Source organism: Triturus cristatus, chromosome 3_2 (assembly GCF_964204655.1).
Source record: "Triturus cristatus chromosome 3_2, aTriCri1.1, whole genome shotgun sequence".
In the NCBI taxonomy this organism is placed as follows: domain Eukaryota; kingdom Metazoa; phylum Chordata; class Amphibia; order Caudata; family Salamandridae; genus Triturus; species Triturus cristatus.
The window spans coordinates 63799996-63872084 of NC_140584.1; positions in this window are offsets into that span (position 1 = coordinate 63799996).

Genomic DNA, 72089 nt, shown 5'->3' on the forward strand with positions numbered 1-72089 from the left:
CAATAACGACTGCACTTACCCACTCAGCAGCATTGACAAGGTTCAATTATTTTTTCTGCACATAACTGATCTAAATGTAGTCTCAGATCATCTCTAATAGACAGGGGAACATCTCTAACTTTGTGTTTAACTGGTACAGCAACTGCCTTCAAAACTATTTCATGCTCAAAATCCTTAACTGTGCCAATAAATTCGGGAAACACCTCAGGATACTTTTGGAAGATGTTATCGATTTCAGAGGAATTACTCTATACAGTCATGACTGGCATGGTAGTACCCAGTCTTAAAAACGATGCCAAGCCTCCCTTGGTTTGTCCAACCCATGATATCATGTCCATTCAGAGCCACATACATACCGATTGGACAAAGACATTAACCGAGCAAATGACCAACTGGATTCATGGATCTCTGAGTCGCTAAACGAGATAGCGCCGTGGAGTACGAGAACTCCTAAGAGGCATAGTGCAACAGCGCTATGGTTTAACAAGGAATTGGCAAAGGCCAAAAAAAAGTGTAAAAAGCTTGAGCGAACATGGAGAAAGGACTATTGCAATAGGGCCAAAGAGAAGTACAAACACGAGCTTAAGCGATACCACTCACAAATAAAGAAAGTTAGAGGTACATTCTATACAGAAAGAATTAAAAGAGCCAGAAACGCCCCCAAGGAATTGTTCACCATACTGAAAACGCTAAGAACACAGAAAGAGAATAACGACCAATCAGCCTCTAGGGAGAGCTGCAATAAGATAGCAGAGTTTTTCGCCATGAAGATAAAGAATATCTACGACACCTTCCCGATAGATGCTAGACTCGGGACCAGCACTAATAATGCTAACTAAGAACCTTACGTAGGAGGGACGCTAGATGAATTTAAAATCCACGATCTAGCTGTACTTATAGACATACCTAAAGGAATCAAATCTGGCTCCCCCGTAGATGCTGCAAGACCAGAGATAATGATGGAGGGAGCTAACCCCATTATGCCATACATCTCAGAGATTATATCTCGCTCCTTCCAGGAAGGTGTGGTCCCCGCTAAAGGGAAGCAGACTATTGTGAAACCTCTGAAAAAGAAGACACAAATCAAGGACACAGTATTAGAAAACCTACGCCCGATTTCTCTACTGCCTTTTGTAGCAAAAATTGATGAGAAAATAACCAATAAACAACTAGTTGATCACATAAACAAGAATGACCTACTGCACCCTTCGCAGTCAGGTTTCAGAAGCGCACACTCAACCGAGTCGGCACTACTCCTTGCCATAGAAGCACTGAGAAAACATGCCGATGAAGGTGATACTGCCGCACTGATCCTACTAGATCTTAGCGCGGTATTCGACACCATATCACATGAGCTACTCCTCCAAAGACTTGAAGCGTGTGGCATTAGGAGTAAGGCTCTGAGTTGGATGGTGTCGTTCCTCTCTGGCCGAAGCTTTAGAGTGGCTCAACGAACCTACCTATCCGAGAGTATGTCTCTGACACAGGGGGTCCCACAGGGCTCAATACTGAGTCCTACTCTTTTTAATTTATACGTAGGTCCTTTAGCAGAACGTGTGGAACAACATAATGTATCGATTGTTTCATACGCTGATGATACGCAGCTAATTGTTCTGCTGTCACAAAACGAGGAGCAAGCAGCTACCCGCTTTTCCAAATGCTTATCAGAGGTTGCAAACTGGATGTCCAACCACTGCCTCAAACTGAACAGAAATAAAACAGAGGTAATGGTGGTGGGCAGGTCGCCAACCATATGGTCATCTGCTTGGTGGCCCGAGTCTTTAGGCCAACTGCCCACCCCAAAAACTGAAGTTAAAAAATTGGGAGTATGTTTTGACTCTGAGCTGAATTTCGACAACCAGATTCAGAAGGTTGCGGGCAAATGCTATGGAGCAATGAAGATCCTGCGAAAGATCCTCGATCTTCTACCTTCTAATGCCAGGAAAACAATTGTCCATGCGGTCATAACCTCACAACTAGACTATGGTAATGTCCTGTATCTCGGAGCCACAAAGAGAGGACTAGCCAAATTACAGCGGGTGCAGAACGCTGCAGCTCGACTGGTGCTTGGTTTACCCAGAGGAGCGAACACTGAAAAGGCCCTGAAAGAATTGCACTGGCTGCCAGTGGAAAAGAGGGTCCCCTTTAAGGCAATGTGCTATGGCCATCGCATCCTCAAGAAATGCGGCCCTAAATATCTTCATCCATTACTAACCGAATACACCCCTGGTCGGAGTCTGCGGTCCTCAGGGAAAGCCCTGGTGAAGGTACCAAGGATATATAAAGCCAGACTGGGAGGTCATTCTTTCAGGTACCTGGCAGCTAAAACATGGAACACTCTACCAATAACCCTAAGAACAGAGACATGTGAGAACAATTTCCGCAAACAACTAAAAACCTAACTGTTCAGCAGTACGGAAAATTCATAGATGTCTAGCAAGTACCTTTTCTAGATTGTAGCAGCTTTTCCCTCTCCTACGTCTCAGCGCGGGGACACACCATCCGGTGTAACCAAGCGTTCTACAAATGGAATAAACTAAACTAAACTAAACATACATTAGTGTGGAAATAGATCTCCCAGAAAACTACAGAACATCCATAAAGTACCCTCTGGTAAGAATTTCAGATCCCCATAGACTACAGCTTCAATTGCTTGGCTACTCCAATGTAATACAAATGTTTCCTCAGAAAGCATAGTTATTGGTGAACCCGAATCCCCCATAATCTGTAAACCCACCGTACCTATTTGGACTTTGCAAAATGGTCCATTCTTCCTTGCAACACTTCCAGCATCATACTCAACCAAAAAAGTAGTTTTGTCAGAAAATGCTACTCCTAAGGTTAAAATTGTTAACACTTTGATTTTTATAGTAACATGCTGACTGACATCAGGTACACAATTTACTCAAACTGCATTGGAATCAGAACTTCTGCATACTTTCATAAAAGGACCTATTTTTCCGCATTTATCACATATTTTCCCCATGGCAAGACAACTCAAACTATTATCTAGGTGGTTGTATTAACCACATCTGTCACAAGCATTAGGTTTGCTAAACTTATTACTTCAAATACTCTTTACAGCATTCACCTCTGTGCTGTTTAAATTATTAGGAACTGAAGATGCATTAACAGAAGTAACAGAACGTTCTATGCCTTGAGCAATTTTGATCGTTTGTTCCAGGGTAGGATTAGTGCAACAAAGTAAATATTCCTGTACTTTTTGGAATAACAATTAAGCACAATTTGATCCCTCAATTATTGATCGTGAGCACTCTCGAAACAACAAGTAGTGGCTAGAATAAGAATACTGGCTACATATTGTTCAACACTCTCTTCAGAACCTTGTTAACTGGAATAAAATTTGAAACGCTCTAAAATATTAGGTTCAGCAGTAAATTGTTTTCCTAGTCATTTCTCAGCCTCAACAAAAACATTCCATTTATCACCAGCATCTCTCCCAGGAGCAGGAATTTCAGGTAGATTGTTAAAAACCTTTTGCCCTTCAGTGCCCAAACAACCATATAGCATAGCTTGTTTCCTGGCAGAACTGGTTTCACGCCATCAATTGCCACTAAATAATTCTTGAACACTTTATAACAATGTTTCCATTCCAATTTTGGGTTCCCATAACTGTCTAGAAATGTTGGAGGTTGTTGGTGTGAATTATTTCCTCCAGACATAAGTGAAATGAGAATGGTAATTAGTAAGTAAAAAATGAGGCTTAAACAGGGCTGGACTGGGAACCGAAACCAGCCCTGGCAAACAGCTTGGCCTCCCCCCCCCCCCCCCCCCCGGGGTGAGGGGGGGTGCAGCCGAGCAGTTTGCGAGGGCCGGTTTCAGACGATTTTGTTACAGGGGGGGCCAATATTGCCGACCCCCGGTAAAAAAAGGCCCCCCTGGAGCCCAAAACTGGCCCCCACTCTAGTGGCCCCCAGGGAAACGCCTGGTACCCGCTACGGCCAGTCCGGCCCTGGGCTTAAAACGAGCTCCCAATAAGAGAACAGTGGTCAAAATTTCCTTGAATAAAGCAGCAAGGCATACACACTCAAAAAGAAAATGCAACTGGCAATTTACAATGAAGAAAAGAATAACCCCGGGCGGAGCTGGCGTAGTGCCACTACGTGTAGGTCCACGGAGTTGGGAAAAAACTCCGTAGAACTCCACTCTGCTCCGCCACCCACCTCCACACCCCCAATAAAAAATATTTAATGATTAATTTAAAAAGAAATAAACACAGTTACCTGTACTGCAGCGTCCCCAGGCTGCCCTCCTTCTCCTCGCTGTCTCTCTCCTGCATCTTGCGAGTGCGGAAATGCCCTTGCGCTCGCTCGCAAGGTGCAGGAGAGATACGGCGAGGAGGAGGAGGGCAGCCCGGGGACACCATAGTACAGGTAAGTGTGTTTATTTCTTTTAAAATTATTCATTCAATATTCTTTATTAAGAGGGGGTTGAGGCGGGAATGCTATTTAGCAGGGGGGGCTGGCTAACTCCGCTCAGCTGCGGAGTCGGAGTTTGCCCTATTATCTGCATTCTCACCGGAGCGCGGAGTGGGAAAATCTCTGCACACTCCACTGGCGGAGCCGAGTTCTCCGCCCGCCCACCCTTAGAAAAGAAAACAGACACAATATTATACTTCACCAATTTCTTGTTAGTTGGTGAGTCAGTAACAAACTCCTTGAAAGTGAAGCAAGCAATTAATGAGGGTTAAGAGGTTGCATGTACAGGAAGCTGTTAATCAAATTAACAGTACACACGTGTGATCGGAGGTTTTACCCAGCCTCCGTGCGTGTAATCAGAGGTTTCTTCAGCCTCCAACAAGGAAACTACATGTGGCAGTACACTCCACCCAATGAGGCAAATTGATGAATGGCAGCGCTACCCTGCAAAATATGATCGCTTGCTAAGCCTCATCGCCCCTCCCAGAACCAGGCAGTCTGGGTGGCCGTACTCGATGAAGTATGTGGGGCGGGAGCGCGTCCACTGAGGTGGGCTCCGAATAAGCAGAAAACGAAGGGTTCAAATATCCTGTCACCAAAAGGAGGTTGCAGCGATGTACATAATCCACAAGGAGTCAGGTAGGTTTGTAGATATAATGTATTCCACTAGAAAGAAGTTCAGTCGATGAGCCCATCGTCAAACGCGCACCATTCCTACAGTTCCCTTACTGAATGGCGTTGGTAAACGACCAATTCAGCAACGGGAACTGCAGAACATGGAATGCCATTTGTGGGATGCAAAGTTTACAAGATAACAATAACATAGCACCCGCTAAGGCGTACGTAGGAAACATGCGCTGAACAACGTGTGCCAGCGCTAAACAACGCGTGCCAGCATGTAACAGTGTTGTCTCAAAAAAAGCGCTGCCTCCATAAAACTGGAGTTGGAGGTTGGGCTTTAAGCGGAGAATTTAAGAGACAATTTCTTACTAAATCTATTTTCAATCCCTTCTCCTCTTTGGTGGATCACCCCATGGAACACTATCCTGCAGATCCAGCGATTATGACGATATTCCAGATGTGTTAGACCCTTCTCGAGTGCGCAAAGAATTTAGGGTTTTCCCTGTTGACTCTAAATGTAAATGTTGGCACTGCCGAGCGTTGGAAGCAGCAGGGGCAGTCGTGCAGGTCTGAAAGTGGTTATGAGGCGTGCAAAATTGTAATATTCGGGATAAACGAGTGAACTTTGCATACTTTTAGATATTGATGGTGGAAATATGTGATGACTGGGTTGATATGTATTTGTCTTAAGTTATTGAGAGTTGTTGTGACCCAAGCCTACAACTCTCTCCTATTACGTGTCATCTACATCACTGAAGACTTCAAGCATAAAGCGGAAGTGGTCTGCAAAGAAAGGGGGGGCACAGCTCCATCATGCCTCTGACACAAAAGTAATCCTCTGCAATGTGACCCTGAGATGGTGGATGTCTGAAATGCTTGGTCTGTATGTGATGGATATTGGATGTTGGCACAACCTTCTTCACCCGGGCCCCTCCCTGTCCGCCGTGTCACTACAGATAGACATTGACTTAGTGAGGCCAGAAATTACAAGCTCAAGATTAAGTCCCATGAGAGAGGAGGCGTTCCTTTTCCTAATAGCCCTATCTGAAGATGTAACTCATGAGAAAAGGCTCTCGGTGTAATATGGCCCTCTGCTAGTAGCACGGTCTGTGGCAATAACACCTCAACCTAATGAAGAGGGGCATTGGAGAGTGACTAGCCTATGTTAGCAATACATAGTGTGCTGGGATGGTCTCTCAGAAAGGACCTGTGAAGAGAACCTCCTCGGTCGCTTGGGCCAGAGACCCTGGTGTGACTGAAAGGGCCACACAATGTAATTCAGAAGTGGAGAGCCCTGAGAGGGGTCATTGTTGACAGGGTCATGATAAAGGTCGTTAATTGTAGTAGAGAAAAGAATCTGAAAGAGGGTAGATGGCTTTTTAAAATTGAAAGCTGTTGTTTGAATGTCTGCATGGAAGGGAGCGTCGCTGCAGCGTTTCGGTTTACTTTGCCTTTACAGATAAATGTAACTTCTGTGGAGTGCCATACAGATAATCTATTTTTTCCTTTAGTAATAAGCTTACACCGTATACAAATATGTCTACGCTTAATATTACTCCTTTTACGTATCTTTATTTTAAAACTTTATTCGGTTTTGTACTTAACAAACCATAGAAGTACAGTGTATGAAAACATAAGCCACCATTTTATATGCAAGTACCAGGACGATTGTTTATATTGTATTTGTATTGCTGCTCGCTTATTCCTTCGTGCATTTTTACCCTGTATGTAGGACTTACTTGCTATATATACAGCGCTCTGATACACTGACCGGTCATGCTGGCGCTATTTAAAACTCCTAAAAAGAAAATGAAATTGTGCATTAGTGGAAGAGCGGTAAGTTTGTGAACTTACAGGTGAATCAACATTCCTCAGGGTAGGATTATTTTCCATTAATGTGATCCGGCATCCAAAAGCTGGCGTTAAAGCATGCAAGGGTGGTATAGAAGAGCATAATGGGCGACAGGGACCTGCAGGCATAGAGGGGAGTCTGCATAGAGGAATGCAGGCAGCACAGCACTGTCTCCTTAGGTATAATAGCCTTCAGTGAGGGGGGGGGGGGGGGGGAGCCATCAGGGCACCTCGGTGAACAGTCGTGGTTTCGTGCGGAGTAGCTTCCTACACGCATTATGTTGAGTGGTAAGGCCTCTCTAAGGGTCTAGTCTTTGTATTTGTGCATTCAACAGACACAAATAGAATGCTATTGAATTGGTACATTTTGTTTGTGTTTTTTCAAAAAACGAACCATATCACCTACCTGGTGCTGGAGTGTGGCTCACTTTGCAGATTGCCTTGCCTGAACTCGCATTTTGGCCTTGTCCATTAAGTGACAACTACTACAAACATGTCACCTTTTACTAAGTGCACTGGGTGGGCAAGGGTGGCGGGTAGTGGGTATGTGGATGCCACCTGGTTTATGAGACATTCCCAGTGCTGCGTTTCTAGGGAAAAACTGGCCTCTCCATCATCAGACGGGAAAGTTCGCACTGCGACCAGTGTTGTTTTCTCTGGGGGCCACTGTAGTTATTATTCTGTACAATTCCATGCATAAGCCTGTCTGCCAGCAGTGAACAATAAGCGCGCGCAGCACATCTTTCAGTTCCCGGATCCATCTGACGGCGCATGAAGCATTGTCATTCTGTGTCAAAATCCCTTTCGCTCAAAGGCAGAGACGTGTATGATTTACAACGCCCCCAAACTGAATACTAAACGCAGACTCAAACTGAATGCTAAACTTAAAGGCGCCAAATGCTGGAGAAACTCCTCGGCGCGTGCGCAGAGCGCGCACACCTGTTTCTTGCGCAGGGTCAGTTGCAATTATCTATTGTGCTTAAGGACACACATACTTTACATTTGTTCTCAGTAGGGGGCGGGGGAGGGAGCCTGTTGTCTCACATTCCAACACAGGACGTGGTGGTGCATGCTGGGCGCCTTGCAGTATAGGAATGAGTCCAGGCACAGAGCACTAGGGCCCTGTGGCGTCCCGTGTCCCAATTATGAGACAACAAGACCTCCATGCTCCAGAGCGTGTGCTTCCTCTCTTCACGAGGCAGTGCTCATTACCCATACGTGCTAACAGGCAAAGACATACACCTCTCATTTGTAGTGCTGCTGACGTGATTCTGAACCCCACTGCGCCAACAGTATGTGTTATTTTTACTGCTACCAGAGCTGTGCAGGTTGCCAGCACTTTATAATTAAGTAACATTTGGGTGCCAATTCCGATCCGGTAAAAAAATTCCCCGTCCGACTCGTATCCGGATTTTTTTCCGTCCGAATCGTCAAAGTAGCGTACAAACTGCCAAGTACGATTCGAACGGAAAAAAGTCCATACGAATCGCATTGGGAAGATTTCCCCACACGTCCTCGGGTCGGGAAAAGTCACCGACACGTCCCCGGGCGAGAAACCCACCGTGCGGAAAAATAAAGTCCGACTGCGCAAGTACGATCCCTCCCGTCCTCCCCATTTCACAACCGTACGCAAAAAACACCGTCCGAACCGAACTCCCATAGCAACCATGGAGACATGTGCCCGCATACGCGCCGAACACCCCACCACCCCCCGCCCGCGTATGTACGCCCCGAACCCCCACCCGTGTATGTACGCACCGAACCACCAGCCGTGTATGTACGCACCAAACCCCCCCCCCAGCCCTGTATGTACGCACCGAACCACCAGCCGTGTATGTACGCCCCCGAACCCCCCCCAGCCGTGTATGTACGGACCGAACCACCAGCCGTGTATGTACGCACCAAACACCCACCCGTGTATGTACGCCCCCGAACCCCCCCCAGCCGTGTATGTACGCACCGAACCACCAGCCGTGTATGTACGCACCAAACACCCACCCGTGTATGTACGCCCCCGAACCCCCCCCCAGCCGTGTATGTACGCACCGAACCACCAGCCGTGTATGTACGCCCCCGAACCCCCCCCCAGCCGTGTATGTACGCACCGAACCACCAGCCGTGTATGTACGCACCAAACCCCCACCCCAGCCGTGTATGTACGCACCGAACCACCAGCCGTGTATGTACGCACCAAACACCCACCCATGTATGTACGCCCCCGAACCCCCCCCCCAGCCGTGTATGTACGCACCGAACCACCAGCCGTGTATGTACGCCCCCGAACCCCCCCCCAGCCGTGTATGTACGCACCGAACCACCAGCCGTGTATGTACGCACCAAACACCCACCCGTGTATGTACGCCCCCGAACCCCCCCCCAGCCGTGTATGTACGCACCGAACCACCAGCCGTGTATGTACGCACCAAACACCCACCCGTGTATGTACGCCCCCGAACCCCCCCCCAGCCGTGTATGTACGCACCGAACCACCAGCCGTGTATGTACGCACCGAACCACCAGCCGTGTATGTACGCCCCCGAACCCCCCCCAGCCGTGTATGTACGCACCGAACCACCAGCCGTGTATGTACGCACCAAACCCCCACCCCAGCCGTGTATGTACGCACCGAACCACCAGCCGTGTATGTACGCACCAAACACCCACCCATGTATGTACGCCCCCGAACCCCCCCCCCAGCCGTGTATGTACGCACCGAACCACCAGCCGTGTATGTACGCCCCCGAACCCCCCCCCAGCCGTGTATGTACGCACCGAACCACCAGCCGTGTATGTACGCACCAAACACCCACCCGTGTATGTACGCCCCCGAACCCCCCCCCAGCCGTGTATGTACGCACCGAACCACCAGCCGTGTATGTACGCCCCCGAACCCCCCCCAGCCGTGTATGTACGCACCGAACCACCAGCCGTGTATGTACGCACCAAACCCCCACCCCAGCCGTGTATGTACGCACCGAACCACCAGCCGTGTATGTACGCACCAAACACCCACCCGTGTATGTACGCCCCCGAACCCCCCCCAGCCGTGTATGTACGCACCGAACCACCAGCCGTGTATGTACGCCCCCGAACCCCCCCCCAGCCGTGTATGTACGCACCAAACACCCACCCATGTATGTACGCCCCCGAACCCCCCCCCCAGCCGTGTATGTACGCACCGAACCACCAGCCGTGTATGTACGCCCCCGAACCCCCCCCCAGCCGTGTATGTACGCACCGAACCACCAGCCGTGTATGTACGCACCAAACACCCACCCGTGTATGTACGCCCCCGAACCCCCCCCCAGCCGTGTATGTACGCACCGAACCACCAGCCGTGTATGTACGCACCAAACACCCACCCGTGTATGTACGCCCCCGAACCCCCCCCCAGCCGTGTATGTACGCACCGAACCACCAGCCGTGTATGTACGCCCCCGAACCCCCCCCCAGCCGTGTATGTACGCACCGAACCACCAGCCGTGTATGTACGCACCAAACACCCACCCGTGTATGTACGCCCCCGAACCCCCCCCCAGCCGTGTATGTACGCACCGAACCACCAGCCGTGTATGTACGCACCAAACACCCACCCGTGTATGTACGCCCCCGAACCCCCCCCCAGCCGTGTATGTACGCACCGAACCACCAGCCGTGTATGTACGCACCGAACCACCAGCCGTGTATGTACGCCCCCGAACCCCCCCCAGCCGTGTATGTACGCACCGAACCACCAGCCGTGTATGTACGCCCCCGAACCCCCCCCAGCCGTGTATGTACGCACCGAACCACCAGCCGTGTATGTACGCACCAAACCCCCACCCCAGCCGTGTATGTACGCACCGAACCACCACCCCACCAGGGAATGTACGGACCGCACCCCCACCAGTGCATGTACGGACCGTACTGACGCCAAAAAAACACGTACTGAACCCGGACAAACCATATTTACACAAGGAGAGTCAAGTAGAGTTTCCCCACACCACCAAACAGGCCCAACAACCCCACAAACATCACATACACTCACCTGCAACTGCCAAACTGCCAAACAGAGGCCCAAAACTCAATCACTCCTCATAACACACCCACACAAATTTCAAACACAGCCACACCCACAAATGGACCAATAAAAATGGACCACACACACAAACCATGAGCCTTTGCAACAGACCCACTGCTGCCAGAGCCCACAGACGACCCACACCACCATACTTGAACCTCACACTTGCATACCTTCACACAACCACCTACACAAACACCCCCTCATCACATTCACACACACACCTCCACTACCACACCCACACACCCACAGCCATCCACACCCACACCCCCACAACCACACCCCACGCCATGTCCACCACCAAGAATCCAAAGTTCACAAAGGAGGAGCTGGAGATCCTTGTCGACGAAATCCTCAGAGTCGAGCCACAGCTCTTTGGGACATTGGTCAGACAGACCAGCATATCCGAAAAAACCGCCATGTGGCAGAGGATCGTCGATTCTGTGAATGCTGTTGGGACAACCAGAAGGACCAGGCACGAGTGCCAATCCAGGTGGTACGATCTGCGGAGGACGGTCAAGAGGAAGATGACTGACAATCACAACCAGGGGAACATCACTGGAGGAGGGCCGCCCCCCAGACCGGTACAATACCATCCCTGGGAGGAGAAGGTGATGTCCACGCTGGCGGTGGAGGGACTACACGGACTGCCAGGACTCCCAGACCCTGGTGAGTACACAAACAACTCACCTCACATGGGGGGGATGCCATACACAATCAATCATGCATGCCACCCCCCCCAAGCCACCACCGGACACAACAACACTCCACAAACACACACATGCCACTGGCACCTCCATGCCCCATGCATCAATCAGGGCCATGCCAAGTCACAGGCCACACAATACACCAACACAACACAGGATGTGGTCGATGCTGGGAGTGGGGGCAGCAAAACTAACATTGAGCAACTCACAAGCACACAACAATGCCCTCAGCCCATATGGCCCAGGGCACAGCCATACAAACTGTGTGTACCCACACAGTACTGTCTTGCCTGCAAATGATGGCTGCCATGCAGGATGCCATGGGTCTGAAGGCACAATTTGCACATAACAGCAGACAATGAAGATGCATCGCTCTGATAGAGTCTCAGCACACACCGCCACAGCAGCAGCCTACACTCAGACACACTGCCCAATGGGTGCCCGGAGAACAGGGACTAACTCACATGAACAAGCCAATGGCCATTCAAAGACCGGCTAACTGTGTGTGCCCAGGAAGCTGGCCTGAGGTGACAGAGAGTGACAAAGAGAGGGAGGGAGAGGGGGAATGAGAGGGAAGGAGACAGAGGGGGGACACAGGGAGACAGACAGAGGGAGGGAGTAGGGTGACAGAGGGAGACCGACAGAGGGAGGGAGGAGGGTGACAGAGGGAGGGAGGAAGGGAGACACAGGGAGACTAAATCACCCTTGGGTGGTGTGGCCATGTCCACTCGTCAGCCGGTGGACTGTGTGCATGCAGACCAGGTCTGGCAGTGCCTCAACCCCCCCTTCCGTAGATGAAGACCGGTCCATGTGTCAATCTGTGCACGAGTCCATCCGTGCTGCAGGCACAGACCTAACCACACACCCAGTATACCCACCCACCGTGTCGGTAAGAACCCTGTCACAAATGCTTCAGTCCCCTACCTGCAACATCAAATTGCCTTGCCAAAACACCATTTGGCCACGTACAGTGCAACACGTAAGGCGCCTCTGCATGGCTCGCTACGCCCGCACACCACACTGCTGACTGTGTACCCAAATAGATGCATCAACTAAGATTGTGTCTCACACATGCGTAAAGCCCTGACAGCTGTGGCCAAGGGACATAGCCATGCACAAGTGCACTGTGAGAGGAATGCAGGACAGATCCAACTACCCAGAGGAAGAGTGCCAAATCAGAAATGCATGCAACATGGATGCCACATGTGACACTGTCAACATTGTCTCTCTCACACACAGGTCAACGTCGACGAACACCCCCCAACACTGGGGGGGAAGTCACACAGGACCAGGCTCCGCGGGATGATGACCCCACCGCCAGCGATGACTCTCACCACTCCGTGGATGACCCAGACCAACCTGGCCCCTCTGGTGTCCAACCACCTGCAGCACCTGCGTCAGGTACAACTGTGCCAACCACCACCCCCATTCCTGCCACATCCCAGGAGACGTCCAGGAGCCCTGCCCGCACACGACCACCCAGCCAGTCTGCCCAGGAGGGACACGGTCCTCCGGGCACCCAGGAGGAGGCAGGCGGCAACGCAGATGCCATCCCTCAGGGGTCCCGGAGACCCGATGCACCCACAACGGCAGGCCAGGTGCACGTGGGCAGGGGTGGCGGGAGTGGAGGACGGCGGAGGCGCGAACCTGACCAGGCAGCTCAGGACCCGGTAGTGTCCCAGGTCAGCAACATCCTGGATACATACCGGCGTGACACCAGGGGCATGGACCAGATTGCGTCCACCCTCAATGACATCAAGGGGACCCTCCAGGAGATGAAGACCCTGCAGTCCCAGCAACATGCCTGTCAACTGCAACACCAAGGAAGGATGGAGGATAGACAGGCTGAGCTCGTGGCGGTGCAAACCCAAATGACCGGTGTACTCCGTCGGATTGCCGACAACATGGGCAACCCTCCCTGTGGCACCAGGCGAAGGCCATTACCAGACACAGGGAGGGATCAGGAGGAGGAGGATTCATCCGACGGAGCGTCACAGACATCGTCACGGACTGCTTCCGAGGGTCCCCGCAGGAAGGTGGGTCGTCCACGAAAAAGACTGTGAGAGTCAGCAGAACATCACCATCTCCCAGGTCACCTGGCCTGGCACCTGGCCCTCTGGCCCAATAGCAGCACATGACATTGTCTGCCACATGGACTTGCTGGTCACTGTCTGACCTATGTTGACGAAGACTGTGGCATGGACTCTGACATTTTTCTACGACAAGGATACCAACTCCCCCAGTGAACTTTGGATTCTACACTCCCGCTGTGCACCTCTTGTCATCCCCACAAACCCGTACCCCACCACAAATAAATTAATCACACTTACAAGATGATGCCGTGATTCTACATTATTACAATACATGTGTGTGTCGTACAGTCAAAGCATGCCTGATCTCAGAATTAACTCCAACCATCCAAACCGTGGGGTCGCAGTCTTGCCCAGGACACACATGGGTCCCAATGTCTCATCTGATACAGACATGGAGTACCAAACTCACCTGTGCTGGGCCCAACCAGCTGAGTGGTTCCCGCACAACTGTGGCTACAGACACATTCAGGGGAGCAACAGTCATGCGCAGAGGTCAGGGATCATGTGGAGTGACCTGGCTTGCCGCTCCCAGGTATGTCTAGACATGTGTCCCTACAATGTGCAGCATGCTTGCGTCAGGCGGATGTTGAGAATGGTGGCTAGGCCAAGGTTGGATGCATGGAGATGCCAGAATGCAGTTTAGGATCACTGTGCCACATGGTTGTGTTGGGGTTGTGGGCTGCATCATGAGTGTGGGCGTGGATCTAGAAGGTCATCCTGCAGCTGGCTGTGAAACATTCCCCCCATCCCGTTAGGACGTTGATGTGGCCTGGTTGCCCGACGCAGTAGCAGAGCTGTGCAGATGCACTCCGGATATGGACAAGTACCATGGGAGTCGTGAGGCACATGTCCGTAGACTGCAGGGTAGGATTCTACACAGATGTTGTAGTTTCCCTGGGGGATGGTCTCTCTTGCCTTGAGGTGGATGGAACTGTGCATCTTGTGCATAATACAGTTCCCACTCCCTGACAAACCCCTAGCATCTTGTCACTCTACACATAGACACATATGCACCACCTATGAAAACTATGCCAGACCTGCGGCACGCACAGTGGCAACAGGGCACCATTGACAGGGAAGAGGCACCTTGGAGACAGAGGGACAAATTTATTAGTCATGTGTGTTGGAATGACAATGATACTCTGTCAACACATACACAGGTCATGTGGATGTACATGTGGGAGCAACACTGGCACCCCCCATTGCAACACAGATGCTGGCATCCCATTGACCTGGCACACAAGTGACGGATAACAGCTAAACACCCCCTGCTGCCACGGAGAGGCCGCTATACACCATTGAGGCCCTGATGGGGCAATCACACACCATGTCAACCCGGTGCAACCTGTATGTTTCCGAGGCCAGTGTTACACACAATGATGGCCTCATCACAATCCCCAATCCCCTGCCACATGACAGTCACCAAGTCTGAGCATGGCTCCAGGTGAAGCCTGCCCCATGTCATGTTCCCCATGTAGGATCACCATGTATGCAAATGGAACACACATGAACCGGAGAAGTGCACACAGACTACAAACAATTCACACACCCAAAACGACGTGAGGCATCCCTTACCCTGAGGAGATTTCAACACTTGCCCGTGCATGTGACGCTGAATCAGCACATGTCGCTGTGTTCATGAGGAGTAGCAGGAGCACAACAATGCCACCAGCAGACAGCATGCACATGGACCTGTGGAAGAGAGACACACAAGGATTCAGCACAAAGGAGCACATCCGCAAGCATGTACTTAACACGTATCATGTTGTTAACATGACAGGTGACAATGATGACCCTCAGACAACATCCTTCCATTGCGCCATCACTTGAGTGACACTTCAATACACACCACTGACTCACTTGGCAGACATGCAGATGGACACACACATTGCAACACATGCCACACACGGCCCAATGCGTGCACACTCAGACACTGGAACTCACCACTAAGCAAAGAAGTTGCGTATGAGCCGACTCCGCATGTCCTCCACAGCCTCCTCCTCCTCCACATCACTTGCCCCGTCACCAAGCCCTTCATCCTCCACGGGTGGATGGTCCTGGTCATCTTGATCCAGTATGAGTGGAACAGCTTCCTCCACTGCCATGTTGTGCAGCATGCAGCAGACGATGATGATCTTGCACACCTTCACCGGGGCATATGGGAGTGCTCCGCCGGTCTTGTGGAGGCACCGGAATCGGCTCTTCAGAAGTCCAAACGTCCTCTCAATGACTCTCCTGGTCCGCCCATGTGCGTTGTTGTAGAGGTGCTCGGCAGCCGTGCTGGGGTTGCGGACAGGCGTCATCAGCCATGGCATGTTGGGATAGCCAGCGTCCCCTACAAGGAAACATCATGGACAGAAGTGTGTCAGCACAGGCAGTGAGATTGGAAGATGACGCCAAACACAGAACTGCCAGAGTCTACCCACCAACAATACATGCTCGCTCGTTCCGCAGCTGCAGCATCATTTCTGGCACCCTGCTACGCCTCATGATGAAGGCATCGTGTGCTGATCCTGGAAAGCGAACACAGACATGTGAAATCACCATGTTGGACAGACACACCACAAGGGCATTAATGGAGTGATAATGTTTGCGATTCCTATACACCACCTCCTGTGCCTGTGGTGGTACCAACGCAACATGTGTCCCATCTATGGACCCAATGACATGGGGCATCCCTCCCAGGGCATAGAACTCACGCTTGACATCTGTCAACTGCTCACGATTTGGGAATTTAATGTACTCATCCAGGTGAACCAACATGGCCTCTAAGAAATCATGCAGAACACGGCTGAACATCGTCTGGGACATGCCCCCGACATCAGCAATGGTATGTTGGAACGTACCCGTGGCAAGGAAATGTAGGGCTGCCATCACCTTCAACTTGGGTGTCAGTGCACTTGGATACCTGTGGCGCGGGAGGAGTTGTGCTTCCAGCCGGCCAGTCAACTCATCAATCAACCGTTGGCTGAATCTGTAGCGGCGTATACAGTCCCGTTCATGCAGGGCAGCAATGTCTGGCATACGTCGAGGGAGAGGCGGAGCCCTGCAGTGAAATGGAAGGAACACCTAAGAGTGAGCACTGTACAACAACATCGTCAATGCACTGAGCACATGTTACACAGCCAATACACATATGCCACGTTGTGAGTCAGGTCTGTGCCACAGTTCCTGGACACGAACGCCAGTCAGGTTACACTCCTACCAAGGGACAGCCACTAACGGAGGGGGGCAAGATCACGATGACATGGCATGAGACTAGCTGTGGGCCAGTGTAAGTGAACATGCACACGCATCACAGGATTCACAGACATCCACACATGTGCAGAGGTAGTATGCGTATGGTACAGACAGGTAGTTGGATGCGATATGCACTGGTCACATGTCATAGGAATAGGACAGGCCACACACATTGCCTTTGAGGAGTACATGTCGAGACAGAACATACATAGGGAGCATGTGGATATGTACTTGTGTTGATACTCCGTGTAGTTGGATACATACACACCTCATGGCAAATCACATATGTGGGCTGGTGTGCGGAACAGTGTGCCATGCCCATCGACACACAGACACATGTTGGCAGCAGCAACTGCTGACACATTGAATCACACACCTACAGCAAAATCATGGAAAGACATGCCACACACATGACATGGTTGCAGCATGCAACGCAGCCATACACGTGTCATATGTAATATTCCGTGTACCTGGCATCAGGGGACAGGTGCGGGTGTCCGTGACTGGGACATGCAAGTGACTCATGGCTCCACTAGTGTGTACGACATGCACACATGTCAAAGGAGTGCAGGGGATGTGTGGTACAATGCGCACCATCACACACGACATGTGTACACAGCTCATCGTACATGTGCTTTGCCCACACCTCAGGGGTAAAGTGCCACATCACATCCTGACACACCTGTGTCACACACAGGTGGTATTGCACAGACAATGCATTGGTGTCCACCCTTGGCAATACCTGTCCGCTCCATTCCTGTCTGTGTGCCGCCTGTCACCACTGACAGTTGTTATACGCACCGTACATACGCTCGGAGCGCGTGTATAGGGTCCCTGGGCCAATATTGCCGCTGGCGTATGCGTACGCCACAGTAGTACGGACTGTACACGCGCTTGTACGGTCCGGATCACAATATGTGCGCTGGCGTATGCGTACGCCACAGTAGTACGGACTGTACACGCGCTTGTACGGTCCGGATCACAATATGGGCGCTGGCGTATGCGTACGCCACAGTAGTACGGACTGTACACGCGCTTGTACGGTCCGGATCACAATATGGGCGCTGGCGTATGCGTACGCCACAGTAGTACGGACTGTACACGCGCTTGTACGGTCCGGATCACAATATGGGCGCTGGCGTATGCGTACGCCACAGTAGTACGGACTGTACACGCGCTTGTACGGTCCGGATCACAATATGGGCGCTGGCGTATGCGTACGCCACAGTAGTACGGACTGTACACGCGCTTGTACGGTCCGTACTACTGTGGCGTACGCATACGCCAGCGCCCATATTGTGATCCGGACCGTACAAGCGCGTGTACAGTCCGTACTACTGTGGCGTACGCATACGCCAGCGCCCATATTGTGATCCGGACCGTACAAGCGCGTGTACAGTCCGTACTACTGTGGCGTACGCATACGCCAGCGCCCATATTGTGATCCGGACCGTACAAGCGCGTGTACAGTCCGTACTACTGTGGCGTACGCATACGCCAGCGCCCATATTGTGATCCGGACCGTACAAGCGCATGTACGGTCGGTATCACTGCTTGTGGGGTGCCCTAGGGCGTGGAACGCACCGTACCTGTGTGTAAATGTATGAAAACACATAGGGGACACATGAGGGACAAGTATAAGGGCCTAAATGCCTGATGGTTGCCATGGAGACTGAGTTAAATTTTTGAATTTGAGCACCAGGTGCACAGCAGAAGTCAGTTTGAAAGAATCTACATTGTTGCAATGTGGATGTTGACTTGACATCATTATCAAAACTGAAACCATGCAAAGCCACACACTGGGGTAGGTTTGAAGGGATTGGATGAAACGTAGGATGCTAATGTGACTGACCAATCAATCTGTACTCCTATACATGAACAGGCCAGCCAGGCATATATAAGGCAGCCAGGTCCCATGAGAGAGCACTTGCCTGCACATCCATTCATCCCTGACCACTGCTGCTGATAGTGATTCCTCTGGCACCATGTCCAGGACTGTGGAGAGGTCACAGCCATTCACCCAGGAGGAGAACCTTGCCCTGATAGATGTGATCCTCCCACAGTTCCAGAGCCTGTATGGTCGACCAGGGGTTCAGGTGAGTGCAGACTCCACTAGCTTAGACTGTGCCCCTTTTGTGTGACAGTGACTTCTGGCATTGTGTCCATGTGTGACAGACATGCACTGTTGTTTGGAGTGGGTCCCAGGGTGTGGAAGGCCTCATGTCACCCATGCAGAGCATGCTGTGTTTCCTGTGTGCACTCCTCACTTGCATAGTGCCTACTGTGACAATGAATGCAAGGTGCATGCCACATTCTGCCTGCATACTCCTCCTGGGGATGTTGTTTCCACAGTCCTGATGTGATCCTGTGTTCCCCCCAGTGTGACAGGTGTCAGTACCCATGGATGTGTGTTTGTTCAGTGTACCTGTGCTGTGAGTGTCCAAAGGCCGTGTTCGTCCCCTGCACATTGGTGTGTGTGTTAGTCCCCTGTCATGTGGGTGAGTGCATATGGGGAGTGTTGCACACAAGCAGCATGAGGGATGGATATGGCCTGGCCATCGGATGTGAGCAGGGAGCAGTGCTGTGTGCATGCCGTGCTGAGCCAGCCCCACACCTGTGACACCCCCGTCTACTGGCACATGGGCAGAGTGAGGTGTGTACCCGCAGTTGGCAATGCCATGTGATTGTCCTGTACCTGTGTGTGTCTGTGTACTCTGCTGAGGTAGCATCAGTGTGCTGGGGCAGGTGACTGCTGTGAGGTGCTGTACATAATCCTGGTGTAGCCTGTGAGGCACAGTGTGATCCCTGGTCAGTGAGTGTGTGGTACCCCTCATGCCACCCGTGTGCTTCCACTGGCACGTAGTGCATTTGGCCTTCCACAGTGGATAATGTCCCTATGACAAAGGTGCAATTAGTTGCATGCATACCATGGCCTGTTCATAATGAGGATTGTTCTATATGTGTGTCTCTGTGTCTTTGCTCATGTGGATTAATGTATTCTCTCTTTTGCATCCTCACAGGTAGGCGCCATTGCCAAGGGGGAGATCTGGAGGGAAGCCGTCAGTGCCGTGAGGGGTACAGAGGGTCGGAGGCGGAGCCTGTCTCAGGTGAGGAAACGCTGGCAGGACATCCGGTGCTGGACGAGGAGGATTGCACGGCTCCTGCTGGGGGACTCACCTGAGAGCCGTAAGAACCGTGGCCGCCGTCGTCTGACCCACATCCAGAAGCGTGTGCTGGCGGTGGTCTTCCCCGATATGGACAGGCGCCTACAGGAGAGGCAGCAGCAGGAAGGGGGTAGGTACATGTGTGTCAGTTGTGTGTCCCCAGCCAATGTAAGTGTGCAGTTGCATGGATACACTGCCAGGGTTTGATTGTGCAGTGCGTCAACTTCTCCACAAAGTAGCACAGTGCTGTTCTCACTCCCTCCCTTCCCCTCCTTGCAATGTGTTCCCTGGTCTGTCGCCACTCTTGCACAAGGTTATTTATGCAGGCAGTTCATGCAGGTGCCCTATGCTATCAGCATCATGTGTGGGGGTGATGTGCCACAGGTATGGGGACCTTGCGTGTGCCATGGCCAATTTCAGTCATTGTGGTGTCCATGTCACTTGGCACTGATTGTGAATCACGACATAGGGGTGTGTCTCCAAAATGTACAGCCTTCCAGCATGCATGTCCAATTGTGTGCCCTCTGACATGATGTGCCTGAGTGGGAGGCCTGCTAAGTGCAGGGACGGTTGCTTAATTTGCAGTCATGTCCATCCTGGACCATGGAGGAGTGTGGGCACTACTGTGCCCTGGGGCACCTCTTCCTAGGTATCATGTGCGTCATCCAACAATATGGCCATTCACTGTGTCTTTGCCATGGGTTGCGTAGGGTGGCATTGTACCCTGGGCTCAACTGTTAGGACCTACAGGTTGCTACATGTGTCCACTGTACAGGGGGACCCATTTTGCTTGTGCATACTCACAGTGGGCATTACCTGTGTGTGTTGTTGAGACAATCTGATGATGTTTGCCTGTCAATGATGTGTGGACATGGCCACCAGGGGCTGTGTGTTTACAGTCATGAATTAGTGGAGGCCATGTGTTTCCATCCCAGAGTAAGAGGTGTACATACTTTCTCCGTCTCAATGAGATTGTCTCAGGTGTGGGTGGTTTGTGCGTACAAGGCCTACATGTCAGAAGCTTCATCCTCCTTGCTGGGTTTAGCCTGTGTGTGATGTTTGACTGGACATACGCTCAAGGTGCAGTGACCCTGTCATGTGTGGCCTGGTTTCATGTATTGCCTTTGCAGCATGCGGCAAGAGTAAATGGATATGATTCATGCTCATCCCTTTTTGACGACGCAGTGTGGTGCAGGTGCTGTGCACATTTGTCCCCAGAGGCTGACTCCTCTCTAAAATTTCAGGTGCAGTGATTTGCTGTTGTGTCATGATCTCCATTGTGTCTCAGTGGCATGGTGGGTAGAAAAACTGTGTGTTCCATGGCCTACATGTGTACATTGTTTTGTAGGTGTTACTCCTGTTGCTTTTCAGGCTATGCAATGTGACCTATGTATATTTGACTCATGTGACATAAGTGTACAGGTGTCTGATTTTCTCCTGTCTCTTCACCTTGCCCACAGCATCGCCGGGGGACACGGAAGGAGACACTAGCACGGACCGGGAGGAGAGATTGAGCACCAGTACCAGCAGTGCTGTCCTGTCTGGCACATGGAGTGGCACGGAGGCCGAAGGGAGTGAGGCGGAGGACCTGTTGACTGCCAACACAGACTATGACGCAGACGGGTCCGAGGCTGAGCTCCCAGAGGTGGCGGAGTCTGCCCCCCCAGCTGATGGCAGCCCTCCACATCCCCCCGCCACCTCAGGTTCCATCACCGGCCTCCCACATGCTCGTGGCCCTTCCCTCCGTGCTCGGTCCCCACATGTCTCCTTCCTGCCAGGCACCGCACCCCCTGCCCCTGTCACCACTGCTGCGGTGAGTGCGGAGTCTGTGGACATCCTGAGGCAGTTGCAGGTTGGTCAGACTGCGATGCTAAATGTCCTCCATGCCCACACCCAGGTGCTGACCCAGATGGAGGCATACATGGAGGGCATGTCGGCTGCGCAGTCTGACCAACGGCAGTTGCTGAGGTCCATAGACTCCACACTGACTGCAGCACTGGATCTCCTGCAGCGCTGCGTAACACCCCCTACCCCTGCCCCATCCACAATTCCCACTCCCGTGCCTGTCCCACGCACATCCAGACGTCAGCGTGCACGCACCCCAACAGACACAGGCACCACACCACCAGGGAAGTCGAAGCGCACACCTCCTGTCACGCACACACAGGGTGAGGAAGGCACACCCACTGGGTCGGGGGGGAAACGTAGAACACGCAGCCACAGTGGGAGTCCGCATTCCACACAACCCACTCCCTCCAAATCCACTCCCCTTAGCTCTCCTGGCCAACAGTCAGTGACAGCATCATCCACTGCGAGTGTGCCCCCCAGCCCCAGGATGACACCACCCCGCAAGCGGTGGAGGCGGGACCCGGCCAGGGGAGTTGAGTCCCCCACCCTGTCCACACCCTCCCCCAGTGGCGCTGCGACCCATCCCTTTGCCCCCCCCCCCTCCTTGGGGCCTGTGGTTGGATTGGGTACGGGGGAGTCGCTGGGGGAACTTGCCGACGTGTGCAGCGCCATTCTGTCCTCCACCTTTGGCGCTGGCACCCCCCCTGTGGCAGATTCATCCCTCCCTGCACCCACAACACCTACCCTTTCCCCTCCTGTCCCTGCGGTGCCTGTTTCCACCCTCCCCCCTGATGCCCCCTCTTCTGTGGATGAAATGGACTTGTGAACTGTGCAGGCAAGCTAGGGGACACACGTCCCGATGTGTACCCCCCCCCCGGACATTGCTGCTGGGCTGGCCCATGGCCCTTGTACATAGTGGACATTTTCTCTGATATATTTTCCTGCTGAATAAAGCCTTTTCTTTTTGTTTTGCACACTGATGCTTTCCTGGACTTGCTGTTGGTGCTGGTGCTCCCTGCGTTGGGGTGGTGATAATGTGTTAGGGGTCTGTGAAATGTTGGAGTGTGCTGCTCATGGGGTGTACCCTGCCATCTGCGTGCCATCACAAAGGTCTCTGCAAATGGTATTTGGTCATGTTTGCTCTCACTGTATGGTGACATTGTCCCAAGGTGTGTTCCGTCCTCTGTGGCCCAGGCCATTTTTCCTGCAGGGTGTCTCCCAAATGCTGTGCTGTGCTGTGTCTACATTTCCTGGATGTGTGAGGGTTGCCTTTCAATATAGCCATGCTGGCTCAGCGATGGCTCCGCCTGCATCTGGGGTATCACCCTTGTAGGTCACTGAACTTGTTGATGGGGTATATTGTCCGATGTCTGGGCACTGCTGGGAGTGATAGGTACACACCCCTCCTGTGTCTGGGCACTGCTGGGAGTGATAGGCACACACCCCTCCTGTGTCTGGGCACTGCTGGGAGGACCCTGCACCCACCCCTCCTGTGTCTGGGCACTGCTGGGAGGACCCTGCACCCACCCCTCCTGTGTCTGGGCACTGCTGGGAGTGATAGGTACACACCCCTCCTGTGTCTGGGCACTGCTGGGAGGACCCTGCACCCACCCCTCCTGTGTCTGGGCACTGCTGGGAGGACCCTGCACCCACCCCTCCTGTGTCTGGGCACTGCTGGGGGTGTTTTGCACACCCCATTCTTATAGCAGGTTCGGTGCGTACATGCACGGGTGGGGGTTTGGTGCGTACATACACGGGTGGGGGTTCGGTCCGTACATACACGGGTGGGGGTTCGGGGCGTACATACTCTGCTGGGGTGGGGGTTCGGTGCGTACATACACGGGTGGTGGTTCGGTGCGTACATACACGGCTGGGGTGGGGGTTTGGTGCGTACATACACGGCTGGTGTGGTGGTTTGGTGCGTACATACACGGGTGGGCGTTTGGTGCGTACATACACGGGTGGTGGTTTGGTGCGTACATACACGGCTGGGGTGGTGGTTTGGTGCGTACATACACGGGTGGTGGTTTGGTGCGTACATACACGGCTGGGGTGGGGGTTCGGTCCGTACATACACGGGTGGGGGTTCGGGGCGTACATACTCTGCTGGGGTGGGGGTTCGGTCCGTACATACACGGGTGGTGGTTCGGTGCGTACATACACGGCTGGGGGGGGGTTCGGTGCGTACATACACGGGTGGTGGTTCGGTGCGTACATACACGGCTGGGGTGGGGGTTTGGTGCGTACATACACGGCTGGTGTGGTGGTTTGGTGCGTACATACACGGGTGGGCGTTTGGTGCGTACATACACGGGTGGTGGTTTGGTGCGTACATACACGGCTGGGGTGGTGGTTTGGTGCGTACATACACGGGTGGTGGTTTGGTGCGTACATACACGGCTGGGGTGGGGTTTCGGTCCGTACATACACGGGTGGGGGTTTGGTGCGTACATACACGGCTGGTGGTTCGGTGCGTACATACACGGCTGGGGGGGGTTAGGGGGCGTACATACACGGGTGGTGGTTTGGTGCGTACATACACGGCTGGGGTGGGGGTTCGGTCCGTACATACACGGGTGGGGGTTCGGGGCGTACATACTCTGCTGGGGTGGGGGTTCGGGGGCGTACATACACGGGTGGTGGTTCGGTGCGTACATACACGGGTGGTGGTTCGGTGCGTACATACACGGCTGGGGTGGGGGTTTGGTGCGTACATACACGGCTGGTGTGGTGGTTTGGTGCGTACATACACGGGTGGGGGTTTGGTGCGTACATACACGGCTGGGGGTTCGGGGCGTACATACCAGGGTGGGGTGGGGGTTCGGGGCGTACATGCACGGGTGGCGCTTGGGTGCGTACATACACGGGTGGGGGTTCGGGGCGTACATACCAGGGTGGGGTGGGGGTTCGGGGCGTACATACACGGGTGGCGCTTGGGTGCGTACATACACGGGTGGCGGTTCGGGGCGTACATACACGGGTGGGGGTTCGGGGCGTACATACCAGGGTGGGGTGGGGGTTCGGGGCGTACATACACGGGTGGCGCTTGGGTGCGTACATACACGGGTGGCGGTTCGGGGCGTACATACACGGGTGGGGGTTCGGGGCGTACATACACGAGTGGGGTGGGGTTTCGGTCCGTACATACACGGGTGGGGGTTCGGGGCGTACATACTCTGCTGGGGTGGGGGTTCGGTCCGTACATACACGGGTGGTGGTTCGGTGCGTACATACACGGCTGGGGTGGGGGTTTGGTGCGTACATACACGGCTGGTGGTTCGGTGCGTACATACACGGCTGGGGTGGGGGTTTGGTGCGTACATACACGGCTGGTGGTTCGGTGCGTACATACACGGCTGGGGTGGGGGTTCGGTCCGTACATACACGGGTGGGGGTTCGGGGCGTACATACTCTGCTGGGGTGGGGGTTCGGTCCGTACATACACGGGTGGGGGTTCGGGGCGTACATACTCTGCTGGGGTGTGTGTTAGGTGCGTACATACACGGGTGGGGGTTTGGTGCGTACATACACGGCTGGTGGTTCGGTGCGTACATACACGGCTGGGGGGGGTTAGGGGGCGTACATACACGGGTGGTGGTTTGGTGCGTACATACACGGCTGGGGTGGGGGTTCGGTCCGTACATACACGGGTGGGGGTTCGGGGCGTACATACTCTGCTGGGGTGGGGGTTCGGGGGCGTACATACACGGGTGGTGGTTCGGTGCGTACATACACGGGTGGTGGTTCGGTGCGTACATACACGGCTGGGGTGGGGGTTTGGTGCGTACATACACGGCTGGTGTGGTGGTTTGGTGCGTACATACACGGGTGGGGGTTTGGTGCGTACATACACGGCTGGGGGTTCGGGGCGTACATACCAGGGTGGGGTGGGGGTTCGGGGCGTACATGCACGGGTGGCGCTTGGGTGCGTACATACACGGGTGGGGGTTCGGGGCGTACATACCAGGGTGGGGTGGGGGTTCGGGGCGTACATACACGGGTGGCGCTTGGGTGCGTACATACACGGGTGGCGGTTCGGGGCGTACATACACGGGTGGGGGTTCGGGGCGTACATACACGAGTGGGGGTTCGGGGCGTACATGCACGGGTGGGGGTACGGGCCGTACTTCCACGGGTGGGGGTACGGTCCGTACATACCCCTGCCCACGCTCTGCGTGCCTGGGTACGGGCCGTACCCATGCCTTTGGTGTGTGGGTACGGTGCGTCCCACCATTGTTGCGGGCCGTGGGGTCCGCACCGTACACAGGCCTTGGGGGCGTGGCTACGGGTCGTACCACGCGTACCCCTACATGACCCCAGCAATGCTGGTACGAGCTGTACCAAGGCCTTTCTGACGTGGGTACGGGCCGTACCGCTATTGTTGGAGTGACGTAGGGGGACGCGTGGTACGTTCCGTACCCACGCTCTTGCGGCCTGGGTAGGGTACGTACCGGTTCGCGTGACCATCCACTTCCGTTGTGGCGGACGCTTGCGTTGCTGGCCTTGCCCCCACCCCCTGGAAGTGACCAGGCCCTGATGGTCAGGTATGTCCAGGCCATGTGTGATTTGGTACCATGTGTTGGTGTTGTGTGTCCTGCCCCTGCCCCCCCCTTTGCCCCTGGTTGTTGTGCTGACCTTCTGCGGCGTCTGCGTCGGTTCCTGTACGCCAGGTGGACTGCTAGGAGGGCAGGGATGGCACGTAGGTTCGGGTCCATGTCTGTTCGTCGCGTCCAGCTGCTCCTTGCGTGTGTCGTCCTGATTTCCCGGCAGTTTTTGGCAGCCGGTAAATATTTTCCGTGCGGGATGACGTCGGTTCGAATCGTACTTCCTGGTTCGTGAAACGTAGGCTGGATGCGTACCGACGTCACGTCGGCTCCTTTCAGGATCGGAATTGTGTTTAGTTTCTGTTCGGTCGGTGTTTTGTTCGAATCGTACGGAAATGGTGTTTCCGTATGAATCGTACTTGCATTTTCGGATGGATTTCGCACCGGGTACGAGTCGGACGGAGAAAAGGCTCCGTCCGACGGTTCGTACCCGGTTTTTACCGGATCGGAATTGGCACCCTGGTGTTACTTCTCGTACCAATCCTAGAAGGTTGAAATGCTGTGCGGACCTGTGCAGACTCAATCCTCTGTCCCCAGTGACACATATCCATAACCGCAGCAGCTGCATTGAGATACTCCACATGTTTGGCATATTTAATTTACCTGTAAGTCTCTTGTACAGTGGTATCCCATATACCCAGGGCCTGTAAATGAAATGCTACTAGTGGGCCTGCAGCGCTGCTTGCACCACCCACAGAAGTAGCCATTCAGCCCTGTCTCAGACCTCTGGCACTGCAGGGCCTGCATGCGCAGTTTACTGCCGCAGTGACGTGGCACTTAAAGTGTTTTCCAAGTCTGAAACTCCAATTTACTACATATAAGTCAGTTCTATTATACGCAGATGATGCGGTCCTTATGGGCCGCACTCCTAATGCCCTCCGTCTGCTTGTGGAAAATTTTGTACATCATATGGAGGGCCTAGATCTGCGGGTGAATTTAAAAAAATCTTTTGTTATGTCATGCGGACCCGGTAAGCGGAAACTTAATACCATGCATATCGGGTCTGATAAAATTGATTCTGTAAATTCTTTTATATATCTTGGGGTCGCTGCGAACAACTCGTGGAGTGGGCATTCTGCCCACGCCACGAGTAAGTTCTCGAAGGCCATCAACTCAATATTGAGTCTCCCACGCCCTAAGAAATTAGGTGCAACCAGTGCTATTTTAAAATTTTTTAGATTGTAGTGTATCCCTGTTGCCACTTACGGGGCTGAAGTCTGGGCCCCTGCTAAAAATCCCGGTATCCAACGAGAAGAGACACGTTTCTGCAGGAAAGTATTGGGTGCCCCAATTTCGTCCTCAGAATTTATCTGTCACAAAGAGCTAAACCTCCCTTACATCTGTGATTTTATTAGAAGTAGACCAGTCTTATTCTGGTTGAGAATCTGGAGGAGCAACGCAGCCTCCTTAACACAAAGTATAATTAAAGATTGTCTTAAATGTGATCATGGTCTTTTAATTCCATGGCTAGCTGGAGTTTTAAAATCATTAAATGCCGTGAATAAAGGAGTTCTTTTTTCAGATCCCTCCAGAATCGGATGCCAAGACAAGGTAGAGGTTAAACAAGCACTATATGCACTCTTTGAAGCAGAAAGGATGGAAAGGGAAATATCCAAATCTACTGTTGTCAGATATATGGAGAATGACCTGCCCAGGCAACCTCTCCCACTGTATCTTACTCTTTCTATGTCTAGTTGGGAGAGGTCTTTGTTATTTCGATTAAGGGCAGGCTCCATAAAATTCTTGTTGGGTTTTCCCTTTGGCTATAATCACATTACAGAATGTAACCCCTGCCCCTGTGATGGCACCAGTAAACAGAACGATCTGCATTTTTTATTCTTCTGCAAATTTTATTTAAAATATATCAACTGGTTTTTAACACCTTATTTTAGAAAACATAGACCCCTCTCCCTGGAGGAGTCCCATCTGATGTTACTCTCCCTGGATTCAGAGGAACTGACCTTTCGTACCAGTACCTTTTTAAGATTAATAATTCATGTACGCAATATGATGGAAAACCCTTGAAAGATTGCTGTTTTAGTTCCTTTTTAATTTTTAAAGTCACTATATCTGTATATTGTAATAATGAATTGTTTTTATGTCTGTACTTTTATGAATTTAAGCAATTCGAATAAAGGTCTTTTGATTGATTGATTGACATATAAGTCACCGCTAAGGTAAGTCCCTAGGCAGCCCAATGGGCAGGGTGCTGTGTAGGTAAAAGATAGGACATGTGCCTCTGTTGTGTGGCACTTCCTGGTCGCAACAAACAGCCTATTTGTGTTCTCACAGCTATGAGTCTGCTCCTCTGATAGGTTTGCATTGGGAACTCACTGATATGTGTTTCAGTGGTAATTTTTCATATGAACGGGGTAGCATAGCAGGGGCTGGGGATGTGCATTCACTGTAGACAGTCACAAGGGGGGTTGAGGTGTGTCCTGCCTTTTCTGGGTGACTCATAGTTAGGCTGAACAGGCCTGGTCTGCATTTAGAGTGGGGAGAGGAATTTCGCTAGCACCTAATTAGCGCTGTGCCTGCCTTTCACAATGCTGTCTCCACCCCCCTGTAGTGTGTCTGGAGGCAGGGCTAGGGATTAAATGGGGGTGTTGTGCACTTCTAAAAGTTGTTTGAAGTGCCCTCAGCACAAAGACTTTGTAAATATAAGTACATGGTGTGACTCCATGCTTTATTTATTGAGTGGTACTTGTAACCAGACGCTGCTGGCTCTACAAAACTGCAACTTGCCTGGGGACTGTTGTGCTGACTGAAGGAACTGCTATTTGGACTGCCTAATGTCCTCATCTGTTGCTTATTTCCCTGCTTGTGTGCCTGCGAGTTCTCTCCCAGGAGCCCAGGGCATGGTGAGCGCTGTGGTCTGCTCCTGGCTTCTGCTCCTTTCGCTGGCGACTGGCATGTGTGGGTCACTTTCATGTTGAAGGTCAGGAGGGCTGGCAGTGTACTTTGAAGGACGGCACATGATGGGCACCTTGTCTTCCTCAGACATGCCTTATCTGGAGGCTGCACTCCCTAGTGCCCCCAGGCCACAAGCAGACATCCACCTCAGTGGGCTCACAGTTCCACAAGCTTTTCCCTGATCAAGGGAAGACCGATGTCCGTTGACACCAGCGTCTGCTTTGGAAAGTCTAGCAGCCCACTCTTTGTGTGGTGGGCCTTTAGTTTTGGGGGAAGTGACTGGGGCCCTGTTAGAAATGGGATTTCTGGTTGGCTAAGGCTTGCGCCAAAGTCAGGCAGAAACCACCACTCTAGTCAGGGCAAGGAAGTTACACGCCAAAGATAACCCCTGCTCACCCCCTTGGTAGCTTGGCACGAGCAGACAGGCTTATCCCTGAGGCGATGTGTAAAGCGTTTGCGCGCGCACCCAGCAACAACACCCAAGGCCCACCACAAAGGAAACTCCACACAAGGTATTCTATAAAAATAGCCTTTGTATTATACATAACACGTCAGATAAAAACACACACTTTACAATGTGCCAACAGGCACGGGCAGAATTTACAAGGGATTATATGTACAGGGGACAGGGCCACATGGACCACTGTCCGAAATTAGCACTCTCAGAACTTAGGACTAATACTTTAGAACATAGCACACAATAACATATATAACACACAATCAGTAACTCCTGGTAACCAGAAAGTACCACCTTAGGCAAATACTGCGCAGGGAATCAGGACCTCACCAGCACCACTTGTACTAGGAGAAAAACAACCACCTAAGTATCACTCTACCTGTAGGGGTCTAAGCACATAAACACAGGATGCATAAAATACATTCAGAGGTGTAAAGCAAAGCACATGACGCATAAACCCATTCAGAGGTGCAGGAAAGGAACAATGGCGCAAAAACTCACATTAGCCACTATCTGTGGCAGTCCCTAGGCCAACTGGCCTTGTTGGGGCTCTGGACGCCCTGTCCAGTAAAGTCAGGGCACGGCTGCGCAAGCCAAGACACAGAGGCCACAACCTAAACGTTGCAGTTGCCCACTAAGTGCTGGGCAGCTGTAGGACAATGATGGGGCCAACGCTGGAGCCTGGCAGGCTCTGTCCACGGACTGTCCCCTGAGCCCCTCTGGGCTCTGAACGAAATGAAATGCCCCCTAGAGCCTCGCAGGCTCTAAATAATACTGTGCTCCTTCGTTGGAGCGGCCCACTGCCTTCCGGGGCCGCTCGTACTGAGAAGGAATGCCCCCGTTCGTTGGAGTCCCACACAGGGGACTCTTTAAACACAATGCCCCCGGAGCCTCGCAGGCTCAACACAATGCCCCCACTCGTTGGAGCCTTCACGGCTCTTTAACCAAATGCCCCGGAGCCTCGCAGGCTTAACACACTGCCCCCGCTCGTTGGAGCCTTCACGTTGGAGCCTCACGGGGCTCACAAACAAGGATCGCCCTCCTGCAGCCCCCACTCACCGGCTGAAGGGCGGACTCCGGACTTCGTAGAACGCGGGGGGGGCAGGCACCGACAATGTGCCTCGCGCCCCCTTCGTACCAGCTCCGGCAGCACTCCTCCTGCAAGGTCCAGCGCGATGTGGGCTCTCGCCTGGATCGTCGGCTCCTTGAACCAGCAGCAACCGCGCGGGGCTCCCTGAGCTCACGGGAGCCCCGGTCACTTCCTCGTTGCTCCTTCCGGCCTAAGGCCCCGCCCACGTCCCAACCAGGACAGCCTGACTTCCTGTCTCAGCCCGGGCCGTGGCGGTGATTTCGGAAATAGTTTCACGTCGCGGGGTGGGCACCCGCGACGTAAGGGAAATAAACGGGGTGGGCACCCACAACGTAAATTCACCACCACAAAAGCGGCACTAAAAGCGGGGTGGGCACCCGCTAAGTGAATACTTAAATAAGCGGGGTAGGCACCCGCAACGTGGCAAAATAGCAGGGAATCCCTACGTCGGGGTTCCCTCGCTAAGGATTGCAGCGCCGCGCTGCTGGCCACAAATAAAGCGCTCCTAGCGCTATAAGGCAAATGAAAGCGCTCCCAGGCGCTTTGGGGAGCAGGAAAGTACCAAAGTCCAGCAAAGTCCTTAGTAAGGTGGGCAGGGGGCAAGGCTGGGCCAGGGGCCAGCTCACTGGGCTCTCCAGGCAGGAAGGCAGTCCAAAGTGGCGGTTCCTCCTGGCCTCCAGCAAAGCAGCAGCCCCCCTCAGGATCCTGGAAGAGAACAGTTTCTGTGGGGACACAGCCCCATTTTTATACAGTAAAAACCCTTTGTTCTGGGTTCAGGGTGAGGGGGAAAACCAGTCGCAGCTGGTTGGGGAGCACCCTTGATGTGCTCAGCCCCTCACTCTATTCACTGGCGGTTCTAGGGTCGTCAGTCGCACCACAGGGGGCGGAGCCAGCATTGTGTGGGGAAAACCCTGCCCTATTCAGGACCCAGGTGTACTCCTCCCACCCATCTAGCTGCTGATCTCCCCATTCACCACTGGGTGACTCATCCTGACTCTGGGGAATCCCTAGCCCGTCACATGACCTCAACCAGCCAATCACGCGACAAGGCACACATTTCACACTGCAAGCCGAAGTGCCCACTTCTAGAAGTGGCACTTCCACACTAGGTACATGCACGCCGCACACATCACCGCGCAGCATTCAATCACACGAGTCCGCACATACCAAACTCGGGCCTGCACACCCCACGCATCAGGAACTACTAGGGACACATACATTCCCCATGCATTCCTATGGGAGGGCAGGCCTATCTCACCACACGCACTCAGAGTGCGCACACACTTTACCCTGGGACACAGGGAAAGTGCGCAGAAACGAAAAATCACCACACCAAGTGTACTGCTCGATTTTCCCGGCCCTATTGTGTTGACGGGTGATTAGGGTGACTTCAGTCTCTTACCATTCAAGCCTAAGGGTTAGAGTAGTGAATGGAGCCTATTTACTAGGCACTTCGACATGATCCTGTGTTCTTCCCCATAGATCAGGGCTTGCACACATATCCTAGGGGATAGATTCGTTAGTATTAGGGATAACCTGCCCTGTAGTGAGGGTATTTCATGGAGCCGTGCTGAATTCAGGCCTGGTAGGCCTCAAACGGGAGAGACTCCATCTTTCTTTCTGCTCCGGCAGCTTGAGATGCTTCTAGGTTAAGGGGGATGTTTTAGTTATGAGGTGTTATTCGCTTGGAGAGAACCGGTTCAGACCAGCCCTTATCGAAGGATTGTATTTTTCTTCATGCCGAAGACACTACATCAGGCCGGCCGGTTGGGAAAGTGTCCTTGGTACGGGGAGGTACAAGAATTTGGTGGGCGGCAGGTTACGGGCCGGAATTTTCCATGAGGAAATGCACCTCTATATTAGTGAAAGTCTGAGGCAGATACGGTGCACTTACTTCAGCCCGTAGGCGGCATCTAGCCGTTAGCAGTAAAGCTACTACTTATTCCAGGGAAGACAGATGACAAACTTGAAGGCGGAGAAAAACCGAGAGACAGATACTCTTCTAGCAGAATAGCCAGAGAGGAGAGAGTAGCCGATGAGGAAGAGGTCCCAGTGACTCGGAGAAGGGAGAAGGGAACAGATCCGTGATTGCGGAGGTGTGACTTCCAGGCGAGCCGAGGCACAGACGAGAAGGGAACCTAGATGACCATTGAGTGCAGGCTACACACGACTAAGGTGATGTCGACCCCTTTCTTATTAGAGTGTACAACCTAATCTTTCACTTTTCTTTGCAGGTTATGTGTTACATAGTAATGTTATGTGATCGCGTAATACAATACCCAATTTGTAGTGAATCAACATGTGCTGCGTGTTCTTGTATAAGAGGGTAGCCTATTCTTCTAGTCAGCTGTGACTTGACATGAACAGATGTTAACCCTGATCAGGTAAGTGGTAACTGAATAAGGGAGAGAGGAGCCCCTCGAACCAGAGAACAGGTTGTGCTCAAACTGGCAGTTCTTGTGTGATCTGATAAATAGTAAAACTGATTCCCTTGTTGTATCTTATGGTAATCATAGGATGAACTTGTACTGAGGCTGCCGTCTGGGCAGGAAGTCCTGGGTCCGTCTGGGACCGCGAGGCTGAGGCTGCCGTCTGGGTAGGAAGTCCTGGGTCCGTCTGGGACCACGAGGCTGAGGCTGCCGTCTGGGTAGGAAGTCCTGGGTCCGACTGGGACCGCGAGGCTGAGGCTGCCGTCTGGGTAGGAAGTCCTGGGTCCGTCTGGGACCGCGAGGCTGAGGTCTGCCGTCTAGGTAGGAAGTCCTGGGTCCGTCTGGGACCGCGAGGCTGAGGCTGCCGTCTGGGTAGGAAGTCCTGGGTCCGTCTGGGACCGTGAGGCTGAGGCTGCCGTCTGGGTAGGAAGTCCTGGGTCCGTCTGGGACCGCGAGGCTGAGGCTGCCGTTTGGGTAGGAAGTCCTGGGTCCGTCTGGGACCGCGAGGCCGCCACTTGTATTATAAGAGGTCTAGATATATATATATATATATATATATATATTACCTACTGGCGGTCGCCAGTAGGTAGTTATAGTTAGGACCACGTTTCCATAGGAAAACCTCAACATTCTATTTTGAATAACTTTGGCGCCGGTCGATGAATCCTCGCGAATTTCTCAAAATAGGTGGGGCGCTACGCTCCGCTCCTACCCTGAAAGTCTCGGGGGGATCCGTCAAGCGGGGGCTGAGATAAAAGGGGGGTCCCAAAACGCGTTTTTCCCATGCATTTTTCCATAGGACCTTTAGAACGAGCTACAGCCCGAACGGCTGAACAGAATTACTCAAAATTTGGCAGAGAGGTAGTCCCTAGGTCAAGGAAGTGCCTTTTGTAGGTTTGGTGTAAATCTGTTCAGTAGATTCTGAGAAAATAGCCTTTAAATCAATATATATATCTGAGCCAGCTTACGGTACGCTTACCGTACGCTTACGGTAAGCGTACGGTGGCGTGCGCGAGCGCGATTCTGATTGGCTCTTAGATCTTAGTAAACATTCGAATCAGCCGAAACCAGGAAGCGGCGGCCGCCATTTTCTGTTTCACTCTGAAAAAAAAAAGAGTGAAAAGAAGAAAAGGGGGCAATGAGGAGAGTTACAGACCCCCTAACATTTGTAAGGGGGTCAAAGAAGGACAGAAAAGTACAAAAAAAACATTAATTGATTTTTTAAAAAAACACGGGGTACGCTTACGGTAAGCGTACGGTGGCGTGCGCGAGTGCGATTCTGATTGGCTGTTAGATCTTAGTAAACATTCGAATCGGCCGAAACCAGGAAGCGGCGGCCGCCATTTTGTGTGTTTCACTCAGAAAAAAAAAGAGTGAAAAGAAGAAAAGGGGGCAATGAGGAGAGTTACAGACCCCCTAACATTTGTAAGGGGGTCAAAGAAGGACAGAAAAGTACAAAAAAAACATTAATTGATTTTAAAAAAAATCACGGGGTACGCTTACGGTAAGCGTACGGTAAAAAAAAAAAAAAAAAAAAAAATGAAAATCAGATTTAAGAGTTTAGAAATAAGGGAGCTCTAAAAAGAGCTGTTGTGTTTATGGAGTCATTTTTTTAGTGGTACCTACAAGTAAGTACCGATGCAGAGTCTAAGGTTCAAGAGGAAGACTCTGTTCCCTTCATCATTGAAGTGCACACCATCTCCTCTATAAATGTCTTGCATGTTGTAACGCAAGTTGTTGTGGTAAATGGCACCCATACCATAGTCACGGAGGAAAGCAGAAACAGATTTGTTGACGTGCTTTCTTGCTTTGTCAATCTGTGGACAGAAATGATTGGACCAGTTCCATTTTTGCCTTTGGCATATGTTGGAAAACACAAAGGCAGTTTTAGGGAAAAGTGTAAACAGTTGTGCAAAGGTGTCCTTCATAAGCATTTCCAGACCTACCCCAGTCAAAGTGCCTAGGTCATTGCCACCACAGTGCACTATTATGAGGTCAGGGTGTTGGATTTGAATGAAGGATTTCACCAATGGCATCAATTGGTGCCACTTTAACCCTCTCTGACCAATCCATTTAATGTCTACATTTGGCAAAGCAAGGTCTCTCACCATATCTGTTTTCTCTGCAAACTTTTCACTCCAGAAGACATAGCTGTGCCCTACAATCCACACTGTGAACATCTTCAAAGGAGAACTGGATGCACTCAGGAGGTGTCTTTCAGTAGAATGGCAATATGAAAAGAAAGACAGTTTGGAAATGGAGGCATACATATTTTTTTAAAACAAAAAGAACTGATTGGCTGTTTCATACCATTCCAGAATAAAAACTAGGCTGTATGTGAAAATTAATAGAAACATGTTTTTTATTGGTACAAAAAAATGTGTAACCAAAGAACAGTACTTTGGATTTGCTGTTAGGTTTGAAAAGTCAAGCACTCTTGCTCTGTGGAATTGAAACATTGTGTGTCGAACTTCTGACCTAACTGCACACAGCAGTGTTCCATGAGCTGTTGCTATGGTAGCAGGCAGAAGTCAAGTTGGGGGAAGGGTACTAGGCAGAAGTCAAGTTGGGGGAAGGGTACTGTTGGAAAAGGGTTGGTTTTCAACCAATAGAAATGTGTGATTACATGTGAAAAAAAAGGGGGAAGCACTGAGATTTGAAACTTACATGTATATGTGTGGAAAAATAGAGGGAAAGTTTGCCATTATCTGGTTCTGCTGAGAGGAGAGAGGTGAACACAACAGAGATCCTGGCTCTGATAATCTGCTGTTTGAGTGCCACATTTCTTTCACAACTAACTAATTTAAAAGGTGAGTTTACAGTTTGAGAGGGGATGTATGTGGTAACTTAAGAAATGAATAATAGAAATGGGAATTGTTTTTGTTGTAGTTACATAATGTGTCAGTCTGTAAAAGTGATTTCAAATTGAAAAAAGAGATATACACTTGCCCCCGAAAAAAAAAGAGCAGTAAGTGTGCTTTCAAATTGGCAAAGAAATTTCGTTTTGGCACTAATGTGAAAACATGACTCTGTGTGCATAGAAGAATTATAGGCAGAAATGTATTGCGTCTTGCTCTGGTGATTTCACAGTTGCAGTAGATGGAAAAGAGGAGCGAATTTTTGGGGGAAGAAGCAGAGGTTTAGCACACACCCATGTGCTTGCCATGTATAGTCATGCACAGTAATTAGAAGCGAGTGGGGTTTTCAGGTTTAAGTCTGTAATGCAAATACATTCAGCATCACTAAGGCTGGTTGCCCCTGCTGGAGTGTAGGCAGTCACAGAGAATACACACGGTGGTGGTCTGAAAAAAAAACAGCTTGGACATGTGCATTTAAATAAATTTAAAAAAAAAGGTTTCAGAATGTGTCAGTCTGTAAAAGTGATTTCAAAGTGTAAAAAGAGATTTTCACTTGGCCCGAAAAAAAAAGAGCAGTAAGTGTGCTTTCAAATTGGCAAAGAAATTTCGTTTTGGCACTAATGTGAAAACATGACTCTGTGTGCATAGAGGAATTATAGGCAGAAATGTATTGCGTCTTGCTCTGGTGATTTCACAGTTGCAGTAGATGGAAAAGAGGAGCGAATTTTTGGGGGAAGAAGCAGAGGTTTAGCACACACCCATGTGCTTGCCATGTATAGTCATGCACAGTAATTAGAAGCAAGTGGGGTTTTCAGGTTTAAGTCTGTAATGCAAATACATTCAGCATCACTAAGGCTGGTTGCCCCTGCTGGAGTGTAGGCAGTCACAGAGAATACACACGGTGGTGGTCTGAAAAAAAAACAGCTTGGACATGTGCATTTAAATAAATTTTAAAAAAAAGGTTTCAGAATGTGTCAGTCTGTAAAAGTGATTTCAAAGTGTAAAAAGAGATTTTCACTTGGCCCGAAAAAAAAAGAGCAGTAAGTGTGCTTTCAAATTGGCAAAGAAATTTCGTTTTGGCACTAATGTGAAAACATGACTCTGTGTGCATAGAGGAATTATAGGCAGAAATGTATTGCGTCTTGCTCTGGTGATTTCACAGTTGCAGTAGATGGAAAAGAGGAGCGAATTTTTGGGGGAAGAAGCAGAGGTTTAGCACACACCCATGTGCTTGCCATGTATAGTCATGCACAGTAATTAGAAGCGAGTGGGGTTTTCAGGTTTAAGTCTGTAATGCAAATACATTCAGCATCACTAAGGCTGGTTGCCCCTGCTGGAGTGTAGGCAGTCACAGAGAATACACACGGTGGTGGTCTGAAAAAAAAACAGCTTGGACATGTGCATTTAAATAAATTTTAAAAAAAAGGTTTCAGAATGTGTCAGTCTGTAAAAGTGATTTCAAAGTGTAAAAAGAGATTTTCACTTGGCCCGAAAAAAAAAGAGCAGTAAGTGTGCTTTCAAATTGGCAAAGAAATTTCGTTTTGGCACTAATGTGAAAACATGACTCTGTGTGCATAGAGGAATTATAGGCAGAAATGTATTGCGTCTTGCTCTGGTGATTTCACAGTTGCAGTAGATGGAAAAGAGGAGCGAATTTTTGGGGGAAGAAGCAGAGGTTTAGCACACACCCATGTGCTTGCCATGTATAGTCATGCACAGTAATTAGAAGCGAGTGGGGTTTTCAGGTTTAAGTCTGTAATGCAAATACATTCAGCATCACTAAGGCTGGTTGCCCCTGCTGGAGTGTAGGCAGTCACAGAGAATACACACGGTGGTGGTCTGAAAAAAAAACAGCTTGGACATGTGCATTTAAATAAATTTAAAAAAAAAGGTTTCAGAATGTGTCAGTCTGTAAAAGTGATTTCAAAGTGTAAAAAGAGATTTTCACTTGGCCCGAAAAAAAAAGAGCAGTAAGTGTGCTTTCAAATTGGCAAAGAAATTTCGTTTTGGCACTAATGTGAAAACATGACTCTGTGTGCATAGAGGAATTATAGGCAGAAATGTATTGCGTCTTGCTCTGGTGATTTCACAGTTGCAGTAGATGGAAAAGAGGAGCGAATTTTTGGGGGAAGAAGCAGAGGTTTAGCACACACCCATGTGCTTGCCATGTATAGTCATGCACAGTAATTAGAAGCGAGTGGGGTTTTCAGGTTTAAGTCTGTAATGCAAATACATTCAGCATCACTAAGGCTGGTTGCCCCTGCTGGAGTGTAGGCAGTCACAGAGAATACACACGGTGGTGGTCTGAAAAAAAAACAGCTTGGACATGTGCATTTAAATAAATTTTAAAAAAAAGGTTTCAGAATGTGTCAGTCTGTAAAAGTGATTTCAAAGTGTAAAAAGAGATTTTCACTTGGCCCCGAAAAAAAAAGAGCAGTAAGTGTGCTTTCAAATTGGCAAAGAAATTTCGTTTTGGCACTAATGTGAAAACATGACTCTGTGTGCATAGAAGAATTATAGGCAGAAATGTATTGCGTCTTGCTCTGGTGATTTCACAGTTGCAGTAGATGGAAAAGAGGAGCGAATTTTTGGGGGAAGAAGCAGAGGTTTAGCACACACCCATGTGCTTGCCATGTATAGTCATGCACAGTAATTAGAAGCGAGTGGGGTTTTCAGGTTTAAGTCTGTAATGCAAATACATTCAGCATCACTAAGGCTGGTTGCCCCTGCTGGAGTGTAGGCAGTCACAGAGAATACACACGGTGGTGGTCTGAAAAAAAAACAGCTTGGACATGTGCATTTAAATAAATTTAAAAAAAAAGGTTTCAGAATGTGTCAGTCTGTAAAAGTGATTTCAAAGTGTAAAAAGAGATTTTCACTTGGCCCGAAAAAAAAAGAGCAGTAAGTGTGCTTTCAAATTGGCAAAGAAATTTCGTTTTGGCACTAATGTGAAAACATGACTCTGTGTGCATAGAAGAATTATAGGCAGAAATGTATTGCGTCTTGCTCTGGTGATTTCACAGTTGCAGTAGATGGAAAAGAGGAGCGAATTTTTGGGGGAAGAAGCAGAGGTTTAGCACACACCCATGTGCTTGCCATGTATAGTCATGCACAGTAATTAGAAGCGAGTGGGGTTTTCAGGTTTAAGTCTGTAATGCAAATACATTCAGCATCACTAAGGCTGGTTGCCCCTGCTGGAGTGTAGGCAGTCACAGAGAATACACACGGTGGTGGTCTGAAAAAAAAACAGCTTGGACATGTGCATTTAAATAAATTTAAAAAAAAAGGTTTCAGAATGTGTCAGTCTGTAAAAGTGATTTCAAAGTGTAAAAAGAGATTTTCACTTGGCCCGAAAAAAAAAGAGCAGTAAGTGTGCTTTCAAATTGGCAAAGAAATTTCGTTTTGGCACTAATGTGAAAACATGACTCTGTGTGCATAGAAGAATTATAGGCAGAAATGTATTGCGTCTTGCTCTGGTGATTTCACAGTTGCAGTAGATGGAAAAGAGGAGCGAATTTTTGGGGGAAGAAGAAGAGGTTTAGCACACACCCATGTGCTTGCCATGTATAGTCATGCACAGTAATTAGAAGCGAGTGGGGTTTTCAGGTTTAAGTCTGTAATGCAAATACATTCAGCATCACTAAGGCTGGTTGCCCCTGCTGGAGTGTAGGCAGTCACAGAGAATACACACGGTGGTGGTCTGAAAAAAAAACAGCTTGGACATGTGCATTTAAATAAATTTAAAAAAAAAGGTTTCAGAATGTGTCAGTCTGTAAAAGTGATTTCAAAGTGTAAAAAGAGATTTTCACTTGGCCCGAAAAAAAAAGAGCAGTAAGTGTGCTTTCAAATTGGCAAAGAAATTTCGTTTTGGCACTAATGTGAAAACATGACTCTGTGTGCATAGAAGAATTATAGGCAGAAATGTATTGCGTCTTGCTCTGGTGATTTCACAGTTGCAGTAGATGGAAAAGAGGAGCGAATTTTTGGGGGAAGAAGCAGAGGTTTAGCACACACCCATGTGCTTGCCATGTATAGTCATGCACAGTAATTAGAAGCGAGTGGGGTTTTCAGGTTTAAGTCTGTAATGCAAATACATTCAGCATCACTAAGGCTGGTTGCCCCTGCTGGAGTGTAGGCAGTCACAGAGAATACACACGGTGGTGGTCTGAAAAAAAAACAGCTTGGTTTCATAATGTGACAGTTTGTTATACAGATTTTCACTTGCCCAAAAAAAAAGAGGAGTTTGTGTGCATTCAAATTGGCAAAGAAATTTCGTTTTGTGACTATTGTGAAAAGAAATGTAGTAATATATTTAAATACAATAAAGGATTTTTTTTTTAGTTTTTTTGCAGGTATTGCTGAAGAACAGTGAACAAAATTTAAGATGCCTACAAAATCTCGAGTTCAAAAAACGCTAAAAAAAAAACTATATTTGAAGACAACTGGAGGACCAAAGTTAGTAGAAGATGCTGATGTAGGGAAAAAGAAAAAATCTTCTGGTAAGCAAAAAAAACAATTTATAAACAAATTATTCAAAACAAAGAAAAATGTACAAAATGTCTGTTGTCGGAAAAATGTAAAAAAACCTACAGAACAGCAAAAAATTGAGGATTTAGTTAATGCAAATATACCTTCTGCAATTGAAAAGTTTAACATAAACAGAAAAACAGCATTTAAAGAGATACGTAGAAAAATGTTTCAGAGAAGAGTTATGTCCAATTTGATAAAGGATATAAAGAAATATAAGCAAAAGGCTAAATATTACAAGAGAAAAAAAGAAATTGAAGCCATTGCAGCAAAAGCATTAGAATTAAAAAGGAAACTATTCATATTAATTTTGAATAGGATGCGTACATTAGATAAAATGGTTAATGTACTGAAATCACAAAGCAAAAGCAAAAGAGTAGTGAACAGAACAAATTTTTGTAAAGTGTTTTTAGGAAAGTGGATGCATAGCTCAAGTAGTGAACCTTTTTTTAATGAAGAGAGCTATTTTCAAAGTAATAGTTTGCTGCATGCAGTTGACACCAGAGGTCGTTCATACGAAGTAAAAAATGGTTGCATAATGGAGAAGGAGATAATGGTTCCAAGAGATGAGGTACAAGTGATGGCAGATGAGGCAATGGGGAGACGTCCTAAAGCCCCAGTGTACACTTGGAATTGTAGTAGTATTTGCACTGTGCGTCAGGAATCTATTGACAGATTTCGAGAGTTTCTAAGAGAATATAGTAAAAAAAGTGTAAAACAAAAGATTAAGGTGCTTCAAAGTCTGGATCCATGCAGAGTGAGAGAGAATACTGGTTTGCAGGGTCATTCTCTTGCTTGTCTATCTAGAAAAGTGTGCAATAGTGTTTTCCATCATTTTAGGATGCTGGCTGTTCATCATACTGAAATGAGAAAGTTTGTGAGACGGTTGTATTTTGCCAAAAGTCCAGCAATAAAGTTAAATGAATTGAATAGGGCTCTGTTCCGAGGAACGGTATCAGATGTAGAGAAGGTTGTTGATGAAATTCAGTTTTGTTACTTTGGTCCTGAACAAAACAGTGCAGAGAAGGACACAGTAAATGAGGCAGAAGTGGAAGAGAATGTAGAACCTTGTGTAAGTAAGACATTTAATGATCACATAACAAAATTTGCAATAGTCTCTAATGAAAGACCAAATGTTACTTGTATTTGTTGCCGCAGAACTCATTATAGAAAACAAACTAGGAATGTTGATCTCTACAGAAAGAGTGAAAATGAAGATAATTATAAGTGGATGGATTTTGCAACATATATATTTCTTGAAAATTGTTTTGAATTGGGTGAAGATCAGCGTATTTGTAAATACTGCTACAACAAGTTAGAGGAAAATAGAATGCCGACCAGAGCTGTACATAATAATTTAGAATTGGATGCTATTCCTGCTGAACTTTCTGAATTAAATACATATGAGTCTATACTCATTCAATGTGTTCATCCGTTCCAGACCATAGTACGTATGGAGCCCAAAACTGGTAAATTACCTCCTTCAGATTTACTGAGAGGTTTAAAAGGTAGAGTGGTGTATTTGCCCTTGGATTTGAAAAAAAATATGGAAACTATTGATGCGGATACTTTGGAAACTGCACCATTAATTATTCTGGTTAATGGTGTACCTACAAAGAATAAGAAGATTTGGCAGGAGCTGGTAGATGTGCGGAAAGTACAAAGAGCAAATTTGTATTTGAAAAAAAATAACAAATGGTATGAATCAATTTATATAGTAGAAGAAGAAGAAGAAGAAGATTTACAAGGAGATACAGAAACACCAAGTGGACAAATTGAAAAAGTGGACAAGTCAAAGGAAGAAGAAATTTATGAACATTTTAGCATACATCCTCTCCATTCGAAAGAAGTTATGGGAGACAATATTGATCTCTTTCAGATGAAGAAAGCAAAAGGAAATCCCGTGAGTGTATGGGAGGAGAGCTTGGAAGCTCGATGTTTTCCCCAGCTGTTTCCTAAAGGAAAAGGAGGACGATACGATGAACGTCCAGAACAGATTCCAGCTTCAGAGTATCGGACTACAAGACTATATGCTGAAGATCCCAGATTTCGACAAAGTATCCCTTATTTGTTCCATCTTTTATTTGAAAGCGACTTGTCTGCACTGTCTTATGCAGTAAATCACATTTTAAAAAGTGGAGTACATTTACAAAATGTGTCTGCTAAGGATTTTATGGAGAAAGTGCAGCACCGAGATGATCATTTGGAAACACAACTGATCAATCTGATGGCTTGTCAGCGTGGGACAAATGAATATTGGTACCGACGCCATGGTGAACTAAAATGCATGTTACGCAATTTAGGAACACCAACATGGTTCCTTACCCTAAGCTGCGCCGAGTACGCTTGGGATGATTTACTGGATTTTCTACGAGAGGCCAATTCAAACATTGAAAACATCGAATACAAGACAGCAGGAGAACTGTGCTCATTGGATCCGGTTAATGTTTGCAGATATTTCAATCATAGATTTGAGGCTATGATGTCCTTCATCTGCAATAAAAAAAATCCACCCCTTGGAGAAGTAGTGGATTTCTTTTGGAGAAAAGAGTACCAGGCAAGAGGTGCTCCTCATATTCATATGCTGCTGTGGATCAAGGATGCCCCAAAGTTTGGAACAGATACTGATGAAGCAGTGTTATCTTACATTGAAGAATATGCAACATGTGCTATACCTAAAAGCACAGAAGAAAAAAAGTTAAAGGAGCAAGTTCTACGTTTCCAAAGTCATCGGTGTGGAAAATACTGTCGACGGAAATACAAGAGCAAAGAAAAATACTACACTAAATGTCGATTTGGATTTCCTAGACCTGTTCTTACAAATGGAAGAGTCAACAGTTTTATGTCAGCTGTGAGACATACTATCACAAGAAAATCACCTAAGAATACCTACAACCTTAAAAGAAAAGAAGAATCAAAAAATATAAATGACTACAACCCAGTCATTTTATCCATGTGGAACGCTAACATGGATATACAGTATGTTGCTGACAATTCCATTGCTGTTGCTCGATATGTAACGTCTTACATTACGAAATCAGAAAAAACAGAATTGAAGGAAATGTGGGAAGAGATTTCTCACGAGAAGACTGTCAGTAAGAAGCTGTACAGTTTCAGTTTGAAGATGTTATCGCATCGAGAAATTGGATCCTACGAATGTTCAGATAGATTATCTTCTGCAAGTCTCTACTCGAAGTCAAGAAGAATAATTTGGGCAAGTTTAGGCCTTGCAGCAATGAGAAATCGGGTACTGAAATCTGTTGGAGAAATTGAATATTTGGCACAGTTCGAACCTGAAAGTACAGATATATTGAAAACAAACATGTTGGACACATATTATCCCAAGAGAAGTCATCATCTGGAGAACATGTGTCTCTATGAAGTGCTGCAGAACTACATTTATTCACGGAAAGCTGTAGAAGACATCAATAATGGAAAATATAAAGTCGTTGGTGAAGAAGGATGTTTGGTGAAGCAAACCAAAGGAAGTTTGATAAATCACCGGAAGCTGAGTTGCGACACTACCGACAAGAAAGAATTTTACTACTTGGCTCTTTTACAGTTGTTTAAACCATGGCGTTCAGAGGATGAACTACTGGGAGAATTCCAGAGCTATGAAGATTCTTTTAATGCTTGCAAAGACAGCATACAATGCAGTACATTCTCAACTTATCTGCAAATGTTAAATGAAGAAATTGAACAGGAAACTACAATTGCAGCAGAAATAGCTAGAGACAGTTCTCAGGACAGCCAAAGTTCAGGAACATACAGTCAAGATCCCCTAGGACAACCAATCGTTGAAAATGAAGCATCAATAGCCATGAATGAAGTGGAAACGGCTATGAATCAAGCTCAAGAAGAATTTATAGACTTAGAAAATTTGGAAAGACAACTGAATCAAGAGCAGCAACAAATTTATGAAGAGATCAAAAACAAAATTGATCACGGATTTCTACATGAAAAAAAAGAGTGCTCATGCACATCATTTCATCCAATCAGGATGTATGTAAGCGGACAAGCTGGCACTGGAAAAAGTTTCCTAATTAAAGTCATCAGAAGCTACCTAAAGCAAAAAACGGATTCTACTTTGTCTTGTGTGGTTACTGCTCCAACTGGGTTAGCAGCATATAACATAAAAGGAATCACCTTACATCGTTTGCTAATGTTACCAGTGGAGCATGAGAACAAAATACAATTCAACAAGCTAACTGGAGAAGCATGCTTGGAAGTTTCAAGAGTATTGAAGAAGATGCAAGTTCTCATTATTGATGAGGTGAGCATGGTATCAAACTTAATGCTTGCCTTTGTGCATTTAAGAATGCAGCAAATTTTGAAGACAGACTATGACGTGTTATTTGGTGGAAAACACGTCATAGTTTTTGGGGATCTTTTGCAACTTACTCCGGTTAAAGGACAACCAGTGTTTAATACTGTGACACATGAAGACACGAAGAAGTCATTGGGAAGCATTGGAAATACAAATATTTGGTCCTTCTTTGAGTACAAGGAACTTACAACTAATATGAGGCAAGCAAACGATGAAGAATATGGAAGTATTCTGAAAGATATCAGGATTGGACTACTCACAGAAGTTGGGAAAAAAGCATTACAGAGTCGGCTGTTACATAACTTATTTCCAAATGAAGAAATAGTTGCAGAGAAAATATACAAGAATATTGCAGAAAACAAAAGTGTCATCTGCTTAATGCCAACTCTACGTGAATGCTCAATATTTAATGAGGAGCTTTTGAAATTGGAAAAGGAAGAGATCAGGAAATTGGAAGCAGTGGACAAAATTGAGGATGGAAGAATTACTGTCACAGTAACAGGCAAACTGAAAAATAAATTGGACTCACTAGAGAAGAACATCTCCAAAACAGCAGGATTAGAAAAAAATCTATATGTTTGCATGAACTGTAGAGTGTTTTTAAGGAGAAATTTGGATGTTGAAAAAGGCTTAGTAAATGGAGCGATGGGAAGAGTTGTGGGTTTTATTAATTATCAGAAAAAAGATGGAATTGAATGGTTAAAAATAAAATTTGATCAGATAGAGGAAGTTAAAGACATTTGTCGTTGTTCAGTTCGTTTCATGCTTGTGAAAGACTTATATGTACGTAGGAAGCAGTTTCCGTTTTCACTAGCATATGCTGTAACTATTCACAAGTCTCAAGGATTGACTGTAGATTGTGCATTTGTGAACATTGGATCTAGTGTGTTCAAAGAAGGTATGGCATATGTTGCTTTGTCACGAGTCAAAACATTATCAGGTTTATTCATGATAGACTTCGATGACTCAAAAGTTAGTGCTGATACAAACTGTGTAAAGGAGTATAATAGATTAAGAAGAAGCTATGCTCCTCATTTAGGTCAGTATCCTGTGTTGGAGAAACGTGTAGTTTCTCGTAAAAGGAGAAATGAGAATATCTGTAATGAAGATGTAGAGAGGAGGAAAAAAAAGAGGAGTGATGTAATTGCAAGCAGAAAGAATAAGGAAAATGAAGAACAGGTTGTAGGATGTCATTTTGAAAATAGCTCTGGTGTCAACTGCTACGCAAATGTAGTGCTGAATGTTGCATTTTATCTGGAAAGTTTGCAAGAGCAGATAATAATAAATCAGGGAAAAAGATTCTGTTCAGAGCTCAGTCTCCTTTTTCAAAAGCTGAGTAAAGATAAAACTCAAATAGAAAGTGCTACTGATATTAGAAAACTTTTAGATGTATGTTCAGGACGAACACAGTTTTCTCAAAATGAACAGCAAGATGCTCACGAATTTTTGATGTATTTTCTTCAGGTAGTGGAAGAAGAAGGAGTTCCCATTGACATTTTTTTTGGTCTCTCTTATAAATGGGAACATAGTTGTGATAATTGTTATAATATAAGTGGTTCTATTGTTGATAATGAAAGGTTTATTTATTTGACATTGCCAGAGAGTAAAACAGTCACTTTTGCAAACTTAGTTAAAGATGCTAATCATAGCATGAAATGTGGTGAGTGTAATTCTGACATGTTATCAACATTAATTTTAAGGGAATACGGACAGTATGTAATTTTAATGATGCAACGATGTAGAGCTGATGGATCAAAATTGGATACTTTAATAAAGAAGTTTACAGGACAGCAATTATCAATTTCAGGAAAAACTTTTGTAACTGTTGCAATAATTTTCCATGATGGACCTACTGTTACTTCTGGACATTACACAGTTTATCTAAAATGTGAAAAAGGATGGACACTGTGTAATGATTCCCAATTGATTTTCAAACAACGTTTGCCTTTTGATTTAGCAAATTCCTATCTAATCTTCCTGAAACCTAAATTTTAGAGAGACTTGGCAAGATCTGGACAAAATAATTTTACCATTTTACAGGATTACCATTGCAATTTTGTAGAAAAAAGATTTTTAAAATTATCATTTGGCCTAAAGGAAAGATAACCAATTGTAATGTGGACTTTTTAAATTTTTAATGCAATTTTGAAAAACCAATAATTTAGAGCTTATCGGTAACTTCTGCACATTTTAAATTTTGGAATGTTATTGGACTGCCATTGGAAATTTTTTCAAAAATGATTTAAAAAATTACTATTTGGCCATGTGGAAAAGTAAGCAATTCTATTGTGGACTAAATAAATTATTCAAAAAATTTTCGTGAACCAAAATGTTACAGAGAATCGGTGAGATCTGGACAGATTAAACTTTAGAATTTTAATGGTTTTCCCTTGGAAATTTATTCCAGGGAAAGAATAAAAAATACTATTTGGCCTAAAGGAAATAAAATCAGATGTATTTTGGAGTTATTTGAGATATAATATTGTGAATGTACTTCTGAAACAAAAATATCAGACGGTATTTTAAAGAAAAAAGTATTGTTTTTAGATGACATTTTTTTAGACTAATATGCATTTCTGTAATGATAAGTTTAAATGAGAAGAGATTCTGGGCTTTTTTAATACAATCTTTGAGATTGTTAATTTTTTTTGCCCGCTGTAAAATGATGAATGCAATTGCTTTCACAATTTATAGTGAAATGCAATATATTCTGAAAACAGCAAAAATAAGGCAAAAATTATTTTTTGGTAAAAAATGTAAATATGTGTACTGTATTATAAATTGTTATAAAAATATTAATACTTTTTTCTTTTTTTCCAGATCGATATAGAAAATTTTCGAAAACTACAACCATTTTAAAAACTATTTTTTAAAAAAACAAATGAATAAATATTTCTTTGAGTGAGTATGGTAAGTCAATAGTAATAATTGTAGTCTCTCAAAGACCTTGTAATGTGATAAATTATTTTTAGTTTTTTTTAAAAAAAAAAAAAAAAAATTACGCGTACCGTACGCGTACGGTAAAAAAAAAATAAAAAAAAGTTTTTAAAAACATGTAAAAAGAAGATGAAAGATAAGGTTGGCTCTTAAAAGAACCGTTGTGTTCATGCAGGGACAGAGGAAAGAAAGATTGGGAATATTAGACAGTACGACAAGTGTGCTGATCTATTTTACTGTTCACCAGGGAAACACTGGTCTCCCTATAAGTAATTAGATCGTGACAAGTGGCGCACCGTACTTCAACCCTCGCAAACCGAGGATTAATTTCCAGAGGGCCAGCAAAAGGAGATTCTCCCCCCACAGATGAAGGGCTCACCTGACCTGCAGAAGAAGGAGTCAGCCCTGCAGATGATGGTCCAGGCTGAGCTGCTGTGGATGTACTGGCTCGTCTTTCTGAAGAGTTACCTCCAAAAAGATGACCATGTGTCCTTCTGTGTACATCCTGGAGGTGCCTCATCATGGTGTGATTCCCAAAGGAATACTTCCTGTCAGGATTACCTCTAGAAAGTACACGCTTACACAGCTTGCAAGTAACTAAGGGTGCATTCACCTTTTGCTGGCCTTCTGGAAAAGTAAAATAATCCCAAACATAAGAAGGCTTTACTTTCCTCGCTCTCTGCCTCAAGACAGTGCTGCTGGTGCTAGCCTCACTCTCAGAAGGGCTCTGCTGTTCTGCCATCGTATCCCAAAGACAAACCAGCTCCTTCTTCCAAGGGATCACAAGCAGAAATGAGGGGAATGGGTGTGGTGTAGGAGAGTTCTAGAACTGAAAGTAGTTTCCACCAATCAAAAGTTGTGTTTCATGATCACATGACCTACCGTACGCTTACGGTACGCTTACGGAGCGCTTACGGCAAAAAGTACGCGTGCGCGTAAAAAAGACACGCGCTTGCGCGCATGCGCATAACAGTCATTTCCCGGCACTTCCGCGTAACGTGCGCGTGTTGCGTAAGCGCGCACGCGTCCCACGCGCAGTACGCGCGGCTACGCAAAGTACGTAACTATGCGCAAGCAGCGTAGATAGATTACGGACGTTGCGTAAACCGTACGCTTACCGTGAGCTTACGGTACGCGTACTATAAAAAAAAAAAAAAAAAAAAAAAAAATCTGGAAATAAATTTTACATGTTTATTTTAAAAAATATATATAAAAAAAATATTTAAGGATTTTAAAAATTTAAGCATAGTCTTTATAAAAGATAAGAAAATTAAATTAAAAATATGTTTGAAAAAAATGAAGAATATAAAAAAAAAATAGCATTTAAAAAACCTTGCAAATTCACTGAAAAAACCATGGGTTTCACACACGTTATAGTTAGGAATTAGCATTTAAAAAACCTTGCAAATTCACTGAAAAAACCATGGGTTTCACACACGTTATAGTTAGGAATTAGCATTTAAAAAACCTTAGAAATTCACTGAAAAAACCATAGGTTTCACACACGTTATAGTTAGGAATTAGCATTTAAAAAACCTTAGAAATTCAGTGAAAAAACCATAGGTTTCACACATGTTATAGTTAGCTGGACATTTTACTCGTAAAAAACCAATGAAATTGCCCCGTTATAGTTAGTTCAGCTAACTATAACTCGCGCGCCCGCAATGCACTGCTGATGACGTCACATATTACATCACTCATGACATGGTCAGTGACATCACTCATGACATCACTGATGACATCTCAAATGACATCACTGATGACCTCACTGATGACATCATCCAGTGAATGTGTGTTTTTCTGAAAATTAAATATGTTTTATATATGTATATCTCAAGGTCAATGGAAGAATAAATGGGTATATAAGTGTCTAAATGGATGATTTGTTTTTGAAAAATTGATTGTGTAACTGACTGATTAAGTGTATCTCTCACTTTGTGTATAAGTGGCTGCATGGGTTGGTGAGTAGCTACATGGGTGTCTATATAGGTTATTAGTTGTTTTTTTGAGTATCAGTCTGAGTGTCTGTATGGTACGGTGGGGGGTATTACGTAGTGCATAGATGCATGAATGAGTGACTCACTGTTTGTATGTGTTGAAGACAGCATGTGTGCAGGACTGTATGGGTGGATGAGTGTGTGTATGGGTGTGTTAGTGAGTGAATGACTGTCTCAATAGTGTCTTCAGGAGTAACTACATATGTTTTAAACTAGTATATGTGACTATTGGTGTATATATGTGAGTATATGTGAGAGGGAGAGATTGAAAGAGTTCCTGTATGAATAAGTATGTGTTTCTATAAGTGATTGTTTAAAAGACTAAGTATGTGTAAGTTTCCGTAGAAGTAAGTATGGTGGTGTGTGTATTACTGTATATGCAAGTAAATGTATGTTTTATTCTTTATTAGCATGAGTGACTATGTGTGTGAGTAACTCTATGGATGAGTGGCATTGTGTAACAGGATGTATAGATGTATGAGTACATATGATGAGTGAGTACATGTATGAGTGACTGTATAGGACTGTTGGTGAATGAGTGGATGTGTATGTGGATCTTAGAATTACTGAAGAGGTTGTTGTAACTGGTATTGGTATGTCCATTGTTTTGAAATTTTTAGTCTCTATTTTTGAATGTGTGTATCAAAGCTTATATTAAGGTGAGAGGAGGTCTGCCACTCTATCACAAGGATGATGTCATCAGTGAGGTCATCAGTGATGTCATTTGAGATGTCATCAGTGATGTCATGAGTGATGTCACTGACCATGTCATGAGTGATGTAATATGTGACGTCATCAGCAGTGCATTGCGGGCGCGCGAGTTATAGTTAGCTGAACTAACTATAACGGGGCAATTTCATTGGTTTTTTACGAGTAAAATGTCCAGCTAACTATAACATGTGTGAAACCTATGGTTTTTTCACTGAATTTCTAAGGTTTTTTAAATGCTAATTCCTAACTATAACGTGTGTGAAACCTATGGTTTTTTCAGTGAATATATATATATATATATATAGTAGGAATTCCCTGTCCTTAGGTGGTATATATCTGTGGTTACTTGTTGTGAATAGGCCCTAGGGAGAGGGTAACGTTCTGGCTGGGTTAGAGAGGCTCTGATGAGCGGGTTCTATCTGATCCGAAAACCCAAGCAGAACATTTGGCGTCACGAACCGTTTTCGAAACCTGTGTGCGTCGTGTTGTCTCGTGTTTGCTTTCGGCGTGTGCGTGGTTTTGTTTGTATATTATTTGTGGTATAATTGTGTGTATAGTTTTTCTTCTTCTTTCTATTCTTTTTCTTTCTTTTCTTCTTTCTTTTTCACGATGTTTTCTAGAAAGTCAAAATCTACTTTTAAGTTGCCCGTTGATATTCCCGGATGGGATTCAACGCCTTATGAAGCCTTAGCCCGTGAGTGGGCTGATTCTACTGGTTTGAGTGAGAATTGGAATTCTTCTTTGGAGCTGGCGGAGCCGGCTAATGTGATTACTTGTTTACAGAAGGCCCCCGTCTCGAAGGGTGAGGAGATTCCCATTTTGGGGCGCAGAGGTTGGATTGTTCTGTCTGCGTACAGGATTCTGCATGAGAGGTTGTTGAAGCTACAGATATCTCTTAAGGATGTGGAAGCGCACTTTGTTGAGATTCAGAATTCTCATACTTTGTTGCGGTGTCAAAATAAGTTGCTTGCTGACAAACTTGAGACGTACCAAACTATTGCCGAGAGGGCGGCTGTGCGAATTGCTCGTTATAAATACAAGAATCGGCGTGGTCGGGTTTCGACGCGAAAGGTGCGTCTGGTCGTGGCGAAAGCCGGACTGGATTGGAATCCTGATGAATGGGATGGTAATATCTGGAACTCGAGTGATTCTCCTTCCTCGGGTGAGGAATCTGCCAAGCGCGAGTCCTCTCGCTCCGGCCGTGTTTGTAAATCTGCTTCTTGCGCCTCTGATGGTGCACCCCGTGATTGCGCTCGTCCTTCGAGCGGGGTCGATGCTTCTTCCACTGATTGTTCCTCTACGTGTACTGGTCGAGCTCCTTGTGATGCTCATCCCGCGGTCTCGGCGCATCCAGTTTTTCGTCGGAAGTTGCAGCAGTCTCACGCTGCTCCGCAGGGTGTTTCTTTAGACTCTTTAGAGGACTTTACTCAACAAGAAATTAGTGATATTTTGCAGCGATTTCGGCAGCGAGCTGGTGAGACCTTGCTCACATGGATGGTGCGCCTTTATGAACTGGGCGCTGCTGGCATTATGTTAGATAATGGCGATTGTTTGAAGTTTTGTTCCTTGAGTTCGGATTCTACTGTACAGGATCATTTTCGTAACTATAATGGTGGTGGTCAAATTTCTTTACTTCACTTGGCGACTGAGGGTTGTAATCAAAAGTATCCTACTGAGTCTGATTGGCCTGTGAATGACAAACCGTGGTATACTTTGCGCGACGCTGCACAACGTCTCAAAGAGGAGGTGATGAAAACGGCAATTTTTCTGGGTACTGCTGACAGGTTGCTTGATGGTTTGTTGACATCTTCTGTGCGGAATCGTATCATTCGTTCTTCCCCTGTTGCCTATAAGCAGGTCATGATGACTTTATTGATTAATCAGACTGGTGACGTGTTATCTACGGTACTGGAATCGGTACGCCAACTCGGTGAGTTGGGTGAGTGGTTTAAACCTGAACGTCAGTCCCGGCCTGACACTCGTACTCCTGGTGACAATAAACTTACTAGACGTGATATCTTTTCTGGTCTTCTGGCCGATGGTGTGCGGAGGGAGGACATTGACGGTGAGACTACTGCTCGTTTGTGGGAGTTGTTTCGCAAACGTGGCTTGGATCGGAAGGAGGGTGCCCGGCGTGTTCGGACGACTGAGTGTGATCGTGGTGGTTCTGACGGTAGCGGTGATGACGACCGCCGTGGGTGCTCTGTTCGTCGTGATGATCGACGTTATGTACGTGATATGTCCCCCCGTCGTGAGAGAGACGGAGAGAGAGAGGAGGTAAGAGAAAGGGGGAGAAATGATTATGTTTACAGCAGACGTAGAGATGATAGGGATCAATCCCCTGAGTTGAGGAGGAGAGAGGATCGTCATAGTTTGGCCGATCGAAACCCGCAGTACACTGCAGAAGACACGAATCCATTTCGTACTGGGAATGGATATGAACAGGAGGTACCGATACCTAAGAAACGTGAAAGTCTTTATCCTGATTTATCCTGGTACACAGAATGCAGTAAGCATGACTAGGAAATAGGTCAAGCTCCAGTACACAGATGGGCTCACAGAGATAATAGACCCTATGTAGATATTGATATTTATTGGAGACATCGTAATATCCAAAGGGCGCGAGCATTGGTAGATACAGGAGCGGAGGCCACTCTTATTCATGGAAAATCAAAGAAGTTTACAGGTCAGCCTTTTACAATTACTGGATTAGGTGGAAAGGAAACTCCTGCAGTTCAAACTTTACTTGAAATGAGAATAGGTAGAATCCCTAGAAAAGAATACTCTGTACTAGTGGTGCCACTCTTAGAATTCATAATTGGAATTGATATTTTGAAAGGAATGACTTTGCATTTAGATGATGGATGTTACCAATTTGGAACTACGCATTATATATCGTCTAGGCCTATACGGGTTGGTCGTTTAAGAATGCCCCCCATAAAAGTTCCTCAGGCGACAAAAGTGGTTTGTCAGAAGCAGTATCGTATTCCAGGTGGTCATGAGGAGATTAGTACCACTATTCAGGAGTTGGTGGATGTAGGTGTTATAACCCCAGTTACTTCTGCTTGGAATAACCCTGTTTGGCCTGTACGTAAGAGTGATAATTCTTGGCGCATGACTGTTGATTATCGAGAATTGAACAAACACACACCCTCTTTGACTGTTGCAGTACCGGATGTCATTACTTTAATTGAAAGAATACAAAAACATCCAGGTACATGGTATGCGTCCATTGATATTGCTAATGCTTTCTTTTCGATTCCGATTGCCCCTGAGTGTCAGGAACAGTTCAGTTTTACGTGGAATGGGCGTCAGATGACGTTTAGAAGTCTTCCTCAGGGCTATGTGCATAGTCCTACGATATGTCACCGGCTGGTGGCAGAGCATTTGGCTGAGGTACCGGTTCATCCACAAATTCAGATGTGTCATTATATTGATGATGTTTTGATCCAAGGCGAAACACAAGAGGAAGTTCAGACCCATTTGGACAGAGTCATTGAGTGCCTGCGTGAGAAAGGTTGGGAAATCAATCCGGATAAATTACAAGGCCCGTCCCAGGCTGTAAAATTTTTGGGTATTAATTGGCATGAAGGGAACCGTGAAGTGATCCCTCAGGTTAAACAGAAAATCCTTGATTTTGCAGTTCCAAGGAATAGGAAAGAAGCCCAAAGCTTCATTGGTTTGTTTGGTTTTTGGCGTCAGCATATTCCTCACTTGAGTCAAATATTGGCCCCCTTGTACCGTGTCACTCGTAAAAAGAATGCATTTGAATGGGATAAACCACAGCAAGATGCGTTCAACCTAGCAAAAGAGGCAATTCAGCATGCTTTGGATTTATGGCCCGTACGTGATGGTGAGGTGGATTTGAATGTGTCTGTACAGGGCCTTTATGCGAATTGGAGTTTGTGGCAGAAGAAAGGCAGGAGTAGAGTGCCGTTGGGTTTCTGGACCAAAAAGTTACCTGATGCTGGTGAGCGTTACACACCTTTTGAGAAACAGTTACTTGCATGTTATTGGGCTCTGGTGGATACCGAGCAACTGACTTTGGGACATGATATAGTTTTGCGACCTGAAATTCCTATCATGCAGTGGGTTATGAGTTCGCCGAAAACTCACCGAATTGGACATGCTCAAGAGGCGAGTGTGATTAAATGGAAATGGTATATACAAGACAGGGCACGTGTGGGACAAAAAGGAGTTGCATCTTTACATGAGCAGGTGGCGCGAGCGCCATCGACTGAGACTGAGAGTGAATGTTCCGTACCTTTAGTACAGGAGTCTCCTGTCAAGTGGGGTAGACCTTTTGATGATTTGTCCGCAGAGGACAGAAACCATGTCTGGTTTACGGATGGTTCAGCAAGGTTCATAGGGACGAAACGGCACTGGAAAGCGGTGTCCTATAATCCGATCACACAAAAACTGCTGAGCACAACTGGTGAATGTAAGAGCAGTCAATTTGCTGAACTTTATGCTGTTTATCAAGTTCTGAAACAAGAGTTACCTGGCACATGTCATATTTTCACCGATTCTTGGTCTACTGCCAATGGACTGGCAGTTTGGTTACCGACTTGGCATTCCCATAATTGGAAATTGCATTCAAAAGAATTGTGGGGAAAAGAATTATGGCAGGAGATTTGGGAGATGCTCCCACAGAGTACTGTTACAATCTTCCATGTGGATGCTCACACCCCGATAGATTCTCTTGACAAATTTTTTCATAACATTGCAGATGAGAAATCTAAAATTGCTGAGGCAGTGGTGGACAGGCAAGATTCTGATATTGCGGGACTGGCGAAATGGGCCCACCAGAAGGCAGGACATTTTGGAGAGAAAGCCACTAGCAGGTGGGCTGCTGATCGAGGAATTTATATTCCCCTAGATTTAATCAAGAATGTTATTTTACATTGTCCCATTTGTCAGCATATCAGACAGCGCAAAGTGCCCCAAATTGTTAAAGGTCATTTACATCGCGGGAAACTGCCCGCTCAAATTTGGCAGATTGATTACATCGGTCCACTTCCCATGAGTAGGAATTGTCAATATGTTTGCACTATTGTTGATACATACAGTGGCCTGTTGGTAGCCCTTCCCTGTAAGCAAGCTACCCAATTGAATACCATTAAAACATTGGAATTGATTATGATGTATTATGGTGTGCCATTCCAAATTCAATCTGATAATGCATCCCATTTTCGTGGAAGATTGGTACAGGAATTCTGTGTGGAAAACAATATTGACTGGGTATTTCATATCCCATACTATCCGCAGGCCTCGGGTCTTGTGGAGAGATTGAATGGCCTGCTGAAGGAGCAACTGCGTAAATTGACAGATGACAAGTATAAGAATTGGCGAGACTTTTTGCCCCAAGCGCTATTAATTTTGAATAATCGTCCTTTTCTAAATGCTGAATCTCCACTTATGCGTTTGTTTCCTCCGAATGTTAATGCTCAGCCAAATGAAATCAGAGAGACTGTGATGTACTGGGAAATTACTCCCGGAGCTTTGGCTCCATGTAGAGCGACCCCAGGGTCGGGAGGTTTAGACTTGCATGCCATGGATGACACCGTTATAAAAGGTAAAGATCGGGTCATCATCGCGACCGGTGTTGGTGTTCATATACCACCCGGGAATTTTGGATTAATCGCCCCTAGATCGGGGCTGGCTGTAAAAGGCATTCAGGTGCTTGGAGGGGTCATTGACAGTGATTATCAGGGAGAGATTAAGGTGCTCCTGCTGAATAGCAGTGAGGCTGACTTGCTGATACATCAAACTGACCGAGTGGCTCAATTACTCCTAATGCCTGTCTTCAGTGGTGGGATGGTAAAAGGCACTGCCCCAACTTTGCTAACTGTACGAGGCCAGAAAGGTTTTGGCTCCACAGATAATCCTGGGGCCAGGGTTTGGGTGCAGTCGCCTAAGAATCCCCCTGAACATGCAGAGGTCATCGCCACCGGTCATGACAATACCATTTTAGTTATGAGACCAGGGAAAGATAGCTGGGAAGCGGTCCCGGCTGACAAATGTTACTTACGAGAATGAATAATGCCTGTATTTGATTCTCTTTCAGATCATTCTTTGGACTGTTGCTGCAGGATGTGTCGTCGTCGGACTATTTTCGGGTTGGTTCGACGAGAGAGGAGGGATCCCGTCAACCCGGGATGAGCTACGCACCCGAGTGTCGCGTTCCCTCGCTGCGTGGCATTCGTCATCGAACTTTTGGACCTTACTGGCGAAAAGGGTGACTGATGCCCCTCACTTCTGTTTGACGCCGATGAGATCTGTACACGACATCTTGGCGACCTGTCTGGTTGCTGTCCCTGCTTCGCTGGAAACTTTGACTCATATTTTCAACATTTCAAAGGCTCGCCCCAATGTTCTTCTGGGCGATTTTGCCACCCATGCGTATTGCCCCTTATGTACTGAACTACCAGACCAGATACCCCCCGTCCAGTCCCAAATAGTTACCTATAATATCACACAAGGAGATATGTGTTTTTTCCTTACATGTAATCCTAGTGCAATTTCTGAATGTCTGCGTTTAAAATTGAAAGGTGCTACTTCATTTACCCTTCATGAGCGAACTTTGTGCTTTCAAAGGACACTGAAAACATGTGCTTCGGTCCAGAACAATATGACTTGCAAGAGTTTGGTAGTTACCCCTAGTCATTATCGCACGATGTTACTACCTGCCGGATGGCTTTTCTCATGTGGTAATACTTCCTGGCCATATGTCCCCGCAAATATTTCTGGAGGCCCTTGTGCCATTACGAGACTCAGTTTACTGATGTTCTCGTCACATCCGAATGCCAATTCTCGTGTGATTCGAGATACAGTGATGTTACAGGAGGATTGTGACTCGTCTTTGCATTTATATTCCAAGTCTGAATACCTTAGCCTGGCTATTTCAATTATTGGTGTTCCTGCTTTGGCGGTTTATAATGCCAAATCTATTGAGAAAATGGCCTGCTGGATGGTAAAATCCATTAATCATACTTCTACAGTCCTGTCTGACATGCTGTTAGACGCCCAGGGTGAACGCAGAGCCATCTTGCAAAATCGAGCGGCCATTGATTATCTTTTGCTTAAACATGGACACGATTGTTCTGATTTTGAGGGTCTTGGTTGTTTTAACTTGTCTGATCATACACAATCCATTCGCGCTCACATTGATAAGCTACATGACTTGACAGAGGAAGTTAGAAAACACATTGACCAGAGCTGGTTTGACTGGCTCTTTAATTGGTTACCTGATTTGTATCTGTTACGTCAAATATTAGGAGGTATTCTGATTACCATCGCTATTTTGATTTCTATCTGTTGCTTTATTCAGTGTATTCCTTCACTACTTCAATTCTGCACATTTGGTACTAGACATAGATCAGTTAGCTTTGTTTCATATTATTCTTCCACAGATGTTAGTTCTGTTTAATGAATGTATAATAGACTGAAGTCAAGGGTGAAATGTACTGCTCGATTTTCCCGGCCCTATTGTGTTGACGGGTGATTAGGGTGACTTCAGTCTCTTACCATTCAAGCCTAAGGGTTAGAGTAGTGAATGGAGCCTATTTACTAGGCACTTCGACATGATCCTGTGTTCTTCCCCATAGATCAGGGCTTGCACACATATCCTAGGGGATAGATTCGTTAGTATTAGGGATAACCTGCCCTGTAGTGAGGGTATTTCATGGAGCCGTGCTGAATTCAGGCCTGGTAGGCCTCAAACGGGAGAGACTCCATCTTTCTTTCTGCTCCGGCAGCTTGAGATGCTTCTAGGTTAAGGGGGATGTTTTAGTTATGAGGTGTTATTCGCTTGGAGAGAACCGGTTCAGACCAGCCCTTATCGAAGGATTGTATTTTTCTTCATGCCGAAGACACTACATCAGGCCGGCCGGCTGGGAAAGTGTCCTTGGTACGGGGAGGTACAAGAATTTGGTGGGCGGCAGGTTACGGGCCGGAATTTTCCATGAGGAAATGCACCTCTATATTAGTGAAAGTCTGAGGCAGATACGGTGCACTTACTTCAGCCCGTAGGCGGCATCTAGCCGTTAGCAGTAAAGCTACTACTTATTCCAGGAAAGACAGATGACAAACTTGAAGGCGGAGAAAAACCGAGAGACAGATACTCTTCTAGCAGAATAGCCAGAGAGGAGAGAGTAGCCGATGAGGAAGAGGTCCCAGTGACTCGGAGAAGGGAGAAGGGAACAGATCCGTGATTGCGGAGGTGTGACTTCCAGGCGAGCCGAGGCACAGACGAGAAGGGAACCTAGATGACCATTGAGTGCAGGCTACACACGACTAAGGTGATGTCGACCCCTTTCTTATTAGAGTGTACAACCTAATCTTTCACTTTTCTTTGCAGGTTATGTGTTACATAGTAATGTTATGTGATCGCGTATGTAATAAGTAATAAAATACCCAATTTGTAGTGAATCAACATGTGCTGCGTGTTCTTGTATAAGAGGGTAGCCTATTCTTCTAGTCAGCTGTGACTTGACATGAACAGATGTTAACCCTGATCAGGTAAGTGGTAACTGAATAAGGGAGAGAGGAGCCCCTCGAACCAGAGAACAGGTTGTGCTCAAACTGGCAGTTCTTGTGTGATCTGATAAATAGTAAAACTGATTCCCTTGTTGTATCTTATGGTAATCATAGGATGAACTTGTACTGAGGCTGCCGTCTGGGCAGGAAGTCCTGGGTCCGTCTGGGACCGCGAGGCTGAGGCTGCCGTCTGGGTAGGAAGTCCTGGGTCCGTCTGGGACCACGAAGCTGAGGCTGCCGTCTGGGTAGGAAGTCCTGGGTCCGTCTGGGACCGCGAGGCTGAGGCTGCCGTCTGGGTAGGAAGTCCTGGGTCCGTCTGGGACCGCGAGGCTGAGGCTGCCGTCTAGTTAGGAAGTCCTGGGTCCGTCTGGGACCGCGAGGCTGAGGCTGCCGTCTGGGTAGGAAGTCCTGGGTCCGTCTGGGACCGTGAGGCTGAGGCTGCCGTCTGGGTAGGAAGTCCTGGGTCCGTCTGGGACCGCGAGGCTGAGGCTGCCGTTTGGGTAGGAAGTCCTGGGTCCGTCTGGGACCGCGAGGCCGCCACTTGTATTATAAGAGGTCTAGATATATATATATATATATTCACTGAAAAAACCATGGGTTTCACACACGTTATAGTTAGGAATTAGCATTTAAAAAACCTTAGAAATTCACTGAAAAAACCATAGGTTTCACACACGTTATAGTTAGGAATTAGCATTTAAAAAACCTTAGAAATTCAGTGAAAAAACCATAGGTTTCACACATGTTATAGTTAGCTGGACATTTTACTCGTAAAAAACCAATGAAATTGCCCCGTTATAGTTAGTTCAGCTAACTATAACTCGCGCGCCCGCAATGCACTGCTGATGACGTCACATATTACATCACTCATGACATGGTCAGTGACATCACTCATGACATCACTGATGACATCTCAAATGACATCACTGATGACCTCACTGATGACATCATCCTTGTGATAGAGTGGCAGACCTCCTCTCACCTTAATATAAGCTTTGATACACACATTCAAAAATAGAGACTAAAAATTTCAAAACAATGGACATACCAATACCAGTTACAACAACCTCTTCAGTAATTCTAAGATCCACATACACATCCACTCATTCACCAACAGTCCTATACAGTCACTCATACATGTACTCACTCATCATATGTACTCATACATCTATACATCCTGTTACACAATGCCACTCATCCATAGAGTTACTCACACACATAGTCACTCATGCTAATAAAGAATAAAACATACATTTACTTGCATATACAGTAATACACACACCACCATACTTACTTCTACGGAAACTTACACATACTTAGTCTTTTAAACAATCACTTATAGAAACACATACTTATTCATACAGGAACTCTTTCAATCTCTCCCTCTCACATATACTCACATATATACACCAATAGTCACATATACTAGTTTAAAACATATGTAGTTACTCCTGAAGACACTATTGAGACAGTCATTCACTCACTAACACACCCATACACACACTCATCCACCCATACAGTCCTGCACACATGCTGTCTTCAACACATACAAACAGTGAGTCACTCATTCATGCATCTATGCACTACGTAATACCCCCCACCGTACCATACAGACACTCAGACTGATACTCAAAAAAACAACTAATAACCTATATAGACACCCATGTAGCTACTCACCAACCCATGCAGCCACTTATACACAAAGTGAGAGATACACTTAATCAGTCAGTTACACAATCAATTTTTCAAAAACAAATCATCCATTTAGACACTTATATACCCATTTATTCTTCCATTGACCTTGAGATATACATATATAAAACATATTTAATTTTCAGAAAAACACACATTCACTGGATGATGTCATCAGTGAGGTCATCAGTGATGTCATTTGAGATGTCATCAGTGATGTCATGAGTGATGTCACTGACCATGTCATGAGTGATGTAATATGTGACGTCATCAGCAGTGCATTGCGGGCGCGCGAGTTATAGTTAGCTGAACTAACTATAACGGGGCAATTTCATTGGTTTTTTACGAGTAAAATGTCCAGCTAACTATAACATATGTGAAACCTATGGTTTTTTCACTGAATTTCTAAGGTTTTTTAAATGCTAATTCCTAACTATAACGTGTGTGAAACCTATGGTTTTTTCAGTGAATTTCTAAGGTTTTTTAAATGCTAATTCCTAACTATAACGTGTGTGAAACCCATGGTTTTTTCAGTGAATTTGCAAGGTTTTTTAAATGCTAATTCCTAACTATAACGTGTGTGAAACCCATGGTTTTTTCAGTGAATTTGCAAGGTGCTATTTTTTTTTTATATTCTTCATTTTTTTCAAACATATTTTTAATTTAATCTTCTTATCTTTTATAAAGACTATGCTTAAATTTTTAAAATCCTTAAATATTTTTTTTATATATATTTTTTAAAATAAACATGTAAAATTTATTTCCAGATTTTTTTTTTTTTTTTTTTTTTTTTTTTTTTATAGTACGCGTACCGTAAGCTCACGGTAAGCGTACGGTTTACGCAACGTCCGTAATCTATCTACGCTGCTTGCGCATAGTTACGTACTTTGCGTAGCCGCGCGTACTGCGCGTGGGACGCGTGCGCGCTTACGCAACACGCGCACGTTACGCGGAAGTGCCGGGAAATGACTGGTGTGCGCATGCGCGCAAGCGCGTGTCTTTTTTACGCGCACGCGTACTTTTTGCCGTAAGCGCTCCGTAAGCGTACCGTAAGCGTACGGTAGGTCATGTGATCATGAAACACAACTTTTGATTGGTGGAAACTACTTTCAGTTCTAGAACTCTCCTACACCACACCCATTCCCCTCATTTCTGCTTGTGATCCCTTGGAAGAAGGAGCTGGTTTGTCTTTGGGATACGATGGCAGAACAGCAGAGCCCTTCTGAGAGTGAGGCTAGCACCAGCAGCACTGTCTTGAGGCAGAGAGCGAGGAAAGTAAAGCCTTCTTATGTTTGGGATTATTTTACTTTTCCAGAAGGCCAGCAAAAGGTGAATGCACCCTTAGTTACTTGCAAGCTGTGTAAGCGTGTACTTTCTAGAGGTAATCCTGACAGGAAGTATTCCTTTGGGAATCACACCATGATGAGGCACCTCCAGGATGTACACAGAAGGACACATGGTCATCTTTTTGGAGGTAACTCTTCAGAAAGACGAGCCAGTACATCCACAGCAGCTCAGCCTGGACCATCATCTGCAGGGCTGACTCCTTCTTCTGCAGGTCAGGTGAGCCCTTCATCTGTGGGGGGAGAATCTCCTTTTGCTGGCCCTCTGGAAATTAATCCTCGGTTTGCGAGGGTTGAAGTACGGTGCGCCACTTGTCACGATCTAATTACTTATAGGGAGACCAGTGTTTCCCTGGTGAACAGTAAAATAGATCAGCACACTTGTCGTACTGTCTAATATTCCCAATCTTTCTTTCCTCTGTCCCTGCATGAACACAACGGTTCTTTTAAGAGCCAACCTTATCTTTCATCTTTTTTTTACATGTTTTTAAAAACTTTTTTTATTTTTTTTTTACCGTACGCGTACGGTACGCGTAATTTTTTTTTTTTTTTTTTAAAAAAAACTAAAAATAATTTATCACATTACAAGGTCTTTGAGAGACTACAATTATTACTATTGACTTACCATACTCACTCAAAGAAATATTTATTCATTTGTTTTTTTAAAAAATAGTTTTTAAAATGGTTGTAGTTTTCGAAAATTTTCTATATCGATCTGGAAAAAAAGAAAAAAGTATTAATATTTTTATAACAATTTATAATACAGTACACATATTTACATTTTTTACCAAAAAATAATTTTTGCCTTATTTTTGCTGTTTTCAGAATATATTGCATTTCACTATAAATTGTGAAAGCAATTGCATTCATCATTTTACAGCGGGCAAAAAAAATTAACAATCTCAAAGATTGTATTAAAAAAGCCCAGAATCTCTTCTCATTTAAACTTATCATTACAGAAATGCATATTAGTCTAAAAAAATGTCATCTAAAAACAATACTTTTTTCTTTAAAATACCGTCTGATATTTTTGTTTCAGAAGTACATTCACAATATTATATCTCAAATAACTCCAAAATACATCTGATTTTATTTCCTTTAGGCCAAATAGTATTTTTTATTCTTTCCCTGGAATAAATTTCCAAGGGAAAACCATTAAAATTCTAAAGTTTAATCTGTCCAGATCTCACCGATTCTCTGTAACATTTTGGTTCACGAAAATTTTTTGAATAATTTATTTAGTCCACAATAGAATTGCTTACTTTTCCACATGGCCAAATAGTAATTTTTTAAATCATTTTTGAAAAAATTTCCAATGGCAGTCCAATAACATTCCAAAATTTAAAATGTGCAGAAGTTACCGATAAGCTCTAAATTATTGGTTTTTCAAAATTGCATTAAAAATTTAAAAAGTCCACATTACAATTGGTTATCTTTCCTTTAGGCCAAATGATAATTTTAAAAATCTTTTTTCTACAAAATTGCAATGGTAATCCTGTAAAATGGTAAAATTATTTTGTCCAGATCTTGCCAAGTCTCTCTAAAATTTAGGTTTCAGGAAGATTAGATAGGAATTTGCTAAATCAAAAGGCAAACGTTGTTTGAAAATCAATTGGGAATCATTACACAGTGTCCATCCTTTTTCACATTTTAGATAAACTGTGTAATGTCCAGAAGTAACAGTAGGTCCATCATGGAAAATTATTGCAACAGTTACAAAAGTTTTTCCTGAAATTGATAATTGCTGTCCTGTAAACTTCTTTATTAAAGTATCCAATTTTGATCCATCAGCTCTACATCGTTGCATCATTAAAATTACATACTGTCCGTATTCCCTTAAAATTAATGTTGATAACATGTCAGAATTACACTCACCACATTTCATGCTATGATTAGCATCTTTAACTAAGTTTGCAAAAGTGACTGTTTTACTCTCTGGCAATGTCAAATAAATAAACCTTTCATTATCAACAATAGAACCACTTATATTATAACAATTATCACAACTATGTTCCCATTTATAAGAGAGACCAAAAAAAATGTCAATGGGAACTCCTTCTTCTTCCACTACCTGAAGAAAATACATCAGAAATTCGTGAGCATCTTGCTGTTCATTTTGAGAAAACTGTGTTCGTCCTGAACATACATCTAAAAGTTTTCTAATATCAGTAGCACTTTCTATTTGAGTTTTATCTTTACTCAGCTTTTGAAAAAGGAGACTGAGCTCTGAACAGAATCTTTTTCCCTGATTTATTATTATCTGCTCTTGCAAACTTTCCAGATAAAATGCAACATTCAGCACTACATTTGCGTAGCAGTTGACACCAGAGCTATTTTCAAAATGACATCCTACAACCTGTTCTTCATTTTCCTTATTCTTTCTGCTTGCAATTACATCACTCCTCTTTTTTTTCCTCCTCTCTACATCTTCATTACAGATATTCTCATTTCTCCTTTTACGAGAAACTACACGTTTCTCCAACACAGGATACTGACCTAAATGAGGAGCATAGCTTCTTCTTAATCTATTATACTCCTTTACACAGTTTGTATCAGCACTAACTTTTGAGTCATCGAAGTCTATCATGAATAAACCTGATAATGTTTTGACTCGTGACAAAGCAACATATGCCATACCTTCTTTGAACACACTAGATCCAATGTTCACAAATGCACAATCTACAGTCAATCCTTGAGACTTGTGAATAGTTACAGCATATGCTAGTGAAAACGGAAACTGCTTCCTACGTACATATAAGTCTTTCACAAGCATGAAACGAACTGAACAACGACAAATGTCTTTAACTTCCTCTATCTGATCAAATTTTATTTTTAACCATTCAATTCCATCTTTTTTCTGATAATTAATAAAACCCACAACTCTTCCCATCGCTCCATTTACTAAGCCTTTTTCAACATCCAAATTTCTCCTTAAAAACACTCTACAGTTCATGCAAACATATAGATTTTTTTCTAATCCTGCTGTTTTGGAGATGTTCTTCTCTAGTGAGTCCAATTTATTTTTCAGTTTGCCTGTTACTGTGACAGTAATTCTTCCATCCTCAATTTTGTCCACTGCTTCCAATTTCCTGATCTCTTCCTTTTCCAATTTCAAAAGCTCCTCATTAAATATTGAGCATTCACGTAGAGTTGGCATTAAGCAGATGACACTTTTGTTTTCTGCAATATTCTTGTATATTTTCTCTGCAACTATTTCTTCATTTGGAAATAAGTTATGTAACAGCCGACTCTGTAATGCTTTTTTCCCAACTTCTGTGAGTAGTCCAATCCTGATATCTTTCAGAATACTTCCATATTCTTCATCGTTTGCTTGCCTCATATTAGTTGTAAGTTCCTTGTACTCAAAGAAGGACCAAATATTTGTATTTCCAATGCTTCCCAATGACTTCTTCGTGTCTTCATGTGTCACAGTATTAAACACTGGTTGTCCTTTAACCGGAGTAAGTTGCAAAAGATCCCCAAAAACTATGACGTGTTTTCCACCAAATAACACGTCATAGTCTGTCTTCAAAATTTGCTGCATTCTTAAATGCACAAAGGCAAGCATTAAGTTTGATACCATGCTCACCTCATCAATAATGAGAACTTGCATCTTCTTCAATACTCTTGAAACTTCCAAGCATGCTTCTCCAGTTAGCTTGTTGAATTGTATTTTGTTCTCATGCTCCACTGGTAACATTAGCAAACGATGTACGGTGATTCCTTTTATGTTATATGCTGCTAACCCAGTTGGAGCAGTAACCACACAAGACAAAGTAGAATCCGTTTTTTGCTTTAGGTAGCTTCTGATGACTTTAATTAGGAAACTTTTTCCAGTGCCAGCTTGTCCGCTTACATACATCCTGATTGGATGAAATGATGTGCATGAGCACTCTTTTTTTTCATGTAGAAATCCGTGATCAATTTTGTTTTTGATCTCTTCATAAATTTGTTGCTGCTCTTGATTCAGTTGTCTTTCCAAATTTTCTAAGTCTATAAATTCTTCTTGAGCTTGATTCATAGCCGTTTCCACTTCATTCATGGCTATTGATGCTTCATTTTCAACGATTGGTTGTCCTAGGGGATCTTGACTGTATGTTCCTGAACTTTGGCTGTCCTGAGAACTGTCTCTAGCTATTTCTGCTGCAATTGTAGTTTCCTGTTCAATTTCTTCATTTAACATTTGCAGATAAGTTGAGAATGTACTGCATTGTATGCTGTCTTTGCAAGCATTAAAAGAATCTTCATAGCTCTGGAATTCTCCCAGTAGTTCATCCTCTGAACGCCATGGTTTAAACAACTGTAAAAGAGCCAAGTAGTAAAATTCTTTCTTGTCGGTAGTGTCGCAACTCAGCTTCCGGTGATTTATCAAACTTCCTTTGGTTTGCTTCACCAAACATCCTTCTTCACCAACGACTTTATATTTTCCATTATTGATGTCTTCTACAGCTTTCCGTGAATAAATGTAGTTCTGCAGCACTTCATAGAGACACATGTTCTCCAGATGATGACTTCTCTTGGGATAATATGTGTCCAACATGTTTGTTTTCAATATATCTGTACTTTCAGGTTCGAACTGTGCCAAATATTCAATTTCTCCAACAGATTTCAGTACCCGATTTCTCATTGCTGCAAGGCCTAAACTTGCCCAAATTATTCTTCTTGACTTCGAGTAGAGACTTGCAGAAGATAATCTATCTGAACATTCGTAGGATCCAATTTCTCGATGCGATAACATCTTCAAACTGAAACTGTACAGCTTCTTACTGACAGTCTTCTCGTGAGAAATCTCTTCCCACATTTCCTTCAATTCTGTTTTTTCTGATTTCGTAATGTAAGACGTTACATATCGAGCAACAGCAATGGAATTGTCAGCAACATACTGTATATCCATGTTAGCGTTCCACATGGATAAAATGACTGGGTTGTAGTCATTTATATTTTTTGATTCTTCTTTTCTTTTAAGGTTGTAGGTATTCTTAGGTGATTTTCTTGTGATAGTATGTCTCACAGCTGACATAAAACTGTTGACTCTTCCATTTGTAAGAACAGGTCTAGGAAATCCAAATCGACATTTAGTGTAGTATTTTTCTTTGCTCTTGTATTTCCGTCGACAGTATTTTCCACACCGATGACTTTGGAAACGTAGAACTTGCTCCTTTAACTTTTTTTCTTCTGTGCTTTTAGGTATAGCACATGTTGCATATTCTTCAATGTAAGATAACACTGCTTCATCAGTATCTGTTCCAAACTTTGGGGCATCCTTGATCCACAGCAGCATATGAATATGAGGAGCACCTCTTGCCTGGTACTCTTTTCTCCAAAAGAAATCCACTACTTCTCCAAGGGGTGGATTTTTTTTATTGCAGATGAAGGACATCATAGCCTCAAATCTATGATTGAAATATCTGCAAACATTAACCGGATCCAATGAGCACAGTTCTCCTGCTGTCTTGTATTCGATGTTTTCAATGTTTGAATTGGCCTCTCGTAGAAAATCCAGTAAATCATCCCAAGCGTACTCGGCGCAGCTTAGGGTAAGGAACCATGTTGGTGTTCCTAAATTGCGTAACATGCATTTTAGTTCACCATGGCGTCGGTACCAATATTCATTTGTCCCACGCTGACAAGCCATCAGATTGATCAGTTGTGTTTCCAAATGATCATCTCGGTGCTGCACTTTCTCCATAAAATCCTTAGCAGACACATTTTGTAAATGTACTCCACTTTTTAAAATGTGATTTACTGCATAAGACAGTGCAGACAAGTCGCTTTCAAATAAAAGATGGAACAAATAAGGGATACTTTGTCGAAATCTGGGATCTTCAGCATATAGTCTTGTAGTCCGATACTCTGAAGCTGGAATCTGTTCTGGACGTTCATCGTATCGTCCTCCTTTTCCTTTAGGAAACAGCTGGGGAAAACATCGAGCTTCCAAGCTCTCCTCCCATACACTCACGGGATTTCCTTTTGCTTTCTTCATCTGAAAGAGATCAATATTGTCTCCCATAACTTCTTTCGAATGGAGAGGATGTATGCTAAAATGTTCATAAATTTCTTCTTCCTTTGACTTGTCCACTTTTTCAATTTGTCCACTTGGTGTTTCTGTATCTCCTTGTAAATCTTCTTCTTCTTCTTCTTCTACTATATAAATTGATTCATACCATTTGTTATTTTTTTTCAAATACAAATTTGCTCTTTGTACTTTCCGCACATCTACCAGCTCCTGCCAAATCTTCTTATTCTTTGTAGGTACACCATTAACCAGAATAATTAATGGTTCAGTTTCCAAAGTATCCGCATCAATAGTTTCCATATTTTTTTTCAAATCCAAGGGCAAATACACCACTCTACCTTTTAAACCTCTCAGTAAATCTGAAGGAGGTAATTTACCAGTTTTGGGCTCCATACGTACTATGGTCTGGAACGGATGAACACATTGAATGAGTATAGACTCATATGTATTTAATTCAGAAAGTTCAGCAGGAATAGCATCCAATTCTAAATTATTATGTACAGCTCTGGTCGGCATTCTATTTTCCTCTAACTTGTTGTAGCAGTATTTACAAATACGCTGATCTTCACCCAATTCAAAACAATTTTCAAGAAATATATATGTTGCAAAATCCATCCACTTATAATTATCTTCATTTTCACTCTTTCTGTAGAGATCAACATTCCTAGTTTGTTTTCTATAATGAGTTCTGCGGCAACAAATACAAGTAACATTTGGTCTTTCATTAGAGACTATTGCAAATTTTGTTATGTGATCATTAAATGTCTTACTTACACAAGGTTCTACATTCTCTTCCACTTCTGCCTCATTTACTGTGTCCTTCTCTGCACTGTTTTGTTCAGGACCAAAGTAACAAAACTGAATTTCATCAACAACCTTCTCTACATCTGATACCGTTCCTCGGAACAGAGCCCTATTCAATTCATTTAACTTTATTGCTGGACTTTTGGCAAAATACAACCGTCTCACAAACTTTCTCATTTCAGTATGATGAACAGCCAGCATCCTAAAATGATGGAAAACACTATTGCACACTTTTCTAGATAGACAAGCAAGAGAATGACCCTGCAAACCAGTATTCTCTCTCACTCTGCATGGATCCAGACTTTGAAGCACCTTAATCTTTTGTTTTACACTTTTTTTACTATATTCTCTTAGAAACTCTCGAAATCTGTCAATAGATTCCTGACGCACAGTGCAAATACTACTACAATTCCAAGTGTACACTGGGGCTTTAGGACGTCTCCCCATTGCCTCATCTGCCATCACTTGTACCTCATCTCTTGGAACCATTATCTCCTTCTCCATTATGCAACCATTTTTTACTTCGTATGAACGACCTCTGGTGTCAACTGCATGCAGCAAACTATTACTTTGAAAATAGCTCTCTTCATTAAAAAAAGGTTCACTACTTGAGCTATGCATCCACTTTCCTAAAAACACTTTACAAAAATTTGTTCTGTTCACTACTCTTTTGCTTTTGCTTTGTGATTTCAGTACATTAACCATTTTATCTAATGTACGCATCCTATTCAAAATTAATATGAATAGTTTCCTTTTTAATTCTAATGCTTTTGCTGCAATGGCTTCAATTTCTTTTTTTCTCTTGTAATATTTAGCCTTTTGCTTATATTTCTTTATATCCTTTATCAAATTGGACATAACTCTTCTCTGAAACATTTTTCTACGTATCTCTTTAAATGCTGTTTTTCTGTTTATGTTAAACTTTTCAATTGCAGAAGGTATATTTGCATTAACTAAATCCTCAATTTTTTGCTGTTCTGTAGGTTTTTTTACATTTTTCCGACAACAGACATTTTGTACATTTTTCTTTGTTTTGAATAATTTGTTTATAAATTGTTTTTTTTGCTTACCAGAAGATTTTTTCTTTTTCCCTACATCAGCATCTTCTACTAACTTTGGTCCTCCAGTTGTCTTCAAATATAGTTTTTTTTTTAGCGTTTTTTGAACTCGAGATTTTGTAGGCATCTTAAATTTTGTTCACTGTTCTTCAGCAATACCTGCAAAAAAACTAAAAAAAAAATCCTTTATTGTATTTAAATATATTACTACATTTCTTTTCACAATAGTCACAAAACGAAATTTCTTTGCCAATTTGAATGCACACAAACTCCTCTTTTTTTTTTGGGCAAGTGAAAATCTGTATAACAAACTGTCACATTATGAAACCAAGCTGTTTTTTTTTCAGACCACCACCGTGTGTATTCTCTGTGACTGCCTACACTCCAGCAGGGGCAACCAGCCTTAGTGATGCTGAATGTATTTGCATTACAGACTTAAACCTGAAAACCCCACTCGCTTCTAATTACTGTGCATGACTATACATGGCAAGCACATGGGTGTGTGCTAAACCTCTGCTTCTTCCCCCAAAAATTCGCTCCTCTTTTCCATCTACTGCAACTGTGAAATCACCAGAGCAAGACGCAATACATTTCTGCCTATAATTCTTCTATGCACACAGAGTCATGTTTTCACATTAGTGCCAAAACGAAATTTCTTTGCCAATTTGAAAGCACACTTACTGCTCTTTTTTTTTCGGGCCAAGTGAAAATCTCTTTTTACACTTTGAAATCACTTTTACAGACTGACACATTCTGAAACCTTTTTTTTTAAATTTATTTAAATGCACATGTCCAAGCTGTTTTTTTTTCAGACCACCACCGTGTGTATTCTCTGTGACTGCCTACACTCCAGCAGGGGCAACCAGCCTTAGTGATGCTGAATGTATTTGCATTACAGACTTAAACCTGAAAACCCCACTCGCTTCTAATTACTGTGCATGACTATACATGGCAAGCACATGGGTGTGTGCTAAACCTCTGCTTCTTCCCCCAAAAATTCGCTCCTCTTTTCCATCTACTGCAACTGTGAAATCACCAGAGCAAGACGCAATACATTTCTGCCTATAATTCTTCTATGCACACAGAGTCATGTTTTCACATTAGTGCCAAAACGAAATTTCTTTGCCAATTTGAAAGCACACTTACTGCTCTTTTTTTTTCGGGCCAAGTGAAAATCTCTTTTTACACTTTGAAATCACTTTTACAGACTGACACATTCTGAAACCTTTTTTTTTAAATTTATTTAAATGCACATGTCCAAGCTGTTTTTTTTTCAGACCACCACCGTGTGTATTCTCTGTGACTGCCTACACTCCAGCAGGGGCAACCAGCCTTAGTGATGCTGAATGTATTTGCATTACAGACTTAAACCTGAAAACCCCACTCGCTTCTAATTACTGTGCATGACTATACATGGCAAGCACATGGGTGTGTGCTAAACCTCTGCTTCTTCCCCCAAAAATTCGCTCCTCTTTTCCATCTACTGCAACTGTGAAATCACCAGAGCAAGACGCAATACATTTCTGCCTATAATTCTTCTATGCACACAGAGTCATGTTTTCACATTAGTGCCAAAACGAAATTTCTTTGCCAATTTGAAAGCACACTTACTGCTCTTTTTTTTTCGGGGCCAAGTGAAAATCTCTTTTTACACTTTGAAATCACTTTTACAGACTGACACATTCTGAAACCTTTTTTTTTAAATTTATTTAAATGCACATGTCCAAGCTGTTTTTTTTTCAGACCACCACCGTGTGTATTCTCT